The sequence below is a fragment of the Rhea pennata genome, chromosome 12, assembly GCF_028389875.1.
Source record: "Rhea pennata isolate bPtePen1 chromosome 12, bPtePen1.pri, whole genome shotgun sequence".
In the NCBI taxonomy this organism is placed as follows: domain Eukaryota; kingdom Metazoa; phylum Chordata; class Aves; order Rheiformes; family Rheidae; genus Rhea; species Rhea pennata.
In genome coordinates, this window is record NC_084674.1 from 16,832,923 (window position 1) to 16,895,634 (window position 62,712).

A 62,712-nucleotide genomic window follows, 5' to 3' on the forward strand; every position below is an offset into this window, starting at 1 on the left:
AAGCATCAGACAAATTAAAAAGAAAAAAAGCCTGAGCTGACAGTGAGAAGTATAATAGCTGGAATTAAAAAGTGCGAAGCTTTGTTTTGTGTTATTTTTCTAAGATAGTTTTCTATATATACCATGAGTAATGAAACACTAATTTGGAATACAATTTAGTTTGGATGTATTTTCAGTGGAATAGAATAAATGAATACTCTCTTTTTATAAGCAGAGCTTGGGCTCAGTTCGTAGTTTAGGCTCACCGATTTTATAAAGCTTTTGCATTTGCACAAAGAACATGCTAATCCTTTCCATAGTAAGTTGAATTTTGCACCCAGTATCTGTTCAGACTTCTCTTTGTGCTTCAGGGTTGTTAGGGTGAGTTTTTCAGTTTAGGCGGGTTGCTTTGCAGCTACAGTAAAATTAGAATAAGAGCTATAAAACTCTGTTTTAGTTGCGAAAAATATGTATTCTTCCTGAAGATGCTGCAGGCAATATGTTTAATAATGTTTTTAATAGACCCAGTTGCCTGTTATTAAGAAACACATCAGTATGATGCTACTTTTGATTAATCTAGAATGTGATGGATTGTACAGGCCAAACTGCAAGAGAGAACAGTCATGCTGAATCCCATGGTTCAGATTAAAATAAAGGGTTTGTTTTTTGAAGACTTCTGTTCTCACAGTTTGAAACTGTATCTTGGTCACACAGAAATACAGTGGTAAAATCACTCTTGACCTCTCTTCAGACCTGTTTTTCCTTTGTCAAATATAAAGTTTTCTCCCTGCAATTTGATTGCAATTTGATCTTTTGCACATAATTCGTTGCACCTTTTAAATTCCTCAACGCAACAAAGTCTGTGTTTAACTATAAGGAAAAGTATTCCTACTCGACTGAATTCTTAACCTGCCTAGGGTTAAACACACGCTTAAGAGCTGAGCATCCCTGGAGCAGGGTGAGTGCTTGTGTTTTCTAAGACCAAACCTTGAGAGCCACCCAAACCTCTGGCTGCCCTTCCCCGTCCCTGAAGCAACGCGGGACCGAACTGCAGGTGTCCGTGTTCGCTTTGCGCCCGCCGAGCCGAGCCGTGCCGGCCGAGCCGAGCCGTGCCGTGCCGGCCGGCGCTGCCGGGGGCGCGGTGAGCCAGGCGGCCGCGGGAGGTGTGCTTTCCCCAACAGGGAAACTCCAGACAGCTCTCCTCCTCCTTCACCTGGCATTGAGCGTGCTGGACAAAACCTTCTGCTTTTAAAGCAAAGAAAAACCTCACTCTCCTCACTGGCAACACTGAGGGGGGAAAAAAGGCGTAACGTGAAAGGCAGTGGGTGTTTTCCCGGTCATTCTTCAGTTGTTTGGAGCCTGCAGACGAGTATAGCGCCAACCATATACGCCGCGGGGTGCCTGCGGTTCTGGAAAATTCACAGTTGCAATAAGAACAGTCCAAATAATTCTACAGGTTCTGTACGCGCCTGTGATAACCCGGGAGATGTGTGGGTTCAGTCCAAGGCTGTGTCTGAGCTCCGCGGACAGTTTGTCTTTCACGTTTCTTTCGCGTGGAAGCGAGCCGAACTCCCGCCCTGGTCTGAGTGTTGTGCGTCGTACAGATTTGTGCTGCTCTTAGGGACTGCGTTTATTCCCAGTGAAAAAAACAAACAAAAAGCATCAGGTAAGGTGTCCGTAGTGGCTTGTCTGCAGCGCTCCGAGAGAAGCCCCGCTGCCCCCCGTCTCCCCGGAGGGAGGGCTCACAGGGTGCGTTTGCACAGGCGGGGCGGTCGCGGTTGCCGGCTCCGAGGGCCCCGGAGCAGGACCTGAGGGCGTAAAGCAAGGACAGGCACAGCCTCGTGACCTCGTCTTGTACAGCCCTGGGCCACGTGACTTGGTTTCGGTTATCGTCAGCCGTTCTTACTCTGCGGCCTGCCAGGTGTGCTTTTTGGTTGCTCAGCCGGGAAGAGAGTCCTGCTTTCCTTCCTTGGGGAATGCCAATGTGAACAAGCACAACGGGGAGCATATAATCAAAAGGGGAAAGTTTGCTGACGGATAAATGCATACTATGCTCCATTATTTTATAATGGGCAAACTTGGACTTAAAACCCTGTAAAATGACTGGAAAGAACTCATCTATAGTGTCTTTCCATAAATGTGTGTTTCTATGGATTTCTGGTTTTATTTCTAATTCTTGGCAACACTAAAATGGATATTCAGTCCCCTTCTTGTATGCAGTGAGATTAGACATTTGCTTTCCAGGTTTGTTTGAACAATGATGCCAGTTCTTTCAGAAATAAAAGTAGGTCAGCCAGATCTAGAAAAACACAGGGAAATAAATCTAGTCAAATTCCTACCTTTCAGTGTCGTATGTGAAAGCCTTGTGTCAGCAATCCTTAGGTTTCCTGGTTGTACTGCATTATCCCACTGTGCCAGTGAAGAAACCCCCACTGTAAGTGAATATTTTGTCTGCAGACGCTGTTTGAAATATGAGAAAATGGATCATGTTTCAAGCTTACTCCAACACCTTTGCAAGCGTGCGAGGACTAAGACCATATTGCTGCCAAAGCGCGAGTGTTAGATATTGGTGGCTTCTAAGCAATAGCCAGGTACCTCTCTGCTGGCTCAGTCCAGGCCCCTTAAGCAAAACCCTGCAGAGATGCTGCACTCTCTTGTAACAGCGCCTGTGCATTAACCTGATTGTAATCAGGAGTTGGAGTGCATTTTCTATCTGTCCTCTACCAGCACCACTGCTGGCTCTGGGAAACATTTAAGTACAGTGAATTCCCATCTGAGGTTGCCCTTGGTGCATATGCGGCTTCCACGCTTTGAATCTTATTCTTCAAGTGCCTCTGAAATGTTTGGTGCTTGATTCTTGGGGCTCTGATAACAGATTGCAGATCACTACACCGGGATCTTTTCTGGAATTACCCCTAGCTCTGTTCCCTGTAAAACCAAGCAATAGTAATGATATTCCCTGCTCCTGCAAATGGTACAACGTGAACTTGATGAACCAGTTGGGTAACTCATCTCCCATCTGAGACTTTCAGCAGCTGAGCAGATACTGTAGTGGACACAGGTAAGAGAGCACTAAAAAAAAGTCTGGTGTTTTTTTCTGTCATTTTGCCTTCCTTGACAGTGTTGCTGTGCTCTGAAAAATGATCTTGGAAAAAAATTGCACCTTCTTTTTCAATAGGTGAGCTCGCTGTGGGTATTGAGAACCAAACATCATGGCTTTAGCATTAAAACAAGATTTTACTGCATTTACTCCTCACTCTGTGTCCTCATGGAGGGTTCCACCAGTGCAGACCCTTTGGAGCCAATGTCCCTGTACCCTTATCATGAGGAGGCACTTTTCAGATAAGGAGTGAGAGGACGTGGGGCTTAGTTTGGCTGGCAGCAGTGGTGATGACTAGTCACTGGACCTGGTGGAGAAAGCAGGCCGGGGAGCTGCCTCGTGCCCAGAGCAGGCTGGCGGGCTGAGCAGCAGCTTCCCACTGGACCCTGAGCACCTCTTGGCTGGAGAGCAGTGAGGAGAGGACAAATCCTGGGACCAGGCAGTGCTATCTCTGTTAGGAGCAGAATTGCACTTAAAGGTAACACTGTCTTTAATTTAATTTTGTTGCAACACCACTGTAGAATATGATCTTTGTGTCCTCTAATCAAGCAAAAACCAGTCCTTCCAAACAGCATCTGTTATGTTTACAGGTGTAGGAAAATCTCTTTTTATGTACAGTTTGCACTGTGTGCCAGGGGAAGGCTATGAAGGGATTACACAGGACAAATACGATAAGACCATTGCTGCTGATGCTTTTTTCACTTAGGCACAAGTTCTAGACTGCAACGCTGTCTTGCACATGATCTTTTTCTTTTAATTACTGTTTTCTTTTTATAGATGACTCTAAGAGGATATTACACTTCAAATCACAGGATTGAAGGAATTCTTTTCTTTAGGGTAAACCTGAGCCAAATTGATGCATTTGTATTTAAAATAAATACAAAATATTGAGAGCCTTATTGCAAACTGTTACACAAGAGATTTGGTTTCCCCTTTGTTATCATCATCACTGCTCTTAATAATGCCTTTTCTTATCTGTTCCCAAAGTCACAGTATTGGAATTGAACTATGTCTCCAAATATATCTTATGTCAGCATGAGTCAAGCTAGGAAGCACAGATGGTAAATCTTTTCATTAAGATTTCCTATAACCTAGTACATTGTCAAGTCTTGCACTACAGAAAGCAGATGAGTTGCATCAGTTTTCACAGGAGTGGACTGAGATAGAACATACCTTTGTGCTGCTTTGCTGATGTAGAAAACTCATACATTTTATAATTACAGGCTCTACATATCAAAAAGCTTTTTCTTAGACTGGATGTGTAAATTATTTTTGGTTATTCCAACTGTTTAAAGTGTTTTGGAGTAAGGAGTGTTTGATTATGAGTTAACCTTGGAGCTGATTTTACATTTTTAATTCTTTTTACGCAATTCCCCCCAAAAAACAGAGAAATTACTCTAGTGATAGCACAAAGACTTCAAAGTAGTAAGCAAGTCTTGCTAGGCAGGAAAGGTAGCATGGTGCAATGGGTTAGGTTGGAGAATAAGGCCAGTGTGAGAGCTGATTTCTGTACATGTTTCCAGGTTGCTTGGTGGCTTCAGACAGCTCCTCTCATCTTTACTCACCCTTCTTCCCCATGTCTGTTCAGTCTTGGTCCCTGTCTGTCTCTGGGTTGTCTGTTCCTAGGTGCCTCCACAGCACCAAGCATAAATGAGCTAGTTGGTTGGAGCCTTTTGGCGCTATTGTGAAGAAGTTCAAATCAAGCCGCTAATCCAAGACGGGTCATTAGTGCAGTAGAAGTGTGATATGCTTAATTTCCTAGCAGAGAGTTCTGCCTGCCTCGTTGAAGGTGGGAAAGGAGTTTTACTCTGTTTGTAGGATGCAAAAGAGACTGAGAATTTTCTGCTTATCGTACAGAAGAACTGCAAACCAAGTCAATTCAGTCTGAAAATACCCATGTGAAAAACCCTACTTTACAAAACCCTTTCATGCTTTGTTTGTTTGTTTTTGTTTTAATCTTACGGTAAACTGCTGCCGTTGCTTGCCAGTAGGCAAAGCCTGTTTCCTCTCTACAATGATTCTGCGCTTAGTGTTGCTCTTCTTGGAAACAAAGAAATGCAGCAGGAGACCTGGATCTCATTTACTGTGACTTCATTAATATAAATCCTTCAGGGATGTGCACACTGAACAAATCGAGAAATATACTTAGTGAAAATGAATACACTAACAAGGCGGTATGCGATGATACAATAGCAAAGCGCTCTCGGAGAAGGGTGCATGTCAAAACACTTCTGAAGGAGAGTCTGCACCAGTTTCCTGTACTGAAGAAACCAGCATGATGGCCTGGGACACTGGCACCGGCTTCCTCTGAGAACATCAGTGAAGTTCTCTGGAGGGTTGAAATAACCTACGGGAGCACCTAGTTTTGTTCAGATAAAAACTGTGGGGTCGGGACCTTAGTTTCTTTCTCTCTTTGTGTGTCTCTGTCACTTGCAAGGAAGAGCTTTCAAGGCTGAAGAAACAGGAGTCATGGAGGAACTTGTCAAAAAAGCTGTAAGCTTAAGACTCTCCTTTGTCCTAAAATCTCTTCTGAGTACAGCTTGCTTCTGTGCAGAAGGCTAGCACGGGGATTAAGCACCACATAAATCCTACTTATGCCTTCATTTTAGTGCATAAATAAGATTTAAGCTGCTGAGTTCTTTTCTGGCCTCTGCATAGAGAAAAGGTAGTGGTGGCAGCAGCAGCCAAGTTTAAACAGGGGACTGAATTTAAACAAAGTTGGGCTTAAAACTGTAATAGCCATAGTGTGAGATCTTCTGATGTCAAACACTTCCGAAATTATGTCTAAAACAGGCAGTGAGACAAGTGCTCACACAATGTGAGAAGGACAACCTCCGCTGATCCTCTTCACCCCCAGCCAAGGGTCATGCTCAACCCTTTCGCAGTAGTTAAAATCTATAGCTAATTGGGAATTTTCCCCTGGAACAGGTTTTCTTCTAAAACTGAAACCCGGACAGCATGGTGTTTCTGTTACACGGCTCGTGCTGCAGCTCGCTGGAAGCTTGCCGAATGGGCTGCAGGAGCTGCGCCCGCCGGGGTCCGGGCCGGCAGAGTCTCAGCCCCACGTAGCGATGACGATATCGTCGTTGCTTTTCCTGAGGAGCTGACAGCATTTCGAGGATCGGTCTCACGTACCGGTAGTGCTTGGAGGGGCAGGAGGGAACAGGGCAATTTAGGTAAGTTCAGCGCGCGTGTCGTTCGCTATCAATAAGCCGCGGCTGCACGTCGGCCCCTTTCTGCCTCTCCACGCCGGAGTTTGCAGTAGCCTTTGGCAGGTGAATCCTAGTGGTCATGGTGGGGGAAGCAGCTCGGTGCCCCAGCGATGCCCGTTCCCAGGGATTGCTCAGGAAGGGCGTGCAGACCCGGGCGGCGGGCCGCGGGCTGCGCTGGGCTCGACGCCAAAGGGCTCCCGGGAGGCTGCAGCGGGGCACAGGCGGGCAGAGAAGGGCCGTAGGCCTCCCTGCTTCAGAGCTGCAAAATAGCCCTTCTGAGAGGGCTTCTTCCAGAGCGCGATCGCACGGTTGTGTTTGGAGGGCTCAGGTGCTAGAGGAGCCCAAAATCCCGCAGCGCCTCGTGGCTCCTGGGTGCGGAGCCTGCAGGAGCGGCAGCAGCTTGCCGGGTTTGCGCGCGGGACAGGCAGGGCTCTGCTGCCAGCGGCCCCCGGCCCGCGGCTGCCGTCGTCCCCACCCTGCGCTTAATCAGGCTGGTGCGTGCCACCTCTTCCTTTCTTTCAAATCGCGAATCGCAGATCAAGGGGTTGGAACAACGACGTTTTCGTTTCCGGCGGCATTCATTAACAAGCCGAGTAGGTGCACTTAATATCACCGGGGCACATTTTCAGCGTGAGTGCTTTTCTATGGTTTTTCTATTTCACAACAATCTAGTGTCACGCTGGCAGAAAGAAGAGTTGGCAAAGGCAAAAACAAAAACACAGGAGCTGCCAAGCATAAGAGGCAAGGAAGTGACACCGCACGCAGACATGGCGAGTTTTCAATTATTTATTTTCTTCCCTGGAAATGTGAGGGAATTTGACAGGTGCCTTATTACAGAGCTAATTGGAAGCACAGTGGTGAAGGTGAAAAATAACATACAGCAGTGGCGTGGAAAGCCAAAGCATCCAGCAAAGAGCCGATCTCATTTGAATCTCTCCTCTGCACTTGTACATGGGCCTCTAGTGCTTTGCAAAGGCAATGTGAACGGTAACCAAGCTCTCTGTACCTGCATCAGGATCTTTCCATCAGAAAAACAATTGCTCTCAGCATTTTCCTGCAGAAAATGAAGCCTGTCATTGAAGAGAGCTTTTCTAAATCACTGTCACCTGTTAAAATATGCAGAAGGAGTGAGAAGTGTGCAGGGTAGAAGTTACGTTTTCACTAAATGATGTGTGACCTTATAACCCTTCTGGCCCTGAATTACCGGAGGGCATCCATGTGATCTGATAAATTGTGCGCAGGGTCCAGCAGGGCTTGAGCAGGTACCAGTCCAACTGGAGAAAGCAAAAAAGTGAGATGGATGGCTCGCTTTCGGCTGTACCCCGCGGGTACCATCTTCGCGCGTTGATCTGGCCCAGCTTTTGGTGGCAGCAAATGGGACTCACTCGTTCAGCTGGATTATTTAGTACCTACCTTAATCTTCTGTCAGTTTTGTAGGCTTTGGTGTTCTTGTTTGGTTTATTCATTCTCTAGTCTCCATTTTGCCTACGAGGGAGTACTTCAAGGCTCGCTTGACTTTCTTCCAAGAAGAGGAGGGGCGAATGTGAGGTTTTAGGAAAGGCGGCTGCATCATTTCAGACCGTGGTTGTGGGCAAGCAAAGCCTCCTGCTAAACATGAACAGCATGAGGCCCTGCAAGGTGGGCAGAATCACGTAACTGATAACCCGCGCGGGCAGCGCAGCGACGACAGGCAGCGGGGGGAGAGGGTAGTGTGAGCCACAGATCTTTTTTCCCGTGCTCATTGATTGCCTTATTACTGATGGATGCTTATAGCTGCTCCTGAGAGGAGGACAATAAAGTTCTGAATTTCTTGTTTTATGCTGGAGCTATTTAGAGGAAGAGAAAATGTAGTGGAGCCGTGAAAATGAGGAATACGTGTTCATGTTCATTATAGACACTCTTCCAGATGGAACAAAGTAGCTGCTCTCCTGGAGCACATTGATGATGTGATTAGGGCAGTCCCCCTTCCCTGAAAGTGTTCAGTCCAGGATATTTGTGAGGAAAGCACCAGCACCCAGAAGGCAGCAATTTGCTTGCCCATATTGCTTTTTCTTTTTTTTTTTCCTCAGCATTTATAGGAGATAAAGTTTCAAGTGCTTTCAAGCAGTTAAAAAAAATTAAATTTTGTCTAATAGGCAGCTGGAAGTCCTTCAAACCCAGCAAATGTCTGATCTTTTGTGGACCCTTCTCTAGCCTCTGGGAGTGTATGTAATGCCAGGGGAAGGTGCACCAGCATCCGGGGAGGTGGCACTTCTGCTGGGGTTAGTCCTGCCAGAGGGGCTTTCTGGAAACTGTCCTAAAATGGGTTCTTCTTAAGCAACTACCAAATCCAGCATATTCCAATGGGTCTAATACTCTTCTATCTCTTTTTTGCTTCTTCTCTTCTGGTAGTTGTTGCCTTTCTTCCTTTTATCCAGCGCGACGGCAGAGGAGCCTGTTTTAGATGAAGGCATCTTTATTAAAAAGCCACTGCTCCACCTCCCAGCACCTCCCAGCAGCCTGGCGCTCGGGGACTTCCCAAGCTAGAGAGCTTCTACGTGGCCTTTAATAGCCCCTTATAGAACATCTGTCCAAGAACTTACCTGATTTTTTTTTTCCACTGTATATATTTTCTTTTATATCCACAATATCCTACATCGAACAATCGTACAGCTATGCTCCATGTTATATAGAAAGTAGGTTTTGGTTTTGAATCTGCCGTGCTGGCATCTTCTCTTTGGTCCATCGTGGGCAGCACTGATGCCCATCCCCAGCATCATCTGCAGGCTGCTGGGGAGCTTACGCACCTCTCTCCTGTCTTCCTCCCGGCACCACGTGCCCCTCTCTTGGGCTGAGGAGTCTGGTCTGGCGACTTGTTCCTTTGGTGCCTCTCTTTGAACCATCTTTCTTTGAAGCTGCCCCAGGTCGATAATGTCCTTTTTGGAATTGAAAGGGGACAACTGATGGGACCAGAGCTGCCTTCACGTTTTAGCCTGTAGCTCAGCGATGGTTTATAGCCTGGCGTAACGACAGTTTCTGCTGTGTCCTCTCCTCCTTTCCAAATGACTTACTGTATCCTATTTGTAAGGGTAGCCTTTAAAACATTTTCAGTCCGAACTCAGTTACTCCATTTAAGCAGGCACAGGTTTTTGACAGGGGAAGGGAGGGGAAAATGTTCACGCCTGCATGCAGCCTGCTGGGTGAAATGCTCGCAGCTGCATAAAGGTCTGTTGATAACAGAAAAGGGAGAGAGTAAAAAATACTATTTTCTCCTTTTGCAGCTTATGAAGTGTAGCACGTGCTTTGGGAGTCTTTGGTATTTCCGTGCCAGCTGAGGGCTGTGGTAGCCTGTGTGACTTTCTGTTTTCATCTTTTTGTCCCAAATAGCTTGTGTCTGGGACAACGATTTTCTCCCCTTCTTCATCTTGTGCCATTTTGACCAGTGCTTTACTGGTTGGCGTTATTTTCTTTGTTCGGTCTCTTTAACAAGCTGGAAGAAGAAATATTAACCAATATCAGCTTCAGACATTCTTGAAGTCGATTTTACACTTGTGCTTGTGTATATCCTTCAAGCTCTGCCCTTTGCTAAATGAACAAATTGATGATGTTGCAGAGCGTCTAAGCAATTCTATTTAAATGCAGCACTTGGAAACTGTGACAAATCCATTGCATGAAATGAGAAAGGTAAAAGGTTAAAATAAAAATGGCTTAATAAAAAGATTTATTGTAATAAGCCATTTAAAATTGCACAAGGGCAAATGCAGTACTATACAAAGCAGTGAGCATGAAAAAACTTGATTTGTGCAAATGGACAGTGGGTGGCTCCTCAGCTGATATAAACACATGGATTTAGCTACAACTCCATCTGTTAAATTAGCTGAGGATACGTCCATGGACCTTTGAGCTTGAAGCATGAGATAATTTCTGCCTCCTGTCAAGCCTCAGATAATCGGGGATTTACATCACGGCTTTAGCTGTGCAGGAGGCTTCTGCAGTTACTCAGTTTTGTGATGCTCTTTCCTTCCCACAGCAAAGCTTATGAAGCTTCTCGTTCTCTGGATTTCGGTACATGCTGAAGCAAGGAAAAGCACCAATAACTGAGGGAGAGTGGCAGCTAGAAAACCGGGAATGCCTGACTTTACACTGCGTTTTGGGGCTAGCAGCTGCACGGCCTTGCTCTGTGCTTCGCCGGGGCTCCGGTAGCGTGGAGCGACTGCGGGTTGGCTGTGCTGGTGCCAGGGCGCGCGGGCTGGGGGCTGCGGTACTGCCCCTCGACACGCGGAGGGGAGCGGGTGGGCCGGGTACGCTGGCTGCGCTCATCCCAGAACCTGTCGTGGCCTCCGGTCTTGGAGGAAAAAAAACAAAAAAAAGCACAGCTATTTTGCAGGTATGAACACTGAAGACTTCCAAGCAGGGGCTCAGAAGCACGTCCTCGTTTTTCAGTCCCCGCCACAGCCCTGCAAAATCACAGACGGGAATTTTCAAAAGAATAAGAATCCTTGTAATCCCAGAGAAATTGTTAACTAATGTGATATATAATTTTGCATAGTTTAAGCCATCTGAGCATTAATTTTTCTTTCTCAAGCAACTATCAGTCTGAAAATTACGCTAAGGCAACCAAAGATTGCATTACTTGGTTTGTACAGTGAAATCACGGCTGCTGTTTGCACTTGCTTCCTGTGCCGAGTGTGATGCTCTCTTGCCCTACAGAGCTGAGCCAGGTAGTGCTGTGGATAGAAATTACAGCATCCAGATATGAATAAAAACATATTTTAAAAAATTATCAGTTTATTAAACCCTTCTTCCAAAGGTAAATGAGTGATTTACGGTATCTGTGGCATTCATATCAGAAAGATACAGTTTAAAAAATGATGCATTGGAACCTCATGTTGTCATGCGATTAGATACTTACAAAGGCTTGAGAGTAGCATTGGCCTGTATGTGGATATGAATGTGAATTAGACTATTCACAGTACGTGCAGCCAAGGAAGGTGGCAAAAAATGTTGCTAAGAAAAATGTATTTTAGTTCAAGTCGGCACATGTAACAGGAAAAGATGTTGTTTCTCTTATGGAAATTTGAGGACTCCAGGAACGGGAAACTGAGGCAGCTTCAGGGTCTCACCAGTTTCAGATAAAACCCTGTTAAGGATGAGGTTATCCACAGAGAGCGTAATTTAGCCAACTGGCTGAGACCTTCAGGGTGGAGCTTTGGGGGCCAAACTGAGTTGAAGTCAGGCTGAACTTTGAGGGTGCAGCAGCGTGCTCGTAGGGCTGAGTGACTTTTAGTTACAGCACAAGCCAACCTTGCAATTGAATTGGGCTTCGGCTGACCCTTTAGAAAGAGGGCTTTGGTTTTAAATGGTGAAGAATATTTGGAAATCTGGAGAGCTAACTGCATGCTCGGCAGCCACTGCTGCCCCTTGGGAGCATTGATTCCTGCACCTCCAGGAATTAATTTTGAGAACAGCCGAAAGGAAGGGGGAGAGGTCTTAGAGCTGAGCAGCTACAGACCCTGATGCCAAGCCCTCCTGACCGCATAAAAGCAACACTAATCCAAGGGTGTCTGCAGTTGTGACAAAAACTGAGACTGCTGTCATGTGCCTAACTTCTTTCCTATTTCTATGAATGTTATTAAGTGCCACTGTCATTCTGAAGCATGTGCTGTCTTCCCTGGCAGAGCTGACCAGATCTCATAGCATTTGGATTGTTATTGGATTGCAAATAGCTCTTTAGTTAATTTGTCCAATTTCCATCAACATAGGAACAACCGAGACACTAAATTTTTGTTGCAGCAGCCACTGTTTTTTGCCTGAGAGATCACTTTTGTCTCCTATTTGTTGCACATTAGCACTTCTGTCCTGATTTCCAAGTCAGCACTAGGCTTAGTGCAGTAATGCTTTACTGTAAGTCTGTAATGGAGTAATCACTAGGAAACAGTATAATAATGCTTTACTATATTTCTTAGAGATTACTTTCTGCTGCTGTTTTGAAGGGATAAAACAGATACAATGTGCATCTCATGAAAATTTTAAATCAGACATCTGTATTGCATGAATGTAATCCCGTTCTTCATTACGCAGATCAAAATCCCCAGGAGCTCCTGTGGCCGCGTGGCCTGGCTCTAGGGCTGTGCGTGTGCCTGCTCCGTCACACGGCCGTCGCCGCAGCACCCCTGCCCTGGGACAGAGTCCCCCAGAGGTGGAGCAGGTTTCATTTAGTGAACGGCATTGCCCTGGAATCGGGATGACTTGGTTTAAATTGCAGCAAGTTGTCCATGTGTTATGTACGGTTAACCTCCTATGGTTAGGCAGCCATAAATTTGCTTTTTGTTTTATGGATAATCAATCAAATAATTATCTGTGGAAACTCAGGCTACGTAGAAAAGTTTTAAGTGCATTGATTCAGGAGACTAGATAGCTGATCTATTCTAAAACAAAGGTCCAATATTTCCTGTTAGCCACTGTCCGAGTGGTTTATAAAGTGATGGACCGTTCTGTGACGCAGCATGGTTCTTGGTGTGACAAGATGACAGCTTTCCCATATTTTACCATTACAAAAGCACTCTGTATCTGAATTTCAGTGGAAGAGTGAGATTGCTAGAGGTTTATCTGCATTTGGTTTAGAAATACAGTCTCATTTTAAAGGGTGAAGCGTTAATGTGAAGAACTGCAGTTACAGAGGAGAACAGCGGTATCTTACTGGTGAGGGTTCGTGGTGTCCTCATTTCATATTCAAGGCAACACAAAAAGGTGTTTTCAGTCTGAGTTGCAGAGATGTATGAATTCTTCTGGAGTGGTACTGAAACCCCACCGATACCGGGATCCAGGAGAGCAGACCAGGAGTAACACGGCTTAGCGACAACAGCGGCCTCCTCAGCAGCACTCACGTGTGCTGTGGCATTGTAGGAACATAACGCTGGGGTGTTACAAGTCTCAGGCGAGATATTAGCACCCAACCTCAGGTAGCACCGGGCAGGACCGACGCTCCCAGTAAAACGCTGAGCAGCAGAGAGAAGTGGTTATTTTAGCAGTGAAACTGTAGCACCGTTGGAGTGAGGACCCTGAGGCTCTGTAAGTGCAAGTCTCCAGGTGTCCTAGGCTTAACCTAGCTGCCGAGGGAGAGCTGAGGCTGTGGGACCGAACTCTTTGCAAACACTGAGCGAGTAGAGCTGGCAGCCATGACCCACGTCCCGTGGCCGAGCCGGAGGAGTCCTTCACGCTGTGCATAACAAAGATCATAAGACTTTCCTGTATTAATACCTTTTAGAAGAACATCCACTCTTGATGTAAAAATCACTAGAGGATGCAAATTCACAGCCACGCACCCAGCGTTCAGATGCAGCCGCGCCATCAGCCTCCTGACACCGCTGGCAGACTGTCATTCGTCCAGAGCACGTTAAATAGCGACATACCGAGGCACGGTCTTGCTGGTTTATAAGGCTGGAAGGGACTATTATCACGCTGTGCATAACAAAGATCATAAGACTTTCCTGTATTAATACCTTTTAGAAGAACATCCACTCTTGATGTAAAAATCGCTAGAGGATGCAAATTCACAGCCACGCAGTCATCCCCAGTGGCTGGGAGGGGTGTGTAACTAGTAGCATCAGTCTGCAGCAGCTCAGTTACGCTGTAGACAGATCTAGGAGCCAAGTAACTATTTTGTCCCTGACCTGAGGAATTTATAACTGGTCATGAAGTAATCCCCTTACCCTTCCCTCTGGCAAATCTATTAGATCTTGCTTTTTCTGGTGTTTCTGCTGCACTTCCCTGAGCCCTTTCGAAACTAGTAGTGTCTGCCTCCGACGCTGACATCAGCCCTCGACTCAGTAATGCAGAAGCTGGTGAACATGTGCCAGTTACAAAAGTGATGGGATTTTCCAGCTGTTTCTCGGTATTCCTGTCTCGCCAGCCCCAGCCTATGTTCGTCCCCTCGGCACCGCAGGACACTCGGAGTGCAGGAGCCGGCGTTTTTCTATTACACTCCTCCAGTTGTCTTCAGGCCCTGCTTTCTGAGCTTCCATCCTGCCAGTGTATGTAATCTTTGATTACAGATTTGAGACTTTACATTTTACTGTATTAAAATGCATGTTTTTAGCCTGCATCCAATTTACCAAATGAATTTGATCCCTCTGGGACAGTTCCCCGTCTTCTATCTTCTTACCGTCAGCATACTTAATCCATGATGATTTTGTATTTTATTACAGGTCATCAGTAAAAATATTAAATGGTTCAGGGTCCAGAGCCAGTTCTCATGGGAATGTATTAGGAATACTGACTTGCTGATGATGGTTCCTTGGTTGCAGTTATGTTTTGAAGCCTGTCAGTCTGCCAGTTGTTAATCCATTTTAATCCTTCTGAAAGGAGGATTGAGATTCAGGAATACGACTCGCTCTGAGAGGAGCCTCCTGGGATTGCAGCAGGCTTTAACTATATGCACACTGACTTCATGCCTTTAATTGATTTGTCTTCATTATCTCAATGTCCCTCTACGAGGAGATGCCTTGGTGAAATATCCTACTTGATATTCTTTCTGAGGTTGCTGTGATAGGCAGGATCTAAGAGAAGATAGATGTGTTTGGTAGAATGAATATAGTGCTGAAAGCTGAACAGGAGAGGGGTGTTTGGATAAACTTTTGCTTCCATCTTTGTTCCTGTTTAACCAGTAGAGCACTGAATTAACCCTGAAGGATTAATTTTCTGGTACTGCTGCTGTCTTCCTATCTGAACATGTTCTGAATATCTGGTCTGTATTTTTCCTCACTATTCGTGTATGAAGTAAGGACATACAATTATCCCTGTTTCGTAGCTGTAAAAATGTAAAGCTCAAACATTCAGTCCCAGATTTTTAGATATGTAGCTCCTTTTATACTGTTATAAGAATTAGGTGATTAAAAAGGAGTAAGGCTTCCAAATATAACTTTGTATAGCGAAGCCAAAATTCTTGCCCTTGACTACAGAGGAAAAGCTTTAGGAAAAACAAAAACTGTTCTCCTATCCCAAGCTATTATCCCAGTCATTTTATCTATGTTATGTACCTCAAGAGTCAGGCTATTACAGGTATGAGAAAGTGACTTACAGTAAGAGCTCAAGAGGTTAAAACTGAGAAAAAGAAAAACTATTTTCAATAAATTCTTCCGTTTGTTTAAAAGTTAATGTTGAAACTGCATCCAGTAACAAATTAGAGAAGAGCAAGGAATGGATAACTAATTTCTGGTCACTTAATGTTTTTTTTTGTATAATACCAAGTTACAGAAAGCGTCATGTGTTGGTATTGGCTTCAGGGGAATTTAGAAGCTACTCTGTTCTCAGTCCTGGGGTGCAGACGATACCGTGCAGCACGTGTTCAATTTCTGACTTCTTCAGCTGATCTGAAATCTAGCTTTCATTTGAGGTTAAACATAAAACTTTAATATTTAGACCATATACCAACTCTTGAGTGATTCTGTGGGACTTAGCAGAGGCATTTCAAAAGTTAACCTGAAAGACCTCTGGCTTAGTGGAATATTTGGTATGTGGTACTGATGCCCATTGCGCCCATTTGCCCATATTAGTTCAAATAACTGTGCCAAAAGCATTTCCTTCTCACAGGGGAAAGAAAGGTGTGTATATATGGAGACAGAGGCAACACACTGCAGTGGTTTTGAAAGAGCAGCAAGCTCCTGAGCATGATGTGCTAGTGCCCAATAAACTCAGTCCCATGCTGAGGTGATGCAGCATCTGGAGCGGGAAGGGAGTTATGATGTTCAGCTCCTGTTGGGAATTAAGGGGGCCTGGGAGGTTCTGGTCTTGTCTGAATTAACTCCCCTACACTCTCCAAGTACAAGGAAGGTGGGGATTTGTGAAATGAAAGATGTTTTTAAAGCACATTTACAAGGTGGTTCTGCTCTTTACATGGGCTATTTTTTCTGAATTCTCATGTTAAAAACACAAACACAAAAGTCTGCACCCCCCAAGATAACATATGCTGTATAATACAACTATATTAGGAAAATACATATAGGCATGAACTGGGATTAGGACCCCGTCGTATTATGCACCGTGTGGGAACAGAGGCCTGTCCTGCAAGGGCTTATGTTCTGCATAGACAAGATAGCGAGTGAGAAGGAAGTGGGGGCAAAAGGAGTCATGTTAGTCTTTGTTTCTGCCATTTGCCTGATATTATCATGTTATCTAAGGAGTAGAAGCTTGAGAAGTAACTGGACAGTTTCTAGTTACATTTGACTCATCTTTTACCAACTGATCCTGCTCTTTGTAGCTCTGAATATAACTCCACTTCTACAGGTTAGACAGCAGCTTCTGGCTGAGTCAGAGATGTTTCAAGAAGAGCACTTCTATAAAAATATAGAGTTTGGAGCATATGAAAATGTAAGTCATTCTAGTGAATTCATACACACCGTGGCTATTTAAAAAAAAGAAAAAGCCCTCCGAATGAAGCTCACTTGAGATGCATGCTGGCTGGTGCTCAGCTGAATGCTCTTTCTTTCCGTCATCTCCTTATCATTTGCGTTTGGCACAGATCGCACTCTTCAAAGCAGCGACTATCTGCTTCCACATATCTGAAAGCACTGCGCATTATGAGCTCTACACAAAGGGTAAGATAAGCCTCACCTTAGTCCTTCCTCCCTAATATTCAATATATTGATGCGAGAGTGGACTTCATGCTGCCTGCTGTTAAAAGTCAAGCCACTTGCTGAAGCCCATCGTGGCCTGCAGAGGTGCCCAGTTTCCAAGTGTCTATCACAAGGGCCTGAGGCATTTCTGGCCGAGGACGGTGATACGGAGGAGCACCTATTGCCCTAGCATCACCTGTTTCAGGCCTCTCTGTGCCCCATATGGGCCCCCCCTGGCTCCTCTCCTAACCTTGCACAGGGAGTGAGGGAATGCTGGAGCCAGCCCTAAGGAGAACAGAGTGGGTGGATCAGAAAAGATGATGACAGGACAATTTTATTTATAGTTTGACTAGACTGGCGAGAAGGAGCTGTTTGGTTTGTGGACGGGGAGTGAAATCACACTCCTCTTTTTCAGTCCCTTTGTGCAGAGCATTTATAACTCGCATTTGCTCTGCGGAGGTCACCTGCCTCCTGACCCCATTTCCTTAGGACACAGACACCTAAACTACTTCTGAGAAGGGCGTGCAGCCCAGCCTTGCACCTTGCTTGAAAATGCAGTTTGATATCTCAGCCTACTGCGTGTACGATATTTTAATTCTTGCTTTCATCCTGACTGCCGATTGTGCTTTATTGCAGTGATCTGGAAATGGGCTCCTTAATCTTTCCTGTCGTTAAGAGAAGTTAACTTCACTTCCTACTTCATAGAGAGCAAGAGAAAAATTATTACTGTGCTGTAATGTGATACTTGCTAAGCAGGGACCAGATCAAACTCCTGTCAGCTAGAATTTCTTGTCTTGAACTGAGTTAGGGTTGGGAGACTGAGGTATTCTTAGCTGTTTTGTGACTTTCTGATAGGATTACTAATGTCTAAAACTAGCACTGGCAAAATACTTAAGAGTAAAATCCATAGGCTGTGGTTGCTAATCGTAAGGTGGCCCAATACCGAGAACAAGCAAAGCTGAACCAGTGGTGCACTAGACATGAAGAGAAGCTGCATCTGCTGGTGGGTTATGCAGGGCTCTGAAAGAAAGTGTTGTGAAGTTTAAATAATTGGATCCACTGCAATACAGATCCATCAGTTAGTGGGCTGATGACACGCACAGGTGTAAGCAAAGGTAATGATTTTGTAAGCTACAAGCAAACGTCCTCATTTACTTACCCCCTCCACCTCCAATCTACTGCCAGTTGAAATTCCTGATGTAGAACTATAGATCAGTCTCTAGATGACTACCAAAGTGATACTAGGGAAACAGAGATGAATCCTAAGGAACTAGTAAGAGCAGAGAAAACGTCTAGGAAGAAACTTTGTCATTAGTGTCTCCATCCCATGGAAGTGGCTGAGAACATCTTGATGCTTTGGGGCATATTATTCTCCTGGGGAGGCAGCCAAATGCTTGCCTTCACCTTCAGTGATTTTTTTTTTTTTTTTATTTTCTCGTGTATATACTGAAGCACGTAAGCACTTCCCTTGCCTCTTTTCAGATTTGTTAACGGGATTAAAACCAGGCTGCCTTGTAAGGCAGAGATGAGATGCATGAATGTGTATGAGTGCATGAATGAGTAAGACCATTTATGCCAGTTGTTAGCACTCCAGGTAAGAGATATATTGGTTAAGTGATACCAATTTTTAGCAGCTCTGCGTGCAGTGTCTCACGCCATCCGTATCTGTGCTGAATGCAGCACTTGGTGGTACTGCCCCAAGTGAATTCTCTGCAAAAAGTAAGCTAAAGCAGTATCACATGGAGTCTCCTTTAAATCCCATTTTTTTAATTTTTCAGGTAAATACAGTAAACAAGAACAGCAGAGCTGCATTAGTGTACAGAGCGCCTGCAGCCCTCTTTCCTCTGGTGAGCAAGAAAAATTATTCCAAATATTCTGTTTTGTTTGTGGCTGTTCCAGATGTGCTTTCCTGCCGTACCTGGGGCTCCCGAGAAACTGCACCAAATAGAAAAAGCTCCCTCAGACCTTGCTTTAATGTATTTCTCCTTTGTCTGTTTTACTGTAAGGAATTAGTTAAAACCTAGAGAACTCTTCTGGGGAAAATATTCATTTTGTATTCTCTTTGTTTTTTTAACAAAAAGTGAAATTATCTCTTAGTTCTCTCCAGCTTATTGTTTATTATGGGTCTGGAACAGCACCTTGGAGCACATTCATGTCAGAGTGAGGGACAATTTGCTTTTACACTGTTAAAAACCTTTCAAGCACAAACTACCACCATATTTCTGAACTTAATCTAGATGCAAGGTTTGTACGTGATAACGATAGATGAAGATGTGTTTGTGTGCAAATGTGTTTATCTATCTCTATATAAAATTAATTTTTCTCCATTTCTAATTTCAGTATTTCAAGCGTATAGGAGTAAATATTTACGTTACTGATATAAATGCTAAAATTACAAAAAGAAATCATATCTGCTTAGGTTGTGGATATAAATTAAACCTCCTGGTCTAGATAGGACTCTGATTTTGCTGTTATAGAAGAGGTTTGATTTCTAGCCCGGGTTTACAGTCTAGTGTAGTGAGCGAAGCCTCTGTTCCCTTTCCGACCCTCAGGAGAACCAAAGGGTTTGTAATTTGGCTATTTCTGCTGCACTGAATTTTGTTGCAAATATTGAATGGAGAGCTTAAAACTACTGCAGAAACGTCTGCTGCCGGCGTTCCTGCCAGGTGCAAGGCGGCAGGGAGGCCGCGGGCTGCTACGCTTGAACCGTCCACCTTTCCGCCTGTGGGCAGCCCGACTGTACCTACACCTCTACGAAGTGGATTTCCTGCTTGCGCTCGGTACCCGAGCGTTCGGGTAACAGCGGGAAGCTCTGTTATCTTGAAGGGAAAACGCTGCCACAGCGAGTAAAACATCCTCATTCCTGGAGCGCGACTGCACCCGCGGGTGGTTCGTATAACCCCTCCGGACGGCACGACCCTTGGGCGACAGCAGCAGGCGATAAACACGCCGGTACAGCGTACGAGAACTGAGATACGCTTGTGTTTTCTTGGCCATGCTGCCAGTCCCTTCTATATGTCATTTTAGCTATAATTAGCTACAGGGGAGACCTCTCTGACTTCTGACTTAGAGTGGACAGCTGGAGATGTTCCTCAGCTGTCGGCGTTTGCAGCGTACCGGGGACTGAGAGCTTCACTGGCTCTGCACAAAACACAGCTGTTGTGGGTTGAGCAAATGGAGGTGCCTGAAGTTTACTTATGTTACAGCTGGAAGAGCCCCTGGGAGGGTAGGGGGTTTAGTGTGTGTGTTTTGGGAGCTTTTTAAAGTAAGAAACAAAAGAAGAAACGTTTGCCTAAGAGATAAACGAATAGAGGTTTCTTCAATCACTCCTACCACACAAGGAGGAGAGATGCACCGGAACTCTTCTGTGGACTTTCTCGTTCGGTGAAATGTTCCCTTCCCTTATTTTTTCATTTGGTCAAATGTACTCTTCTATTTTTAGGTTGTGTTTTGCTTTCATTACTCTGCAGATTCCTAGCTTTTCTTTTTCCTAAATTGGAAAGCTAATTTAAAAAAATGAAGCATCATTGAACTCCTTTGGGTCTAGAATTCTGGTCAAGTAATCTTAGATATGCAACTAATTACTTCTTCAGCTTTAACTTGCTAACTTCAATGGCAGCAACAAGTCTGATAAGCAACTTCTGACAGTTCTTTTCAGATCATGCTTATTCACTTTATGCAGTTATTTTAAATATAAACTAGTTTAGGAGATAGCGATCTCTGTCTGTGGTCATAATTCATCCTCAGGTGAAGCCACTGTGCCAGTCAGCAGTTCTTTTCCTGCCTATTTATTATGGGCCAATAACACCTGAGGAGATGACATATGATAGCATTAGGTACCATATAGTTTGCTGGCTAAAGAATACCCTGGGATTTTGTCTATGTCCAGCAGCCAGAATAAAAATTGCTTGCCATCCACCCTGATTATATGACAGCACAATATGGTCCTTGTGGTGGTGGTGGTGTGGTGGGACATTATGGTGAACCAACTAGTATACCCTGCAGTGTGCACAGGGGAAATATTTAGAAGAACATAACCCACAGTAGAAAGTGACTTAATAAATAGATGTTGAAATGGGAAGATAAGCTTAGGATTCCTGGAGTTTTGTGATCTTGGCATCATTTAATTTTTAGACTCTATCTTTTGGATTTGAGTTCTCATTCTCTGTTAATTTGGAGTGTTTTGGTTTTGATTTGGCAAGCTTGATTATTTATAAACGTGTCCAGCTTATTGCTTGAGAACACGTTAGTCTGGTGCTAGATTCCTGGTTTATGAGAGCAAGCACCTGTGTGGACCTAGATGGTTAATTTGTAAGAAAGAGCAAACACACATGGTGTTTCTGCATGCTCCACGGATGTAATGGCCCAGACTATAGACAACAAGCGCTCAGTGACCCGAAATGCTGGCAACTGCAGGACTGTACCATTGCCTTTAGTGAGTCCAGGATTTCAGTACATAAACCTTCAGCTTTGTCATTCTTGTGTCTGCAGAAAGAAAGAAAGATGAACATAGTACTTCAACTGTATATAGTTTTTAAATGGAAAGTTTGTCATTTTGCGGGAATAGTCTGGAACGTGTCCGATTTGTGATACTTTTAGGACATACTCACTCAACTGTGAACACAGTCTCCAAAGATGTGACACGGTTGTATTGCTTTTTCATTTAATACTGGATATTAAAGACTAAAACAAAACAGACAACCAAAAAATTGTGTGTTCCACACAGCTGACTTGACTCTGGTTAGAAAGCTTTTTTGCAATTGCTCTATATCATAGAGTAAAGCCTATCTGTAATCTAATTAACACTGGTATCAATCATTTTCATTATAGACCACAAATTGCACCTGGGAGTGTTTCTCTCTCTCTGTTTTTTCATGTTTTTCTCCCGCATTTCAGAAGTTAATACAACTGGTCAGACTATCAGATGCCAGTAAGTTTGGGGATTTTCTTTTGTCAGTTAAGCAGTCATGACCATTAAAAAACAGTGAATGGCATATTCTGGATTACAATTTTTACAAGAAAAGCTTCTGTGCGACTTCAAGAACATTGCAGATATTTACATATATGTTCGTCAAGCGCTACGGTCTGTAGAAATCCTCATAAGCAGGAATGGTAGCGTTCCACAGGTCACAGCTAACTGAACTCGGTGCTTTTAAAGTTCAACAAAATGTTTTTATATTTGCCTGTGTGCTTTGCTATGAAGTCAGCTCCAGCTGGCATTGACCACTAGAGCAGAGTGTGGTTGGCCTGAGCCCTAGCGTAGGTAATGAAATGGCAAACCATGCCCAGTTTCATGTAGCTATTCCTCCTTTTCTCTGTCTTTGTGGCCAAGCGACTGGGTTCCTCTAGTCTGTGGCCTGGTGCAGTTTTCCACATCTGTGTACTTGATAGCTGTGTCATCTGCTGTTCTCGCTTACTGTATAACACTCTGTTGAGTAACTTGTGTGTTGGCACTGGTTTTCTTCATTCCTAGTGTTGTCTGAAATTTATCTTCTTCTTTCTGCCCAGTTCTGGCCTTTGCACAACAGCAGCATTTTTCTTAACCACTTCAGAGTCTTGAGAAACGCCCAGCATGAGTTAGACGTTCCTGCTAGCTAACCTGTTAACAAGATGCCCTGTGTTTAGGGGGGGAAACCTCAGCAGACAAGTTTTAATTTTATTATTTGGTTTTATTAACTTGCTCTTTTGTATTATCTCATTATGTTCACTACTTCCTCTCTCATGTGCTGCCATCCTCTCAATTTTTCAGTTTGGAAATTACCTGAAGTCCTGTGGGTCTCTGATGTGGTTGCAGTCCGGAAGACTAAACTGGAAAAAGGTGGGTCTTCTAATACTATTTTTTTTAAAAAACTCAAGAACATCCTCCTGGAGGCTACATTCAACTATTTCTGAAGACCACTTTTGCCTTCTTTGGGTTTTAACACGTTCTTCATGACAGGGTGTTTTGTATTGCTCTGGCGTAGCAGGTTCCCATTTGACTGTTAGGGTAGCAGACATCAGTTTAGCCAGCTGTGATCAGAGGGCAAAAGAAACTTGCTAATCATGCAAATGGGGTCTTGTTGTGCTGCTAATGAACAAATAATTTGAATTGTCTCCTGACAAGCAGGTTGCATCTCCTGGATATATGTCCCGGACTCTAGCTGAGATCAAGGAACCAGGCGTTCCTTGGGGTTAGTGACTGGAAAGAGCCTGTTGTTTCTTTAGTCCAACGTGGGAGTTTGCAAGGACTGATGTGTGCTGGTGTGCCCGAAGTGCTCTAGACAGAGCTCTGTGTTTCATGCAGAGTCAAGGGGCTGTGGGATGCCTGGCAGGGTGGTTTGGTACGGCTGAAATGGGGTGCTTGATTTATTTATGCCCAGGGAACAGTTCCTAACTTCTGTTTCTGTGTCTGCCTATTTATGTGAGAATGGAGCCATTGGTGGCCCACAGCCGAAGTGCAGCAATTCTCAGTAAGCTAAAGTATGCTATTATGGTGATAGGACTTAGAGAATGAAATATTTTGTGTAAACTGCACAGCTGGCAGAAAGATTGTTGGTCTTGTGTGTGTTTTCCTTTTCTTTTTATTTTATTAGAGGTACAATATTTCTTTGTTAAACCAGACTCGAGACTATCTCAGTTAATAGCCCTTGTTAATGTAGTTTAATACATGAGTAACTCTAACAACAGTGCACATCAGTAATAGAGCAAGTTTTTGCTTCATGCCAAATATTTAAGCTATAGTTTTTCTGTTCACACTATTATATGATAAATTCTAACAGATAGTTATTACAGGAAACTATCTACATAGAATTGCTTGTATAAAGTGTAACCATATTTTATACACAGCAATAAACAGAGAGAAAGTAGATCCACTTGACTTATTCTAGCCACCAGCAAATGTATAGCTTGCACTTTCAGAAGTTGCTGATGTATCTCTTCACAACTTGTGTCAGGAATATATTTGCTTCATTGCTGTACTCATTAAAAATAAGCACCTGAGGTTTCACAGAGAATCACTGCACAAAGACTGAGTGGATACAAAGAAATAAAAGGTACTAATTATGGGAGGTAAGTCAGCAGGGTTTGGAGGGCTGCCAGATCACACAATGTGTTTTGGATGACTGTAACTCCAGGGGCTAGTTTGTGGTGGGAAAATAAAATTAGCATAAGTATCCTAATAATTACTTTCCTTGTCTGTGAAATCGGATTGACAAGTCCTGTGGGGAGAAATAACTCCTTTGCAAAGGTGATGACTGCTGCACTTGTTCTTGCTGATACAAATCTGAACTTTCAGGACTACATTGTTGTCAGTTTTGGCTACTTTTTTGTTGTCAAGAGAAGAAAACAGGACATAAAATGTGCATTAATTTTTGGTTTAGCAAAATAGGCTCATTCAGGAATATATTTAATACCTTTGCTTTGAATCTCTCTTAGTGAAAAATGTCCTGCATGGTTAAGATGTGTAGAGTCAAACGACTGGAAGCTGAAGCCAAGCTCTTGTTGACTACAATATTTTTTCAGTAGTATGTAATAGGGGTGAACTTTGTCCTTCTTCTTGGGGATAATTTAAAAATTATCACTTGAACCTTCCGTTTATTTGTGTACGTGTCGGCAGTGTGTACACGTGGCAAAACCCATCCATCTCGCTGCTGCTGAAACCATTACGAACTATACAAATACTCGCTCTGGTGTAGGACTCAATATCCTGTTGCATTAATGTATTATGTCCCATAACTTTCGTATCTTAAACTCTCGACATCTGCTCACGGTATCTTAGTCTCGAGGCTGGAGAGGCAGCGCTGAGGAACAAGCACCATGGTGATGTGAGTTTTGAAATGCAGAAACCCAGCTCAGTCCTGAGGGTTATTAAGAGCTGAGCAAGGTCACTCCGATTTCTTCTATTTCTGATAGCCCATGAGGCGGGAAGGGGTCCTGCTCCCCGAGGAACAGACCCCCTTCCCCTCTGGCACATGAAGTTTGCTACTGGCTGAAAATGCCACACACCGAGACACGTGTTTCGGCACAAAGGTGCCGGTGTTTCAAAGCAGCAGCTCTCCAATTTTCACAGCAGATCTACTTTCAGGTCTTAAGCGGAGAGGAAAATCCCACTGCTTACTTCCATTTTTGTTCTTCCATAAAATCGCTCTGCTTTATGTCTTTCACCTCACAGCATCTTTTCTTTAAAAGTGGGTCTTGATTTTGGGGACCGTTGGCTGTAAGAAAAAAAAAAATTTGTTATAGCAAGTCTCTCTGTCTCTCTTTCTCTCTGTCTCTCTCCCAGTGTGAATATCAGATATCCCAGATTTTGGGGATGTTCATATTAAGGGCCCCTGACCTGAATTCAGCTTTGAATTTAGCTCTGCTTCAAGTCCTGTGGGACTGCATATAGGTTTTGTTTGTTTGTTTGTTTTTGTTTACTTCAAAGTTTTCATCTTCCAAGGGGATGAGAGTGGGAGAACCTGAAATTTGGACATTTCTGCTTCAGGCTTGCTCTGCTGACTCTCCCAGGCCTTGTTTTCCATCGAAGCCCTTGTATCTGTTTTCTGGGTACTACACTTCTCAGTTCTGCGGTTTAGCTCTTCATCAGATAATTGCCATCAGCTCCCAACAGATATAACCACTTGTTGCAAGCCTTTATTGCTTTTCCTTGTCATCTCACTCCCTGCAGCCTGCTGGCAGATGCTTTTTCTTGGATTATTCCAACTTCTTCATCCTGCTGGAAGCCTCAAAATCCGATACCTCCCCCCCTTTTTTTTTAAATGATCCACTTGCTTTCTGTCCCTTCTTTCCCAGTCCCTCTTATTATTCCTTATTACTTTCCTTTCCTCTCCCTATGCACATGCATTCCCATCCTATGCCTCTTAAAATAATCCCCACCAGTTCCTCCTCGTGCCCGTTTCATAGAAATTGCTGCCTTGTGCCAGACACAGGTCGGTGAACAGCAGCGGCCGAGGCTGCGGGTTCACGGGCCCCAAACTGGCGCAGTGGCTGACTCCCGACGGCGGAGCGAGTCCCTTGCCGAAATCCAGGAGGAGAAGGCACGGTCTGGCTTCGGGCTGCAAAGAGGACACGCGGGGAGGCTGTGGGAAGGCCATCTAACCCCGACGGCAGGTGAGGGCGGTGGAAGTGTTAAGTCAATAGCAGAAGAGGTGCTAGGACTATGTGGCAAAGCAAAGAAACAGGAGAGGACAGCTGAGCTTTGATGGGGAACGCAAGGAGAGGCAAAGCTAGGAGAAAGGGAGGCTGGTTTCCAGCATACTGTTGCGGATTTGTAGCAGTGCCCAGGGCTGTCAGACCTGGTGGTGCTGTGCAGCATGCATGTTTGTAATGTCAGGATTTGCATGTTTTTACCATTTATTTTGTTTTCTCATTCTTAGAAGCAGCAAAACCAATTTAAATGGAGAAATAGAATGATTATTATTTACTTTCTATTATAATTTTAAGAAATTAAGATGGGAAGGAAAGTGTGACATACGCCAGATTACCAGAGGCACCACGTCCCAAACCAAACATGAATTTGTAAGGCCATGTCTGCTTAACTGCAGCTGCGCTGATTAGGTCGAACAATGCTCGCGGAGATAGCTTGCGTGCGAGTGTGCACAGCAACGTTTTATCTTGCATTGAAGACATAAATGGTTGTTCTCAGAATGTTTGTTTTTCCAGGCTACTGGCAAAACTGCATGTATATTGGTGCCACTTGGCCTGCCTGACTGTATTTATTGTTCATTTCCCTTTTCAAAGGGAACAAAAATGTTTCCTCTTTTTATTAGCTTCATATTTTCAGATTCTGTTCTGATGGGATGTACCTGGTTGCATATTGCCATGTTTTTTCCTGCGCTGTATCACTGCGTATATATTTAACAGTAGTACAAGAAAGTAGTTACTGAACTATGGCCACATCTTGAATCCAAAACCTCTCTAATGTCTGGCTCTATCCTTTGGGAGAAAGCGTGGGGTTACCAGATAGAAGGGAGAAAGAGCATTGCTTTACAAGACGTGAGTTTCTGCTGTGACCCCGCAGCGAGCACTAAGCTGGTACCTTGCAGGACTCCGAGGATAATCCAGGATCTAGTTCCTGAGCAGTACCTCAGCCTGCTATTTTAATAACCCGTTATTTTTGTGTGGTTGTTTGTGTTTTTGCCTGTTCTCCAGTAACCTACACTGAATTTCGTCTGCCACTTTAATACACATCAGTGAGATTCAGAAGGTCCTTTTGCATTTCTTCCAGGTGCCTTTACTAGCCTGAACAGCCGGAATCTTCCCATACGGCTTATCACTTCGCATCCCCTTTTCCAGATGGTTTGTAAGTACACCGAACAACCTGGGGCCCCAGCACCCTGAGGCGTTCCCTGATCGCTCCTCTCCACTGTGAAAAACAGCCCTTTATTTCCTATCTTCTAATTGCTTCTTTATTTGGGCAAGGTCCCTTCCTGTTACACCATAGCTGCTTTGGTTCCTTTGGGGAAGAGATTTTGCTGAAAGCCCTTTGAAAATCCAGATAGCTAGTATCAGCTGGGTTTTCCTTATCTTCTTGTCTGTTGAGTCCTTTCAACATCTCCAGGGGATCTGTGAGATGTATCTTTCTTCTGGTCATAAAAGTCATGTTGACTCTTTCCCCATATATTAAACTCATTAATGTATTCACTGGTTTTATTGGCTAATGAATGTTCTACTGTTGTGGCTGGTACACATCACGCTTACTGACCGACAGTTCCCAAGGTGTCATCTGAAAGAAATCCTTTTAAATAACTGGTGTTGCATTTTCTATATTTTCGGCTTTGGGTAATCAGGAAGATTTTAAGTGAATGTTTATGCACGAGGGTTAAAAATTAATTTGGTTATTCTGTCTTGAATTTCTTTTGAACTCTTGCTGAATATCACCTGGTCTCAGCAACTTGTTACTGTCCCTTGCCTATATGTTCCATAATATCATCTACCAACACTTGGATTAGGGACAGATGAATCCCCTCAAAGAGGGATTCTGGCTTTCCTCCCTATTTTCCTCTAGGGTAAGCAAAGAATTAATTTAGTCTTTCTGTGATGACCTTACCACCTCTGAGTGCTTCTTTCAGATCCTGATCGATGACCCCTCTGGTTCTCTGACAGACTGCCTGCTGGTGGGGTGTCTGCAGAAGAATTTAGTATTCATTTTGATGCTTTTTACAAATTGTTCTTCCACTCTTTGGCCTGCTTCTTTTGCCTTTTACATTTAATCTGCCAGATTTTCTACTTTCCTCATTTGGACACAATCTCAGACTTTCAAAGGATATTTAGTTGTTTCTGATAACTTTCTCCCCTGCTGTTCAGTCATGCCAGCTTCCTTTTGACTTTTCTCAAGTCCTTGTTGATGAGCAGGTTTGTTCTGTGCCTCCAGGGCGGTGCCCACAAGCAGTCTCTATACTGCCTGCAAGGATTTAACTCCCTTGGCTCTTCCTCAAAGGTTTGTTTTTAACAGGTCTTTTGTTTGGTTCCTCTTTTCGAGCTGAATACAACAGCAGTGAACAGTCTGGCTTCTGCAGCACTTACAACGATGTTGGGTCTCGAGTCTGCTGTGGTCTATAACAGGGGCTCAGGGGTAATACTTGAGCTAGGTTTGTGCCCTTGGTTGCTTCTCCTCTTGTAGGCTCCTTAAACAGCTGCTGCATGAAGCAGTTCTTCACTACATCCAAAAAAGTAGTCTCTTGGTCCCTGCCTGATGGGAGCCACGTAGGGGTTGCTGAAGTCGGCAGTAGTCACTGTAGTGGAAAGAAGGACAAACTAGCTGGCTGTGATGTTTGGCAGGCCAGAGAACAAGCCAGTTCAACACACTCAGGTGGCAAAAAAGCAGAGGTTTCTGCACATCCCGTTGGCACACCTTTCTGTCAGCCAGCACGTGGGCAAGGGTGCAACGCGGTGGTGGGAGGCAGAGCCAAACTAGCTCCACTGGGCAGTGGCGAGCCATCGGTTCACAAGTAACTTGGGGCCAGTAAGAGTCCTTACAGCCTAAACATTGTTTTATTGCCATTCCAAAGTTTTTCTTCCAGGAATCTAATTGCTGAATCTGAGAAAGACTTTTAGCAATACCACATGTGGATGCGTTAGTTAAAACAGAGACCTATGGCTGATAGCTTCTATCCTCCTCCTAAAGAGCTGTTGAATAAGCAGCACCGCCAGCTCAAGGCTTCTGAGCAATTTAGGCAAAGCCAAGTTTAAGAAAACTCAGCCTCAGGAGTGAGGAGCTGGGGCTTGGCCAGAACCAGGCAGCCACCTGGCCACCAGAGAGGAGCAGGAGGAGGACTAAGGCAGAGGTGGGACCGGGGCCGGCAGCCGGGAGGGAAGGACCCAGGGCCCAGGCTGCTGTGGCTGGAGGGCTGGGAAGCGGCGTCCGCTGCTGGGCGGCAGCTCCTTCCTCCGCAACCAGACGGCTTCTGCAGCCTTCGGCTAAGTCGGCAGCGAGGCCGTGGATAATGTCGCTTCAGCAGTCCTGTGCCCTTGGCATGCCTGGAGCCACCCTAATAGCAGGGCTTAGCCAGAGCCGGGGCCTTAGCAGAGCTTAGGGAAATCCCGCAGTTCAGCACGTCCCGCACAAGGACGGCGAGTGTCCGCTGGCGTTGCACAGCGGCTGCGGATGCTGAAGGCCAAGCAAGGGAGCCGGTAGGGAGAATCTGGGCGTCAGTATGGAAGGCTTCATAATTTTTAGGATGTACTCTCTATTCTCTGCCTCCTTTTTTTTTTTTTTTTTTTTTTTTTTGTTGTTTTTTTTTACTTGTTCCCGCTATACTGACGGGATTTATCACTAAGTCCAGAGTATGCCTGCAGGGAGAAGGGGACTTCTTTGTTCGGAGGCACAAAACTGCACCTTCTCCAGGGAAAGTTCCCTTTCAATACAGCTAGATTTTAAAGAAAGGATTGTAGAAGTTGCCTCAAAGGAATTGATGGATTATGGCAAGGTTCTGCATTCCATGAGAAAGAAAAATTACATGTTGACAAGAAATGAGCAGAAAGAAATGCCTAATAGTTGTAATAACAATGGCATAAGGAAAAAAACACTTGGGCGCTTATCCACGTTCAGTGTCTGTGTCCAGTTTCACAGACGCCTACTCCTAATGCTGGACTTCAGCTCCCCCAGTCAAATCCTTGTAATTCCTGTTGACTTCGGTTAGATTTGTGAGTATATTTGGCATTACTGGAAACCAGGGCCTAATTCATAAGCTGCAGTATTTTCAAAGATGCTGTTCTTTTATATAAATGTTGTCAAGTATTACTTTTAAAATGTGTTCTAGTTGTAGGGACAGAAATAGCAGTCCTTTAAATCCACACTTTTTCTGTGGCTCCCTGGCAAATGTGCAAGCTCACGGTCACGAGTGGGACGCCCAGCAGCATGTTATAGCTGTGGCGCTACCATTTTATGCTGCCAGAAGAGCTTCAGAAGATTTTTTTTTTTCTCCCAGTCTCCCTGGGGTTTGGTGCATCTTGCAAGTTGACTTCTCCAATCTGCTGCTACATTTTTTTTTTACAAGGAATAAAAAAAAAATAAGTACCGTAAGGGGAGTGCATGGTAGTAGCCGCAGTGCTCAGCGTGGGCCGCGGGCCCCGCAGTACCGCGCGCAGCTCCCTCGGAGCGGCTCTGCCCCCCGCCTTCCGCGGGTGCGCACCGCCGAAGGCGTCCGCGTGTGCCGCCCGGGCCGCTCTCGGCGCGCCCCGGCGCGCTGGGGTCGCGCTGGCGGGAGGAGCCGCCCGCAGCACGCGGCTGCCCGCGCGGCCCTGCGCACCCGCGCGGCGCGGCGAGCCCGGGCGGCGGCGGCGGCGGCCCCGCGCGCGGGAGCAGCCTGCAGCGCCGCCCCCCGCTCCGCGCCGCTCCGCGGGGGCGGGCGCGCAGCCCGGGGCTCGGGGCGGCCCCGGCGGAGGGCGGGCTGCACCTGCCGGCGGCGGCCGGGCCGGGCCGGGCCGGGCCGAGGGGCCATGCCGGCAGCCACGGCGCCGGGGCTGGGGGCGCCGCGCCCCGCCGCGCCCGGCCGCGCCGGCCCCCGCCGATACGCAGGTAGGAGCGTGGGGCAGCGCCGGGCAGGGCTGGCGGGGTCCCGGTGCCTCTGAAGCGTGCTGGGAGCTGGCGGGGCAGAGCGGGGCGCGGGCGGGGAAGGGCTGCGGGGGCGCCCGGCGGGACCCGGCGCGGCCCGGCTCGCCGGCAGGGCCGGGGGTCCCGGCGGAGGGCGCCCGCGGAGGGGGCAGCTCCCGCCGGCGGCGCTCGTTGTCCAGCGTGAGGCGTCGGGGGGAGTTCGCGGGAGCCGGAGCTGGGAGCTGGTTTAGCGCCCCGGACGCGGGGTGCGGCGGTGTCGGGCGACTCGCGGCCGTGCGCCTCGGGCGGGTGTGGGAGCCCGGGGTCGTTTTGAAGAGGGAAGGACTGTGGCACGTACCTTCGTGCGGGGAGTTGGAAGCGCCTGGTCCTCGCAGAGAAATAATCTCGTGACAAATACAAATTGACCGAGCAGAAAATGAAGATATCAGTGTTTTAATGGAATAGAGCAGTACGCTGGGGAGTGGGGAAAAAATGAATCAAAGCTCTTTTGCTTCCTCTTCTCCCTCTCCCCCCTCCGTTTTGGTACTCGATTTGATCATGCGAATCCTAACGTCCTTTCAAAATCTATTTGACTTTAATGGGACCCGTTAACGCGGCGCTAACGGGACCGGAGAGCAGGTCTGGCCTGGTCGTGGTGGGATGCAGTCCCTGGGCACGGCAGAGACGCGGAGACGCTGTCACCTGCGCTCGGGCGGCAGGAGCTGTCGGGTGGCAGCAGCACTGGCGGTGAGAGATTAGGGGCAAGGTGAAACCACGGGAGCCCTGCGTGGCCGTGGCCGGCTGCTCAGCGCAGCAGCGTGCGCTCGGGTTTCTGCTGGCCCTGCTGCAGTTCGTGGTGTAGACAGCGTTTCACATGGGCTTCGGTGCTGAGCACTCCTGAAAGTCGTGGACCTCCTCTTCCCCATGGGTTTAATTTGCTGGTGTGGGTCTAACAGACTATCCTGAGGATCTGATTTTATTATGCTGATAGAAATGAGCAAACATGTTTAGGCTAACCGTATTGTAATGCTTTAAATTGTGTCTGCTTAATATGTTTAACTGTGCATTTAGTTCGGATTTAATAGAGCAGTTCATTTTAAAAATATGAAACAAGTTCTAGGTGATACACTTTGAGAGTTAACAGCTCAAATATAAACATAGATCCTGTTGCTCCAGTTTGGTGCTGATGTTATTTATTATTGACTTTTTTCTTTTGTAAAACTGCATAGATTTGTTTCCTTTTATTCACTGTGTCAGATTGCTTTCCCAGGGTAGCTTGTGCCCACACTTAGACAGGGTTTATAAGTGGCATGTCCTGCTGTTACCCTCAGCCTTGCTCGTTCTGCATAGGACGATCCTGCCCGGTGGATCTACGTAAAGCAAAAACTCCCAGAAACATGGGACCCACCAAGAAATCCCCTGGCATGCGAACCAGAAATCCACTCTCAGTTAATTGCTCAGATGTCTGCAAACCTGACTTCTGGGTCAAGCCAGGTCATTTTATTCCACTGCTAGAAGACAGAAGCATTTTGCGCTATGTATTTTTTAAGTCAAAATGAGAAAATACAGTACTTTCTGTGTTATGGTAGCCCCAAGGAGACATTTCTTCTGTTGCTGAAGAACCTGCTTGTTAAAGCTCTGTGACAGTTCTCTGCAGAGAGGCTGAAATGGGGAAACATGTCTTTGTGGCCAAGGTTAACCTAGGAGTGATCGTGCAGTCCTCTCTCAGCTGCACCAAAAATTAGTAAGGTGCTAAACTGAGGGAAAAAGTGACTACACAAGATCGGGGCGTGGATATTCATCTGTGGTTCTTCCTCCGGTTCGTTCCTGGTATGTTTTCCTGTGTTGGGTCTATGCTAGGACGAGCAGAGGTTTGTCAGACCCTGGGTGAGGTGTCCTCCTCCCGGCAAGCTCCCTCTCCTTGTCCTGTTACATTGTGGAGATTTGTCTTGGCTTTTGCTGTTGGCACAGACTTCACCTTTGCTGAATATCAATTTGTTACAGCAAAAATATTGACTTGGGTGAACACATTACTGTTAAATCTGAGTAGTTTAGATACTCAGCTAAAATTATGGGTACTTCTATGATTTTAAATTGAACTGTTGTTCAGGGTGCTTAATTTAAAATGCGACCATGTTATTTATGCAGCAGCATTTGCAGGAGAAGTGACCTCTACAGAGAGCTGATGGCAACTGTAACACAGTATCTTTCATTGTATCGTGTTTTTACTGGTAATCATTTTTCATGCTCCCTTGATTGAATGTCCCCTTTGTAAAATTTGAGGCCATGAGCGATAAGGTGGTAAGAATGATTTACATAGACAAATTCTCTCATGCATTCCTTCTGAAGAAAAGGGAAAAATGTTGCAAAATTTCCATTTGAATTAATATGTGAAAGAGAGGGAAGTTGAAAGAAGTTTACTGGCACAGCCTAACATTTTTAAATCTTAAAGGGACTCACAGCTTCATGAATTGCAGCTGTGAAGTTCAAACGTGCTCTACTTTTTCTGATTCTGCCTACCTTTGGAGGACTGTTTTCTTGCTCCGAAAATCTCACCCTGACCAAAAGCAGGGAGATGCTTTTCCCTGCATTTGAAAAAGTTCAGCAGTGCATCTCCAACATGAGTTGTGTAAGTGAGCCTGAATTATGCCTTTTGGGCATAGAAATGGATACCTGCATTGCAAGTGGTAGGCACGGCTGGAGGTATGCGCTGGGAAGGTCAGCGCATCGCTGATGTGTCCTGCGTGTCGGCAGGGCGGACACGTGGGGAGCGAGTGTGGGCAGGCAAAAGTGCGGCAAATTGCCCCAGTATCTCTTGAAACTGAGAAGAAGCCTCCTTCAGCTCAGTTTTAAATCCTATGAATGCTTTGGTATTTCCCGTATCGCGCTGTGGTTGCTTTGCTGTCACAGCAGCATTGCAGGGTTACTGCCTTTCCACGGTCATCTCTGTGGACAGGCTGGCAGTGTTTCCTTAGCCATCTCTTGTCCGCTTCACTGTATTAGCTGAAAAGCCTCTCAGGCTCTGAAGTGCTCATGTAACCGGTGGCCTGGGTGGCTGCCTGCTCTCTGGGTCTTCTCTCAAATCAGAGCGTGGGGGAAGCAAGTGCCAGGGCAGCATCAGGCTGCGCTGCCTCCAAAACTGCTCCAAGTAGCCCGGCATCTCATCAGGTGAGGTAGGAAAGAGAGGAAGGAGCAAGAAAGGGGTAAAATTACTTTTAGTCTCCGTGTCGCTGTGGCCGGGGCTGTGGGGCCCTGGTTTTCCGGGGCGGCCCGTTGGGTTTTGATGTGATTCATCCTGTGTTCCCACAACCGATGCGTAGCTGCACGAAGGGGGTCGTGCTGCTGTCTGCCCGGGCACCAGGAGCTGGGGCAGCCCTCGCTTCAGCACGAGACTCTGTCCGTGTCTCTGTGCGTTTACAGCAGATTTCATTGGCTGTTACCACTCAGGAGTTAAATCTCAGCTTATAATACCTAGTTCTATGAACACATTGCATGGAAACGGGAACACAGCGAAGGAAAAAACGTGACAGGAACAGTCATTGCCAGGGTATCAATTGGTACAGGCTTCTTGCCACCTTCCAAAACCAAGGAAGAAGGGAGAGCACTCGAGGACTGTGAACCTTGCCACAGGACATTGTGAAGGCTACGTCCAGCTCGATTCATGGAAGAAATGATCTAGCAAGCACCATTAAGTACAAAGACACCATCTCTGGCTTAGGACAGACATAGGCTCCATTTTGATGAAGAAAGTAATTTTCTGGGAAAGTATCACAGAGTATTTGCTCAGTTTTACTCTTCTGTGAGTGTCTGTTCTGGTCACCGAGGGATACTGGATGGCAGGCTACATACATCTTCATTCTGACCCAAGGTGTTTGCTCTTCCATAATGAGCAACTTTCTTCAGAAGTGAGTTTGTATCCTTGCCAGTATAGAAACTATGAAAAAACATGTCACTAAGAACTTGTAGTTGCTCTTCCAGGAAAGCAAAAGCAAAAGCGTTCATCAAAGCCAAGAATACTGCTGCTCTGCAGAAAGGCTGCAAAGAAATTCTTAGCTAATTTCCTGTGATCCCAAGATGCGGCTCTGCTTTTAGGCAGGGGAAGAAAATATTCATTGTGAATTTCTATTTCCACAGGGTAAAATGTGAGATAACTTAGAATACGTGGGTTTGTAATTTCTTCAGGGTTATTTCTCCTTCCCTTTTTTCCCTTGAGATCAAAGTGAAACCTTTTATTAAATAAGATAAAAAATAAGCAATAGGTGCAGAATGTCAGCTAATTGGTTTTATCTCCTGTACTGCAAGATGATGATTTTAGTAGTTATGCATGTGTACCAGGTATTGTTATTGCTTTGAGGGAATGATTTTTGTACTTGTCATAAAAACTCTAGAAGAGTACAAAATAGAGAAGGAAAAGAGTTATTAGGTCTTCTAGCATAGTCCTCCACAGTGCAAGATTGCTCCCTATGGTATTCTCCAATACTTTTCCAAGATACTCTTAAATTACTTACATTATAGAGATGAATTATGTCTAGACATCTGAATTTCGGCTAGGGAAAGAAATGAGCTGAATGTTTTGGAACCAAAACGTTAGTATTTTTAAAATGGGAAGTGAACTTCAAAATATAAAAGCACCCAAACAAAAACAGCAAATCCCACCCTTTGTGGTTTTGCTGTGACTGGAGAGTTAGAGCACCAAGATGCTGCTGGTTTGGCTGTTGCCCTGCAGCAGAGCCGGGGTCCTGGGACTCCCGCGAGAAAGCCAGGCCTCCCCGTGTGCGCTGGAAAGCTCTACAACAAAAAGACTTCAACTGGGCAAAAGTCAGCATTAGATACTTAGCTTATTTGGTCAAGGTTAGCACTGATTTTTTTATGTGCCTAGCACTACAGAATTTTGCCTTCAATAATTTGACAGATGAGCTAACGTGCGGAACGGTTGCTAGCCTTCACGTGAAGGCTTAGGCATTTTATTGACGCGCTGTCTTTCAAGTGCAGTCGCAGATAAGCAACGGCGCTGTTCTGTGGAGCTGTTTTGACTAGCTCAGTGGATGCGGAGATTGATGGAGAGATGATTTTGCATTCTTTGTGAAACTGCCGTTCTTGCATTTCATTTAGTTTGGTGGTGACAGTGTGAGATGGAGAAGTTGCAGAATGAGCAACCAGTCACCAAAATAAATCAACTCCTGGATCTGTTGAGGGTCTCACAGGCTGGGCTGAGCTAGTGCTGGGTTTAGCCACAAGGTTTTGCTGGCGTAGCAGGACCCCTGAAGCAGTGCTGGCAGAGCACCCTTCATGCTGCTTGAGGTGGCAGCATGGCCGTGGCAGCATAAACGGTAATGCAAGTGGCTCTGCTGCTGTGAGAAAACTCGTACGCGAAAAAGATGGGTTGGCTGCTTGCTTTTCCTTTGAGGCAGTTGTAGAAGGTTATGAAGTTACAGTTTCTGGGGTAAAATAAAGCTGAAGGCAGAGCTACGCAGTTATGCGTGGCTTTTAAGGCGAGGGTCTCTGGTTAGGAATCATTTTGAGGAGGAGTGAAAATAAGGAGAAGAGCCAGCTTGGGCAAAGGAAAGAGGCGGCGTACAAAAATTTCTGAACAAACATGTGGCCCTAGAAACTGTTCCGAAAGGTCATTGGGGCTGGGATGATGGGAAGAGGTATCGTCAGCAAGGACGTTTAGTTCGGTTGTTTGATTCCTCGTGGTCAGGAGAGCAGAAATTTGTGCCTGTATGTAGAAGGGCAGAATTACAATCACACCCACTAGAGTTTCTTCTCTGAACTACAGCGATCTGCAAGACTTGGAGCTTTGCCAGTTGGTCAAAAAGGGCACCCAGGCTGGGTACACGTTTTCTCTGAGAATTGCCCCATGAAGCCAGTGGCAGTTCTGCATAGGCAAGAGAGACCTGCAGTATTTGTTCTCTAATGGTTAATACGGATTGGAACTAAGTTTTTCATTCAGTTTAGATGTGAACGATAGACTCCGCCTGCCTGGTAGTCTATGTAAATGCAGAGACCTTCCCAAAGCTGCCGAAGATGGAAGTGAGTTATAAAGGTGGATCTGACGCAGACCTGAGTTTCTGAGACGTGCGCTGTACAATTTGGCGAAGGGCACGGAGCTGGCGTCCTTTGCGCTCCTGGCTTAAGACGTGTCATTCAGTTTATAACTCACCTGCAATCGCTTACTTATTTTGATGGGAAAAATAAGCACAGTGTCCTCATATTCACACCCCCCTCAGTCTTCCTGTCTTCTTTCACGAATTCCTGCGGACCGGGAGGCCAAAAGCAGGTGTTTATTGACTCGAACCGTTAATGATTCGTAGTTCTCAGGTGACTTCTGCCGGGAGGCTGCGTGACTGCCACGCGCGTCAGGGCCGCGGGTTGCTTCTGCGCCCTTTCTCGGCAGCGGCCGCGGTCCTGGCGGCGTGTCCCCGCGCTGCGGCGGGGAAAGCCTGGAGACGTGAACGCTGAGCCTGGCAGCAGGAAAAGGAGAGCACAGGGGAAAAAGCGACAAGACTGCGGAGAAGGTTGTTAAATCTGACGGTTCAGTTAGTTCCTCGGTCCGTGAGTGATTTCTATCACCATAATAAACTGTGTGCTATTGCTAACTCTTTCAGACTGCTGTCTGGAAAAATCAATTATTCACAGAAATTCTCACTGACAGTTGTGAGTGCCGGGTCACAGTTCTGTGGTGTGCATTTAGCAGCTTAAAACAGCAAACCAAGGAAGGAATAGGTTTGGCTTCCTGTATTGGACAAGAAAAGGGACCCACAGAAGCCAAAACAAGCCAGCAAGGAGGAACGAATGCAGGCAAGACCTCTAGCACTCATGCTGGCTTCGCTTACCAGGGTGGCTGGAAATCCCCTTAACTTTGGAGGCACTTTGTGATTAAGAGGTCTGCTGAGTTTGTTGCTTCCCTGTTGCAACTGTGCTAGGAAACACTTCATGTTAGTAATCATCAGAGCCAGTTAATGAGGGTGACGCTCGTCCCCTGTCAGCTGTTGCTGAGTCAGAATTAAGGGAATTAAGGAGTTAAAGCACATGCCCTGAGAGTGAGGCAAATAATGCCAAAATTTAGCATTAAAAGTTAGGTGGGAAAAAGGAGAAAACGGTTCTTTGCAGGTGACCTGCGTTGCTCATTGCCTGGAGTGTTCAGCTTTCTAGGAAAAACCCAGCAAACCTGTGTTAAATGTCTATTTTAAAACATGATAGTAGAAAAGGAAAAAGGTTGAAGAGTTCCTCTATTCTTTTTTAAATACATGTTTTGAGCAAACACGATCCCTATGTTTTGGGGCGTTTTTTGGCCCAAACTGAACACTCAAGTAGTAAGTACTTTTGGTGTACCTAAAATTCGCTGTTGGGGCTGAATTTTCTAATTACTGCAGCAGCGTTGGTCAGCTGCCGACCCTTCCTGCTGGTCCCCGCTGCGGACCTGGCAGCGGAGGTTGTGGTCAGCGCCTCTCCTTGTCGTCCCCTCTCTGCGCGGAGGTCGTGAAGAGCCCAGCAGAAGCGACGCACGCGGTGTTTTAAGGGCCGCTGGGGCTTGGGGCGGCCGGCGGCTGCCAGCTCGGTTCCAATCCACAGAAAAAGCAGGAGCCTTGGTGGTGCCAAGGGCGTTGTATGCATACTCGTTCTTATGCCATATATACTGATATTAACATTTTCTGTTCTTTACCCTTTGCATACGTTAAATCCTAACGCTCTGAGCTTGGTTAGTGCCTGGCTGCCCGACTTCTTCTGTACAGCCCCCGGGAGCCTCAGTGATTTCTGTACAAAGTCTGTAGGTTCAGACTGTAAGGGACAACGTTGCTGATGGTTTGTCTCTATTTTACTTTTTTCATGTGCAAGAAACAGAAAAATATGAATCTTGCTCAGTTTATCAAAGATCTATTGAAATATTTAATTATTGCAAGATAGCTTTTATAATTATTAACTTGTGCAATTATATCTTTGTAATCATTAAAGGAACCCAGAAAATGTTGGATTTGCGACCAGGTTGTTTTCAGCTTAAATATAAAATCGATCCATTTAGGCGGTAAAAACAAAAAAATCAAAACAACAACAAAAACCGTGCTCTGAAGAGAAAGGTCAGTATGTGCTGCTAGATTCCTTAAAATGCTAAAACACCTCTAAGCGTGCAGCCACAGAGCTGGCTCTGGAGCGTTTTCTGCCCTCGGTGAGCCCTCGGCTTGGGTCTTTCGGTCGGACTGGCGCTGGTAAGGTGTTTCTGTTAGGACTGCCTGCTCAACGTGGTTTTGACGCTTTTTCCTATGTTTTAGAGGAAACAAAACCAAGGGAGGGAGTTTCATCAAAACGCTTGCTTTCGGGCAAAAGGGGCAGGTTTTCCCATTCAGGTTGCTCCAAGCAAGAGCCTGCAGCCTCCTCCGGATGCCCTAGACGCCCCTCAGCAACACCGTCAAAATCGGTCTGCAACCCGAGAAGAGGCTGCGCTTCGGCGTTGCCGCGCCGTCGGTCTTTGGTTGTAAATCGTCCGGTGGGAAAGGCTGCGAGCGGTCCCGGCTGCTGGCAGCCAGCGTGGCGCCTGCCTCCCCGGGAAGCACGGAGAAGGACTCATCAAAGACACGCTGCTGCCGAAAGCTGCCCGTTGATCTGCCTTTGCAGGATGCTAAATACTAATCTGGATGCTGAAATGTGAATTTCCAGAAATAACAGGTCTGTTCTAGCACAGTAGTTCGTTTTTATTTAGTTTGTGGTGATTGTTTTCTTGCAGTTACTGTGACAACAAAAACCATTTTGAGCAGTAGTCCAAGGTAACCTATTATCCCTACCACAGAGAAGGAAAAATCCTCACGTTTCCGGTCAACCTGATTTCCATTAGAAAATACAGCGTCTGGTTAATGGAGCCCACGTATCGCTTCCACCATCGGCAGAAGCGTTACGGCTGGCTGCCCAGCTTTAACGAACGAGGGGTTATTCATGAGCACGGGGGAAAAATAACGATGAAAGCTGAAAATATAAAACTGCAGACTTCCCTGGCCTGACGCCAGCCATCGCCCCTTGCGCTTGTTCTCCTTCTCATCAGCGCTGTAAGTGCCGGTGCTCGTGGTGCAGCGCGGCGAGGGCTGCAGCCAGCAGCCGTTTAGCCGCCTCAGGGCGCAAACGGTGCACTCAGCAAATACGTAATTTATTTACCATCTTATCCCCTCCAGAATGAGGAAAAGGGGAGGCCGTGGCTGACCCTACAGCAGTGTTAGATCCGTTCAGATCCATTGGAATCACATTAGATCCATTCACTAAATCAGTCACAGAAACAACTTTTGGCATCACTTCGAAGGGTGAATTTTTATTTGGGAGCAGTTTGCCTTAAGGCATAATTCTGGTATATATCGTAGTTGATTTTCTTTTAAATATGGAAGCAATAAGGAAGAGAGAAATAGGTGAATACTTCTAAGTTGCTTTAGTTTTAATGGATCTTTCTGTTCTTGCAAGTGATACTAACTTTTCAGAAGTGTCATAACATACTTTTTAAATTCTGTTGGTAAACAGACTAATAAAGTGCAGAATAACCATCTGTTTTTGCTTTACTTGAGACTTCATCAAATACCTCATTTTTCATTTTGTTCTTATTTTTCAATTAATTGTTACCATAAGGAGAAAAATATTCAGTATTGCCCTTGTCACTAGATTCAAGAGTAAAATCTATGGATGAGAATAACCTGACTTTGATGTAAATTGCCAGAAAAATCCATCATGGAGATGGCTGTACAGTGACTGGAACAAATCCTCTCTTAAAAGAGTAACATAAAATTCGTGAATAAGAATCATTTTACACCAATCCTACACATTATTTGTGCTTGAAATAGGAGGGCATTGCAAATGCTGCCAGCCAAAACTTAATCTAGCATTTTAGTGATATGTAGCTTGGATTTTGCATGGATTAAAGTTGCTCTCAGCCCTTGCAGAGAGGGAGTATTTCAGAGTGCTGTTGAGAAGCGTTTCCTGCTGACTCCTAAATCTTATTACAATGCGTACACTACATTGAACAACTCAAAATCCTGATGAAAAATGCTGGGAGAGAGAAAAGAAAAAGGCTCAGTATTGTAAGTAGAGATGAACCGAGTTTGTCCAGCGCAGGTTGGGTCTGCCCTCTCCGGGGTCAGGAGCAGGCGTGCGTGGGGTTTGGCGGCGGCGCGTGCGAGGGTTGGGTGCGGAGGTGGACGCCGAGCGTTGCCGGCTGATGGCGTTTGCTACCTTGGCAGGCGGTCGGCGCGTTCCCGGGGCTGGCGGCTCCGCGGGAGCAGTGGCCGACAGCCCTGCGCGGGGGCCGGGGCCTGCTCGGCTCGCCCTCGGGCACCTCGCGCGGCGCTCTGCCTCTCCGGGTTCCTCGGTCCCGGCCGACGGCAGCGGCTGCCCAAACTCTGCCGTGCCCAGATTCAGCGTCCGTGCTGAATTTAAATGCGAGAAAGGCACTGGGCGGAAAGCAGCTGTGCCGAGGTGAAGGTGCAGGGCTGCCTCCGCCCGAGCCCCTTCCCGGAGCCCCCTCCCGCGCACCGGCTGCTTTGCTGCCTCTGCTCCGCTTTGCCTGCTTGCTTGTTGGCTTCTTTCTGGCACTGCAGGCTCCTGGGAGAGCTCTGCCGGGAGGTCGCTGCAGCGTTCGAGGCTCTGCCTCTGGCTGCGGGGACGCTAATTTGTAAGGCGTGCTTTGGGGAGAAAATAGGCGTGTGGAAGCGAAGTCCTCAGCGTGGTTATTTTCTTTGGGGTTTGTGGAACCTAATGTTCTGTCCCTTTCTGGCATCTGGTTATTACGGGCTGCTTAGCTGCGTTAAAAGTCAACAATAAGCCGTGCAGACACTGGGGTTACGTGTGCCTGGGGATAACGAGGCTGCTTCTAGTTCTGAGCAAGCAGCAAGGGGCAGCCTCGGTAAGAGGCAACGGCTACTGTGTTTTAGATCGCTCTGGTATATACCTTTGCAGTGTGTTAGATGTTTGCTTTCTGTCTTCCTGCGTGGGGAGGGAGAAGGAGCACGGGAGATTTTTCAATAGACGAAAGCGTTCTTAGATGGCTTTTTTGTTTCTACTTTCTTATCCGCAAAACATAAATCCACAAGTTGCTGACAGTGAAACCATATGGTAACTCTTTCAACCAACCGATTTTGCAATATGGGTAATCCTGTCTGTGCATGAGAAGAGATATTTTGGACTATTTTTTTTTTTTTTTTTTTTAGTTCTTACATTGCTCTTTGTTTTCGGTGCCTGGGATTACGTATTTGGCTATTTTGGACCCAGTGGATTTTGTGGCCTCTTCAGCGGCCTTGGCTGGGGGCAGTTACTCGTCGTGCGGGGTGGCTTGTGTCTTTGCCGTGGACAGAGCCCTTCTGTGTCGCCAGGCGGTAGCATCAGATCCGAATACTTTCTGAACACTGGATATCCTCCTAGTGTGCACCCAAACTAAGAAATGAGTTTGTATAAATCAGCTCTTGCTTTGTAAGAAGCCGAGGAAAAACGCGTGCGAAGAGCTGCAGCGCTCCGTTCCCGGTGTCCTGGCCCCAACTGGCCGATCCCTTCGGGTCGCCCAGAGCCGAAGGCGCGCGCCGGCCCGGTGCGCGCGCGGGGGCACAGTCCGTTCGTCCTTTTCAGGATGAGCAGAGGTCCTCACAACTTCCGGCAGAATTTAAAATTGAAAAGTGATTTCCAGGCTTCGCTTCCCGAGGGGTGCGTCAGCGGGTGAGTGTCTCCCCGAACGGAGCCGCTGTAGGCCGGCACCTGGAAGCGCGAGCGGCGCGTGAGCCTGGCACGTGCAAGAAGGGCCGCGAGCGACGCGGCTCAGCTCTGAGTGATGCCACAGAAACAGTCAAAGCTAAACAGCCCGTCGTGGATTTCGGTGCTTACAACAGACTACACGGGCCGCTAGCTGCTTGCCCCTTGCTGCCAGCCCGGCGTGCCGCTGCCACGCGTGACGTGGGGCGCGCAGCGCCGCTCTGAGAAGGCTGCGTCGGCCGTGCCGAGAGGGGCGTACTGAAAACTGCTTTTTGGGGTGCTAATACATCCTGCAGCCCAAGGCCTGAACACGTCTAGGTATTTAGAAAATAAATATAGCTCAAGATGTAAATCTGGCCAGCACAAACGCTGGTGCGCTATTTACGGTTTACTTCAGGAGACAGTGCGTCCCTGAAAAGAAAAACTTCAGCATCCCCTGAAAACAGAAATCCCTGACTGCAGTAAATCTGGGCAAGTAAACATGCCCAGAGAGTATTCAAAGGGTAAATTTACAGAAAACTGCTTATATGAATGCAAGGATGGGAACGTACCTGAACAATCCTTTTCTGGAGATGGAAGCGTAAAATTAACATAGTAGGAAAGTCAATGCAACGAATAATTGCAAAAAGGTTACAGATTGTTAACAACACTGGCTGCTAGAGCTTCACAGGAGAGATTTATAAATGAATTATTAGAAGACCATTGCTGATGAAAATCAGGGCAAATCAGATCCAGAAATTTTAAATCTGAACCTGGATAAAATTCACAAACTCATACTGGCATAAATCCATTTATGCATTTCAATAAAAGCTCCTAAAAAAGGAAAAAATAGTGAGACATTGTTTTTTTGACGTTGGCAAGAGGGCATTGCGTTGAAAAGCTCTACGAAGAGGAAGAAAGGCTATTTCTATTCTGGCTAAATGCAGATACATGAAATGCAGTCGATGAATTTTCAGCTGAGCATCTGAGTGGTGCCAGGTGGAGAAGCTTTTGAAAGTTGGAGTTCCTGCCCCAATTCCCTTCAGCGTGGGAAGGCTCCACATAGAGACAACGTAACGCTATTACCAGTCAAGAAAATATCCGAAGCTTAATGAGATACTGGCTAAAGAGAAACTATTAGAAATCTTTGTAAATGCTCAAGTAATGAAAACATTTAAAAATCCATGCCCGAGGAGGAATGCTGACAAGGTCACTGACATTCACGTGTTTTAATTAGTCTACATATATCATTATGGGCAAGGATGATGCAGGAAAGGGCAAAGAGTGTCTGAACCAGCCACAGCTGCATATATTACTCAGAAAAGGTCAACACTGGATTAAACAGAGTACATCTGGAAAGAAAGAATCCGGTGCCAAATTATCTGCTCTTTGGAGAGCCGAGGTCGAGTAAAGGTTGCAGGTCAAGTGGCAAGTCTACTGCAGGAGTCCAGCGAGGGCTGCGCACCCAGCTGAGCCAGTGCACTTTGCATCGTGTTTTGCTCTGAACTGCTTCTTGCATCTCGCACAGCCAGAAGTGTTACTGATATGAACTCTTAAGTATGTGATCTGGTATCTAAAAATACCTTTGCAAGTGTAAAATGCAGAAAGATAGATATTTTGAAGCTTATGAAAATGGCTTTTCACAAAAAGTATCTGAATGAACAAACAAGGTAAAAAGAAAAGGTCGAACTCATAGTATTCATCTGAAGTGGGGAGGAAGGTTGTCCAGCTCATGGATACACTGTGTTCCACTTGTCAGATACTGGAGAAAAGGACGGGGGATCAAGGGAAACGACCTTCTGGGAAATATTTGCTCTCATTGAGGCAAATTACTGCCGTGGTATGAGGCTGAAAGAGGTAGCAGAACAAACAGAAATAATGGGCGTGGAATTAAAAAAGGCATGTATTTTTTAAAGCTAGTTATCAGTACATATTTGCATAGAAGATTGCACCAGTAATTGTCACTGTGGCTTTTGTTTGGTCTTTTACTGGGATTTCTTTGTGTTGTTTGCTAGCGGATTGTTTTTTTAAGAGCGTAAATTGCAGATAGGTAGTAAGCCTGTCTTCTGTTGTCTAATCTCAAAAGCTTAATATTAATTAACCACAGGAGAGTTTTTTGCTCATAAAAATAAAATAGTTTGGATGTCAACATGTACTTCTGTCCAAATGTTCTTGAGGAGGCTGTTAAAGCTGTGAATTTCATTTTGCTGGTATCTGCGTGCGTGAAGCCTAACCTCCTTCCTTCATTTTTTTTTTGGTGTTTTATTGTGGTGCTTCCAACCCCAGTCTTGCAGCTGCAGTCCATTTGCTTCTAAGGTGGCCTTGCAGCCCTACTGAAGCCATGTGGAAGTCAGCTGAAAGGGAGGGAGATTGGCTTCTAAGGCAGGAGAAGTGCTGATATTTAGTAAATATTAAATATATATATATATGTAAACAGTTCCCAGATTCCATCAGTGCCTGTGTACAGGAACAGAAAATGCACTTTTTTTTTTTGTCCATGAAGTACATCAGAATACCATATGTTATCCTAATGACCAATCATTGAAATTTATGTTAAAAATGAACATGAGACAAAAGATGTGGTGGCAATAAGACCCAATATATAGAGTTAGTGGCTGATGGTAGGTTCCCAAGAGAAGCTAGAACTCCATGGCTCAAAGAACAACCATAGCAAATAGAAAACACTCAATATAAAGAGAAAAGCTAAATGAACAAATGTATTACAAATGAATAATATACAGTAAAGCAGAGTTTGTAACTTGAAAACAGAAATGAGTTGAATGTGACTGTGCTGTATGAGTTTCTTTCTTCCTCTCTGTCCCATTTTCTCTTTGTCCCCTCTCTTTACAATGGCTTTTGAACCCAAGATTCACCCAAGATTAATAGCTATGTAGTACTCTTGGGAGATATGAAGTTTCTGCAGGGTTATGGAAATACACTGCCAAGAAGACTGAAATGCTGCAGTGTGAGATCAGTCCATTAGATCATGGAGAGTTTTCATGGGAGAAGACGTGTTACGAATACTCCCGGCATGTAAAAACTCCAGTTTGAGCACTTAATTAAACACAGAGTCCAACAAGAGGGGAAGCCGTAGGAGACCAAACCACTCATAGAATGATTTTTTTTTTTTTACTTTTAATATCTAAGAGTTTAAGGAGATAATGTCAGATGAGGGATGATGAAATCCCCCTTTGCGCTGTGGATCAGAGCACTGGAGCTGTCGAGTGGTGCTGGAGGGGGTTTGGCCCACAACTGGTGCTTGGCAGAGAAGTCAGCATGGCCCACGCAGAGGCCTGTTACTTGTTTTGATCGTTAATTTGGACTGATTTAAAATATGCTCACAATAAAATGACTTAAGTGGACCTTCAGTTTTGGCTCTAACGTTGCATTGTCCTGTTTTGTTTTTGTTCTGCAGGGCAGTGCAGCCGCGTATTTCCTCCCCAGCTTGGCTCACTGGAGATAATTCATGGCAACGGCACCGCTGTTGGGACGGTGATAATGTTCCAGTGCTCTGCCGAGCACCAGCTGGAGGGGCAGGGTGTCATCACCTGCATTTGGAAAGGAAACACTACCCAGTGGACAGCAGGAGTGCCCTCATGCAAGCGTAAGGTCCTTCTATAACCATTTCCATTCCTTTTGGGCTGTATTGTATTCTTTGTGCCCCGGGCATCTCCTACAACATGAAGGTTAATTCTAAACATCTGTTCTAGGAACAAGACAAATTCAATTTCCTTCAGAGTTGCCCCCACTGACTGTAATTGCACTCCATATGTGTTCTGACACCATTAATTATCATGACACAGAAAAGACTCTGCCAGATTTATGCCTGATCTCACATCACTGACTCCAGTAGTGTTGCACCCAGAATATATGTGGCTCTCCACCTACGAGATGTACTGTTCTTTAGAAAATATATAGATGCAAGCAACTGATTTGTAAATATATTTGCAAGCTCTCTGATCTACTGCCATTCTTTTCAGAAGATATTTTGCTATAAAAAAGCACAGAGGTATTTAAGAAGTGCTAGTAGATTGTTGCCTGTGGGCAGCTGAATGGAAAAGTTATCACGCTGACAAATAGCATTTGAATGGCAACAGCATTAACTACCTTTCATGCTGTTCCTCCTTATTTATTACAAGATTGTTAGTAATTTGACAAGGAGTGGTTCCAAGCAAAATTCTGGTGCATGGTACCTCTGAGTTGTCATGTTCAAAACTGAGGAACTTGGTCTGGATCTCAGACCCGGTATAATTTGAAATTATTTGCTAGATGGATAGCTGTTTTAGACACTTACCATTCCTTCTCAAACTTAGCTATACTTATCTCTGATTTAAGAGATTTTATTAAAGAAAAGGAATGAGAGAAATCCTCCCTTTGAGAGGTTGTAGAAATGTTTAGCTTTCTTTGGAGCTCAGCTGAACTGTTTCTGATGCTGGTGTTCGTGTGGTTGGAAAAAGCTGATGAGTTTTTGAAGCAAGTTGTGTGTAGTGTTGAAAATTAATTGACAAAGATCTGTGCTACTTGGCCACACCATGTTCTCATGCTTCCTTCTGTCTGGATAATTTATTTCCAACCTCAGATCACTGTGAACACTCAGTCCTGCAGATACTGTCCCTTCCCTTCCTTCTCCCAAAAAAGAGAAAGGCTTGTTGTTCGCTACCAACCAAATAGAATGTAATTATATAGAAGAGTCCGTGCCATGAAGGGCTTCTTTAAACCCCTTTACCCCTTTCAGAATTTGTTTTTGCAGCTCCCATCCTTGTTAACTGAGTTAAGAGAGTCTGGTAGCTCACTTGCATTCGATGTACTGACAAAGTTGTGCTTTTTAGCCAGTGCAGTGTTACTGGCATTGTGTTTAATTAATTGCAGTGGTAGAATACTTGTGAACAATTCATTAGTAACTTGTAAACAGGTAATTTTTAAATAGCACAATTCGAGGCTACATAGCTTTCTGTTGAAACCAAGACACTCCGGTATGAACACATGCTAACAAGTCTTCATAGAGTTGTTATTAGAGAAGTGTGAAGTGGGTAAGTTTCAGCATTATTTGATGGAAATGTGGAAGGTACGTTCATGACTTCACCTTAGAAATCTGCTTGTGTTTGCTTTGCTGCAGCCGTATCAAAATATGAGACGTTTGGGTTTAAGGTAGCAGTGATTGCTTCCATTGTGAGCTGTGCCATCATTCTGCTGATGTCTATGGCTTTTTTAACTTGTTGTCTCATCAAGTGTGTGAAGAAAAGTGAAAGAAGGAGAACTGAAAGGTATGTCAAGAAAAGATTTTTTTTAATGGCAAAGTTATACACATCATATGGACCCTACAGCTGCCAGAGCAGAGAGCTTCCAAGTTCCTTTCCAGGAACTGATGCTTACAACGCCACAGTTGGTACACACACACGTCCTTAGTTTGTCCGTTAGGCTTTGGGTATGAAAAGACTTGGAATTAAAGAGTATTTGGGCACCTAATTTCTTTTAATATCAGATGACCTAGGCAGATCTGGGCTTACCCAGGGTTACACAGGAACTGAGTACGCGCATCCCAGGTCATAGCTGTTGGCCCTGTCCTTTTCTCTTTGCAATTTTTAGCATTGGCTATATTCCCTCCCCTCCCTCCCCTCCCTCCCTCTCCTCCCTGCTTTTTTGCTTTCTTTCTGTCATCAAACTCTGCTGGGAAAATTAGTCTACTCATGTCAAAACCATCAAAGCCCTCACTATCTGCAAAGTCAACGTAAAGCTGTCACAAGGAGGTGATGAACAAGGATGGTGGAAAGAAGCAGGATTTTGTCTGCTGGCTTGAAGCACAGGACCCTGGGCAGAATTACAAACAGGCCTGCGAAGAATTAATTCTACCAGCCCAGGCTGTTATAGAAACTCAGTGCGAGACGTGACTAAGTGACCAAATCCGGCTGTGTGCTACAGCTGGTGAGCTGTTGTTCTTGAGAGCCTCTGGTCCAACTCACCTGCTGCAGAAGGTTTCTGCGGGCACTTTCTCTTCATTTCCCTCTCATTTTTCCTGCTTATTCTTGCTAAACTACGTGTAACGTCAGTGGTGTGTCTGCACCTCGTCCCTGCGGTGTCTGCTGTGAAGGCAGCTCGCTGCACTTGTTGTTTTCTAACCTCTTCTTGCTTTCGAGAAGTGTTTGAAATCAGGTGAGGCAGTGGCAGAGGAGAGGGAGGCTGCTGGGGCTACGATAAAGGTCTCGCTGCTCCTTGCTCTGTTTTACCTATGGCTCTGTGGGAACCGGAGTTCCTCTTTGGGGGGCTCTTCTGTAATTTCAGAGTCTGATTGGAATAAGAAGATAAATTTTCTGTTTCCCTTGAAAAGATTCTGCAAGGTAAAAAGTCTTTGGTGTCTTTCATAATATCAAGTTTTCGCTGCTAGCCTCAAATAATATTTGAAATGAAAGGGCTGATTGGCATTTTTAAAAAATGATGCTTTTCTTTTTGAGAAGACTATTCATATCAAAGACCTTGTTTTTCATTTATTTTAAAAGAAATTTTGTCAGCATTAGCACTTTACATGCACAGGCGCTGGGGTCTCGCCTCCCCAGCGCTGGGGTCTCGCCTCCCCGCTGCGGGCACCAGCCCTGGGGTCTCGCCTCCCCAGCACTGGGGTCTCGCCTCCCCGCCGCTGGCACCGGCGCTGGGGTCTCACCTCCCCAGCGCTGGGGTCTCGCCTCCCCACCACGGGCACTGGCACTGGGATGGGGCCGCGGTGGGAGCGCCGCCGGCTCTGGGCTCTGCCGTGCTCCCGCAAGCAGCCTCCTGGCTTGGAAACGAGCTGCGCCCCGAAAACCCCACGAATAATGATCCAGAAACCTTCCCCGTTGCGGGGAGAGCGTGGCGCAGCCCTGCGTGAGGCTCGCCGGACCGGCAGCCCGTGCTCGAAAGCGCCCGGCGCTGGGCGCAGGGGGGCCCCTTCCTGCGGCCGGTCAGCACGGGTGGGAAATGTGGACCGCCTTGGGTGCACCAAGCATTTTTTTTAATCTGAAAAGAAGCCACGGGTTTGATAGTTTAATGCAAACGGAGAATGATTTAGCTAAGTAAGCGTCTGTTGGACCGTTTCTGAGAGAAACCTCGCAGAGCGCGTCCCGCCGAGCCGCCCGCCCTGCCGCTCTCCTCCCCGGGTGCAGGGCTGCGCCCCGGGAGCAGAGGCGGCGGCGGCTCTCGACGCTCGGCAGCCTCGTCCCGGCAGCTAGCGCGAGTGCCTGTGGCTTTGCAAATCCTAGGCTGCTTTAAAAACAAGAAAAGCAATTTTTTTTGTTGTTGTCCCTCAAAGTTGTAGAGAACTGTGAAAAGTGCCTTGACTGTTTCCTAAAGCAAGTGCTGAAGGCAACCAAACAAGCCTGGCTTTTAAAAAAGGCAATGTAATAGCTGCCGCCTCCATTTTTAAGTCAATTTGTCTTTTAAACCTGCGTGGTGATTTTGGAACTCTCAAGAATGGCGGTACTGCCGAAATTCACAGAAATCACATTTTTCTGAAGTAATTTATCCCATAAAGTGGCAATGCTCTGTAGTCTCTGCACATACGACAGGGTCTGGCCTGACCTGGTGTCACTGATGAAGGTCCGTGAGAAAAAGGAGCCAAAGTCATGCTGTAAATACCTTTCCGTGTTAACTCTGGGCAGATGTTCGGAGGACGGGGGAATGACAGCACGCAGCACCGTGTCGCCCTGGCTGCGCGGGGCTGGGGATCAGTACATTCCTCACGTGCGGGATTTAATGGGCATTAATAGGGTGCTCTAGAACAATCTTTAAATCCATCAAATTAAAGTAAAATAATTACTGTTCTTTTTGGTGCTTTGAACTATCTGCAGGTGCTCATAAGAAAATTGCTCAGGTTGCTTTTTGCAGAATGCCCGGTGATACTTAGGATAAAAACTATTCTGCAAAATAGTGCTCCTTTAAGTATCATCCGGTATTCTGGAAAAAGTCTCTTATTTAAGAAAGCATCTGTCTTAAGGGCAGCACATATTTAAGTCTTTGGAAATTTGACTTACCCTTGAAATTCAGCATGTATTTAGATGCTGTCCTCAGTAGAGCTAGATTTACATTTAAACTCAAACTTAAGTGAATCAGGGCCACGGTCAGATAAAAGCTCAGATATACAAGTGTTTATCATAGTAATGTGTTTTACCCTTTGCTTTATTCTCAGAGATATGCAGCTCTGGTACCAGCTCAGAAGTGAAGAATTAGAGAACATGCAAGCTGCTTACTTTGGTTATAAGGGAAGAAATAACAACAACAACAATAAAAAGCTCAGGAGAAAGTCACTACCTGATGATGCGGCTAACATGGCCTATGATAACCAAGGTTTCTTCAGGTAAAGTTACTAACATACGGCGGGTTCGGATGGGTTTGTTGAGCAGATTTTGGAAGGCGGACCAGGGAAAAGCGGGTGCTAAAGGAGAGCCCCAGGGGAGCAGCTGCTGTCGGCGCGCTGCAGCCGGGCGGGAGGCAGCAGGATGCGGCGGCGGCGGGCGCGGGTGGTTTCGGTCACCCGTGGCCCGTGAAGCTTGTCTGAGGCTGGTCTGTGTTGGAGGTGGCACCAGACGAACTGCAGAGAGGTTCTTAGGTGGATCAAACCTTCAGAGCGGGGCCGGCCGGGTGCCGCGGGCCGCGGTACCGCTGGCGGTGGGCACCAGGTATCGCTGCCGTCCCTCAGGGCGGGGGAAGCTCTTGAGAAATGCGGTTTCCCTGCGCGTGCCCGGTGCAAACACGGCGGCGGCGGCGGCGCCCGCGAGGTGCTGCCGCAGCAGAATCGCCCGCAAGCGGGGCGTCCCGGCCCTGCCGCCGGCGCTCGCGCTGCAGCCCGAGCGCCCGGGTGGGAACGAGGCGCGCGTGCGGTGCGGTGCGGTGCGGGCGCCGTGGGCCTAGGGATTTTCTGTACCGGTTCAAAATAACCTCCGCTGTGGCCAGATGTGCTACGCTGACTGCTGTTGTCGAAAAAAAGAAACAGAAAACTGAACGCGCAACGTGTCGCACTGATAGCGTTGCTGCTGCTGTCCGTATAATTACGTGTCGTCTCGTCTTTGCCGTCGTTTGGGTACTGCTCACTCGTCAGGTACGATAACAGATGGCACCATCCTTGTTTACTTTTAATTCACTGCTCCCATGTACAGCTTTTGTGCACAGCACATCTTGATTTGTAGTGGTTACCTGCAGAAAACAATTCTATGCAGGTTATAAACCTACTTCAGTGTCACAGCACAGCTGGAAATGGTGTTCAAACGGAGCGCTTACACAGAAGTCTGATGGCTGCTTAATCAGCTCAGCTTTGGGTGATTTCAGAAAGATGTATAAAGCTAATTAAATGATGATTGTATCCTAAAAAAGTTTCTGGAAGGCTCAGGATCTAGTTTTTAATTTTGAGCAACTGCAATCTGCTAGAGCATTGATGTTTGGCAAAAGTGTTGTTTGCTTTTAAAATAACGTGGATAAACGCACAAGGGCTCTGCTGGAGCTTGAGGCGCGGTTCTTATCTGCACCGCTCCACCGAGCAGGAGCTGCTGCCTTGTGTTTACCAAATTCTTCACATCTTTTCTTAACTGGAAGTAGCAGGGAATATACAATTCATCTGGATAAGCAGCTTCGCTGGGGCCAGAAGTCAACAAATTCATTATTTCTCTAGAATGGTAGAGAGTGGGTAAAGTTCAGTGGGGAACCAAGAGAGCAAGAGCAGTGAAGCCAGTGAGCTCTTTTTCTACATGGCACAACTTGCATGTAGCATCAAATCTCTGTGGGCAGACCCACCTTGGGTGCCTGAGCAATGCTGCTGATTAAGGTCCACTGAATTTCCATGATGCAGAGGTCATATTATCCCAACTGATTTCTAGTTAGAGCAAAAATTAGCTAGAAGAGCAAGTGTATTAATATGCCCATGCCAGAGCCAGAAGTGTAGCCATTCCTCATGTACAGAATGGCTGCTCCCAAGCCCGGATGGGAATTGAAGCAGTTACGAGATTAAACTCTGCCTTGGGATTGCTCTAGGAAAGCCTTGACCCTTTGTAGGTTTGTACCACGTTATCTTTCCTCACTGAAATAAGATCAGTTTAATCAGGGTTGGTAAATACTACTCATTTCTGCTGTTCATTCTGTTAAATGGATAGATGAATTGGATGAGAGGTGGAAATTACGCTAACATAATTCATGCCAAGTCTTGAAGACAGTACGTGGTATGTCAGCTTTATGTTTCACTTGCAAAGTTTATTTTTTCTGTAATGCATTGAACTAGCTCCCGCCATCCTGTGCACATAGTTCACTGGTACCAGCAGGGCTGTGCAGAGCCTGGGGCTGGCCGGTGCTGCGGGGTGGCTGACACACGGGGTGTGACTGCTACCTGCGTTGCTTGGTGGTTCCTTTCTCCATTTAACCTGAAGCGAGCATTCTGGCAGCCTTTGCTTGGAGGAATTTCCTACGTGCATTGCTGTAGCAGTAGAGCTGTTACAGCTCTGATGGTCTACAGAAATAAACGGGGAAATTTGGTATGATTGGAAAAAGCAGCAAAACTGAGGGCAAACAAGCTGAAAAGAAGGCTTCTTTATGTTGCTGTGGGCATTTGAATAAAAGTGTACGTGTGTGATCATGAAGAAACAGAAAGATAATTTAACCACTGTTTATTAATGTTTTGGACATTTGGAGGAATTTGTGAATGTATTACTAGACCACTTAGCAAATCAAAAATCTGATTTTATTATTTTAATAAGGAATTGTACTAAGAAACCTGGAAGTCTGATTATTTTCTCCCTGCCCTTTTCACGAGAAAAATCAGCAAACTTCTTGGACCCACAGTCGGAGACCTAAAGCCGCATGGACGCTTTTCCCTCCAGAGCAGAGGTGCAGTAGGTGTTGTTCTGTGTTTTATAACTATGAGCACTGGCTCCTTAACCCCTTGAAAAAGGAAACCTGATAGATGAGCTGTGCCCTTATCTGAGGAGGAGAGAGGGGTTTTATGATAGCATTTCCTTTCCTCAAAGAAAACAGTTCTGCTGGTTCCTCATGGAGCATGTGAAGGGTCTGGGAAAGTGAGGATCCCTCTACCTTTAGGAGGACCCTCCTGAGTGTGTCTTAGCCTATTTTTGACCAGAAAAAGGATGTAGGTATTGCTGCTTTTCAGACTAATTAAAATTGGTTTAGAGGTTAACTATGCTATGTTTTGATTTGCCCACTTTAAGAATCAAAAATACTTTAAGAACAAATAAGATAAAAGGTCAGTTCTTTCAGGAAGGTTTGTTATGGTTTATGGAGTAGCTTATGGAGGATTAAAAAGCTATTATCTGTTGAAGTGATGCCTTCGTTTGCTGATAAGGTAATTTTGGATGTAATGGGAGACCAGTATATGGATCCAGAGTCTTAATGGATGTAAGTTATCACTAATGTTGGGCAATAGAGGCTCTGCTGTTGTTCTATACCTGTCTGCCGTAAAATGATGTCTTTTCCCCTGGTGTTTTAAACATGGAGCAAATATTTTAAGTACATAGTTTTGCTAGCAAATGCTGAATTTTAATGACAACCACTGTGCTAGTAGTGAGCCCCATTCTGGCATCTTGTGTGCATGAACAAATTCCTTTAAAAGGATGACAAGCATATCCACAAATATGTGGGCTCGTTAGCTACGTTGTGTGGCCATTGTTGATGCCACATCTTCCTTTTTGGAAACGCAGAACTGTACAGAGGTTATACTACTGAAATACCCATTTTTAGCCTCTTATGTGCAGCAGCTGCAAAGATTTAAAGCACACTTGATCTTGTATGATACTGCAGTAGCAGACTAATGTCTGAGAAGCATGTGGCAAGGCCTGAGGCCACGGGGAGGGACCTATTTTTTCCAGCGCCATTTCTCAGAAGTTTAGCGCGTGGAGCAGAGCGGAGATAGCAGGCGGCCGGGAGATGCAGGGGTTTGGGGCAGATTAGCTGCAGAAAGGGTCTGTCGCCTCTGCAAGGGAGATTAGCGGCGGCTCGGCGTCACGTAGGTGGGCGAGCGGGGCAGCCAGAGAGCAGCTCACGGAAAACGGCCGCCGGCTGCTGCTGGTAGTTGAGAGGCCCCGGCGACCGCCGGCGAGGGCCGGCACGAGGGGTCCGGTTCGCGACGGAGAGCGGAGCCGAGCCGCTGCGGCGTGCAGGGGCAGCGAGCGTGCCTGGCCCCTGCTGCCCCGGGCTGCCCCCCAGTACGGCAGCTGGAAAGAAACTCGCCCAGCTCAAAAATGCATCTGAAGAGTGGCAGAGAAACCTGGCGAATCCTTCCGCGGGCGTGCAGCCGCCTCGGGGAAGGAGTGCGTTCCGGGTTTGGAACGCCTTGGAGTGAATTATTTTACACAGCTCTGGGCCAAGCTATAAAACATTCTCTATGAAGCAGCTGATCTGACTGCAGGAGTGAGTCAAATGGAAAAGCCCATATCTCAGTAGCTTTAAAGCCCTCCTTTAAGATGTCCACTACAGCTGGAGCAAATTATCGAGAGAAGAAACCTCTTCTGCAGAGAAGCAGGCTGGCGTGTTCCCATAGAAAATATTTTTAGTGCCTGAAATTTTTGTGCTGGAGCCCTTTCTGACTACAGGATGCATTACCAGTGTACCTGGCAAAGACTGTACAAGGAAAATCCAACAACAAACATGTCCAAGTAAAAAGATTTTGTTAAAAAGCCAAGATGCTCTTAGGAGAGGCAGCTTGGCATTTTGAGGCAGTCCAAGAAGCCTTAAGTAAAGTTGCACAAATTAGCTCATGACTTTGGCCTACACAGTAAAACCAAATGTATTCTCTCTTTTTCTTCTATTTATTGGCTATAGTGGTTGATGGTTTCTACTACCTTGTATGAGGGGGCTGCAGGGCAGTCCAAATCAGAAACTCATGTTGCTCTAAGCAATGTTCATGTCTGTTCAAGCTTGCTGAGGAGCATGGCTGTAGGCCAGCTGGCCATCCAGAAGTATGGGCAACAGAGGAGATGACACTTGGCTACATTCCCGTGCACCCCGCGGGCACTTTCCCAACTGCTATTGCCCTAATAAGTAGGAGCGATTAAACAGCTGAAGGATCTGAGCTCCTTCTGCTGGAGGACAGTGTGGTGCAGAGTTACCGCAGGACAGGGGAACACACTTGAAATGCCTGTATTGAGAGGCATGCTGCTGCAAAGCTTGATGGTAGGAAAAACAAGGAGAACAAAAAATCCCCAATAGAATACCCAGAACAACTGTAAAAACTCAACAGCGGGAGGCTGCAGAGCCAGAGGAGGCATCAGTAGAAGAATGACAGGGGCAAATGTGTCCTACAATAGTGACTTACCACAAGACTGTTAGAGGTCCCCAAAGGCTGATCTGCATCTAGTAATGCCAGGAAATGCTTCTGGAGCCCAGTCTGGGTCTGTACGTTCATTAGATCCATTTCCAGGGTGTAAGTCCGAATGCCACAAGCCTGGCTGAAGATGCCTTTGTGTTGGGAGGGGGCATCACACCTTTCCTGTATACCCAGAACTGACCCCCTTGTTCTGCTAACAGGACAGCTGGGACTTCAGCTGAGAACTACACAGGCTCTGCAACGCCACTGTCCCCCCTACAACGTAATCGGTTGTACGGAGGGACAGGTTTTTGCTCGTTCTGTCCCTCTAACCGCAGCAGCAGGAGCCGTGCTCCCAGCTGAACCCATGCTGGAAGGTAGGGGGTAACTTACCAGCCGTGCTCTCTTTTTGTAGCATACCTGCAGTTCGGAGGGATGTCGTGCCTGCTCCTGTTCCCAGGCTCTTCTAGCTGCTGTAAAGAAAATACTGTTTTGGCCTGGCATGTTTCATGATGCTGAGTTTCTGCATAGTTTGTTTTTCAAAGTCATCCTGACTATTGGAGAGCGAAACCTCTTGTTTGTTTTCATGGGTAAACTGGTTTATCTGGGTGCGTTTGGAGGCCAGTTGTCTTGCCACAGAGCTGGGCACTTCACTCCCTCTAAAAGATCAGGGCATTTTGTTTTACAATCATCAGCCTTGCTGTCAGAAATTACTTTTGTCTGTCCGAAAGCTCAGTCCTGCAAGGCTCAGCCCTGCTGGCTTCTGATGCCTGGGGACGCGGCTGAGAGGCCAGATCGTTTGGGCAGGGCTCTTGAGTCACCGCACTGACGTGAGCATGGACCTCTCAGCTGCAGGACTTAAATCGCAGAGAGCCACCGGTGGACTCCTTCCAGTGCTGTAGGAGGAGATGTAGCACCATAGTGTTTAATATTTCTTTACACAAAGCACCCAGTGAAATGGCTGCAAATAGCAAATGACTGGTTTGATATAATTGTACCCAGTTAATACAGTTCCTTGCGTGGAGGGGAGGAGACGCAGCCTGCGAGGGCTGGATTTCCCTTTCAAGCCTCTCCCGTGGATGGACCCACCCTGCAGGTCTGAGCTTCTCTACTGGCAGAGTTATTTTCCTCTAGTTTGTTATTACTCTGTTCTGCCCTCCCCACCGCCGCCTCTCAGAGACTGAGATCTTCCAGCATGCTTTGATAGGCGTGTTTCAAAGAAAGATCCAGGAGGGGAAGTGAGCTGTGGTTTCGTCTCGGGGCCCTGATACGAAGTGCAGAGGAGCTGGCTGCTAAATCATGCCCGTGTCCGTCCTCAGCGTAGCGTTACGGCAGCGAGTGCGGAGGGTGTGCGCGCACCAACACGTGCTTTCGATGGAGCTGCTATTACCATTTTCACAATGGTTCGTTATTACCCCGCAGCCTTGTACAAGTCACCAGACATAAAGCAACAAAAAAACCCCTCGCATCCTTCAACATAAGAATGATTTTTCAAAGCCAGTGCCGGCGTCGAGCAACACTGCGACGGCCCCCCGGTCCGTGCTTTCGCACTGCTCGCGTGTCCCGCAGATAGCGTTTCCCCTCCAGCGAGGGACGAACGGCTCTCGGCTTGCACGAAGCAAAATTCTTGTGAAGCTCCTGAAACCTGTTGACACCTTCTGGTGGCTGCTCTTCCCCCAGATGGGAGCCGTGTCTTTGCTTCTGCTCCCAGTTCGGCAGCCTCGCGCCTGGCATCACGCTGTCCCCGAGGGGCTGTTGCATTCTATTTGCTGAGGTTGTCGAGGAGTTACCGGGCAGATTTCCTGTTTGCTTGTGTGATAGAAACTGAAATACAGTGGAGGCGGAAAGCAGAACCAACCAAACCAAAAAAGCCTATCTCCAGTATGTAAACCATTTGCATCTGCCTTCATCAAATGTAGTCTCATGTATCTTGATAAGATACTCAGCATCTAGCATGTCATGGATGGTCCTGCAGTTCCAAGTGTGAGTACAGGGAGGTTTTCTGATCTTCTCATTATGGTGATTTGAAATAGTCTAGCTGGAAATTGCAGTGAAGGGAAGTTAAAACACTTGAAAGAGGTCACACTTGTTCTGCACTTGTATGAAGTGGAGAGTGCTCCTGAGGCTGAAAGTGCAAACTGAAGCCCATGTCTGGCTGACAGCGATGCATTCAGAGAGAGCCCGCTGCACGCACAATCACCCCCTGTCAATTCTACAGCCCTCTTGTTAGCACTTTTCAGCTGTTGCTTGGGTAGAGTGCTGTGGAATTCACTGTGCCTTTGATGTTCAGAGTTTCATGCATGAAGACATCTTCTCCCTTGGTGATCTTGAAGTTAAAAGCGAAGGAAGAAGATCTCCTCCTAGAAGAAGCAGTTAAATCCCATGCGTCTCTGTGCTGCATCTGAAAGCAGCAATTAGCAGAGAGTGACTGTTATCACCTCATCCTGGACTTATTTAAGCTTGGAAGCTTGATGGAAGCTTGACAGCTAATCAGAGGAGGAGGTTGCTTTGCCAGGAGTGTGGTTGTCCTCTAGCTGCAGTTTCAGCCAGTTTAGGTTCCTGATGTGGTGGTGAGCGGTGGGTAATTGGGAGCCTGGTGGTGCAGAGCTTTTAGGAGAGAACATTAGACTGGGATCAGTTACACGAGCTGCAGAAGTAAACTGTATTTATTGCACAATAACCAAAGTTCCTAGATTTGAAATACAACTGTGGCAGGGCTATTTGCAAGGACTGTGGCTATCCTGTGCAAAAACGGGCGTATTTTACAGAGGTTTTGCCTTGCCTTTCTCCTGATTCGACTCCCTGTGCATGCACTTTTGAACTGTTTTTCAGTACGCAACTATTGTCTGTCTCTTCAAGAACAGTGACTTGCGTTACTGCTGCTAAGAAAACATATGCACAGCAGCAGCTATGTCGGAAGGTTTTCTTTCGGGTCCTAAGACTGGCAGCATTAATGCATGTAGCTTCTGTCCTCTGATGGTAGAGGAACAGCCACAGGGGTACTGAGATCGGTGTCCGGATGTCAGACACAGAGCTGCCTGAGGCCTTGCTGACACATGAAGGTTACAAGCCATGTGGGTTTTTCAGCATGAAGTGGATAAAGTTACCAGGCTGTTGCACAGGAGAAATGGATGGGTATTGTGTTGTCCAAATTAAAGTGGGTAACTCTTGCTCATCCGAGTACAGCTGTGATGAGTGTATCTCTGACTCCAGCCATAGCAGTACATTCTCACGTGAAAAGTAGTGGTGGTTTAAGATGCCTTTACACTATCTGACTGCAGCTTGTGCCCAAAATAGTTTTGTAATACAGCCTTCCAGTGAAGAGCAAGATTTATTCTCCTTTCCAGGAAGGATGTTTCTGCGGTGTATCTACTGTGTACCGGAATGGCAAGACCTCAGTTATTTAGTAGCTACACTTTTATTTTCTGTTTTTCCCCTGTGGGTTTCTGCGTGTGTGCATGTTCGTGTAAAAGCCCTTTCTGTGATTGTTTCTGCCGTCTGTCCGTCACTGATGGTTGCAGCATACAGGCTCCGTGGCCTGGCCAGCTTCTCCTGTGCGTGGGAAGACAGCTGCGGTGTGCCAGCGGGGGCTCCAGATGCTGCCCGTGCTGCAGGGACGGGGTGAACCACCCCAGCACCCCCGCGACGTGCCAGCAGCTGCTGTGCAATAGTGCTGGTTTGCAAGAGCTCACCTCTGCCCCGAGGCCACGGTGGGAAGGAGGGCCGTGGGGACGGGCGCCGCGAATGAACGCAGGCGAATGAACGCAGCGACCAGCAACGCCTGCCCCAACCCCGGATAAAGCAACCTCCCAAGTCTTCTTGAGGTCTGCCTCCGCACTTACAGAGACATAATTATTTGCCCCATTGCTGCCAACTGTTTTCAGGGCTAGAAGAAGCGAGTCCATATGTTGCAGCACAAGTTTGCTAAATGCCTCATGTGCAATTAAAATGGAAGGGGAGGTTGTGTGTCCTCGGCAGAGCAGATGAAAGTCAAGTAACTTTTACCTTCACGCTTACAGGTTCCAGGAGGAGTGGACGCGGGACGTGGCAGCTCCTGGGCGTTGCAAGGACACTGACCATCCGCCCAGGTTGTACAAAAGCAGTGGTGCACCTGTGAAACAAGCTGTGCCAGGACACAGTGCTGCAACACGTACAGTGAATTCAATACATGTTGTTGAAGTCTATGGACATGAGGATAGTTACAACAAACCTACGTCTCAGATACCTGGGTAGCTGGGGTCTGAAATACAATAGCTCCTCTGGACCAAAATAAAATCTGGATAGAAATATGTGCCTTAAAGACAACATAGAAAGTTAACTGTTCATATGATTTTGAAATTTTATATATTCTAAGATAGTTATTTAAAACAAACGCTTCAAGATCTGATCTAAATAAAATAACGAAAGTTGGCAGCGGCAGTCGATGGCCATTCTCTACAATGTGCTATATGTTGTGACCGTGTCAAAAGTGTAATATTCTTCTGTGCATATAGAGAGAAATGGTAACAAGTTTGTATAATTGCCTCATACAAAGTCACTGATGATAATTACCCATTCATAACCTTTCTTTTGACCTATGTTTTTTGTAAACATTTCAGAAAGAAAAATCCCCCATATTTTTGCACACTAGTATGATAGAGTTAAAATAAAGTTTCGTTTTTAATTAAAGGACCCTGTTGTTTGTATAAGGAAGATTATTTTTTTTTTGATTCATCTGCTCTGTATGTAGAGACCAGTCTGTTTGTTAAAATGAACCGTGTGAGACTGGGTGCAGGAGAGGCTCATCCCCAGGTGCTCCGGGCGGTCCAAAAGGAGCGTGCTGCCTGCAGGGCTCCTTTGCCACGGTGGACAGCGTCGCCACGGGCCGGCTCTCGCTTGCGCGCTTGCCGCAGGGTGAGAGCAGCTGCCGCACGGGCTTGCCCGCGGGGAAGGTGCGGCACGTCTGCTGTTCCTTATGTAGGACTATCACGTAGCAGCCTTCAGGCGGCACGATGAGGGACGAGCCCCCTGCCCCAAGGACGAGCTCCGGGGCGGTCCTGGGAAGCCCATCGGCACGCGTGTGGCTCAAATGATCGTTGCGGCATCTCTGTGAGTAGCTCTTTAAATAAAGAGGTGCTGTAGTTTTTGGAACTATGCCTTCTTTTCCTATTACTAATCTGTTCACTGTGTGAGGAAATGCATTTTTTCTTACTTTTTCCATTTTGAATAGTTAAGTAACCGATAAGGCTCTTATTCCGTTGCTTACGCACACACAGAGACATGTCTACCCTGCAGTGAGAGTATAAGTGCTTTTCTTCGAGTTCTTACCCTCCTATCATCAGCTACAGAATGGGTATTGTCACATTCCTGTCCTGATGGAAATAAGATCCCATGGCAAGCCCCAACAATTGTTTTATTGTATATTCTGCTTATTATGAATCATGTATGCTCTTAAGACCTTCAGCTTTGAAATTCAAATCACTGTGGCTTGCTGACAGCCTGGAAATGCCCTAGTCTATGCTGGCCACATTCAGCAGAGGTTGTAAATATGTGCTTGATGTTTGGCTACATGGTTGTCTCAGTGAACAGTTTTGTTTACAGTAAGCTCAGTTCTGTATGCTACAGTAATATGCACACATCCAATGTGTACTGAAAAAAGGATACTGGATGCATTTCTGCACACTTGTTCCAAGTTCTCAATTCATTAAATTAGTATTAACTAACGTTTATCAGGACAGATCTGGGCTGCGAACCATTTTGACAATTGTCTGCAATTCCTCTGCATCCTGCTGGAGCCAGCTCGCCGCTGTGCCGTGCACTCCCCTGAGCCCCGCTGATGAGATTGGCTTCCTGTCGGCATGCTGGTTTGGGCATGCCGCCGCTCCATGTCCTCTCACGCAGGCTGCAGACCCTGGCAGCTCATCTACAGCAGCCCTGGGCAGCTCACAAGGTCCCTGGTGCTGTTTGGGAGGAAGCGAAGGGACCAGGAAGTTTTTGAGCTGCGTTGTAGAACGGCTAGGCGCGAGGCAGTCAGCAGCGGCGGGCCAGCTGCAGACCCTACCCATTGCCCTCAGGGGGAAAATCAGATGCAAGGATATGAACCCGATGCACAAGTCTATGTGCTCCAGCTGTCACAGCAGCAAATCTTCGTCTCTCCTGGCACGGTGCTTTCCAGGAGGACAGCTGGAGATGGCCAGGCTCCATCTGCAGGGGGAAGGCCTCCTTGGATCCCGACCGAGAACGAAGGCTTGGCTAGGATCAGTGCTCTAAGTCCACAGGTGAACGAAAATAAAAACAAAAGGAAGGGAGAGCAATGAAGTCTGGAAAAAATAGCCAAATAGATGCTTCCATGCAAGTGGCAGGTACCTGAGAATTACCTGTAAAGATGTCAGTGTTTCTGCATAATTAAAACTTCAACTTAAAAAGAATTAAGTTGTGCTTGTTAGACCAATGATAAAAGGACATAAAGGACTACAGTCTTGTTCCAGTAGATGATAGCTTGTTCCAGGTAGGCCATGTGGAAAAAGGACTTCACTTCCTGTGAAGATCAGGTTGAGGTGAAAGGGTCGTCGGTTTGTGTCTTTGGCTGAAGAGCGAGGGCCGACGGAGGAGAGGGCACGGGCTGCTAGGAATTCAGTGCTGACTGTGCGTGAGGAGGAGGAACCAGTGGACACTTGCTTGGAGAAATGACAGAACTGTTATCTTTAATAATGTCCGACTTTATTTGTCTAGTCTCTGCTGGAGAAGTGTACAAGACTGTCAGGCTTTGGAACATGTGTTGGTGACTGCTTTATTCCCAAAGGTGTAGGGTGTCAGATACTTCTGAGTCTAATGGGGGAAAAAATCATTAAAAATCAAAAGTGAGATTTGAGTTGGATGAA

General features: G+C 46.2%; 1 protein-coding gene across 1 annotated transcript; it reads left to right on the forward strand.

Moving 5' to 3' along the window:
- The first annotated feature begins 16,584 nt into the window (after positions 1-16,584).
- Positions 16,585-60,484, forward strand: SUSD3 (sushi domain containing 3). Its single transcript, XM_062585914.1, has 6 exons — positions 16,585-16,638; positions 16,790-16,865; positions 46,001-46,189; positions 47,702-47,849; positions 50,741-50,908; positions 59,872-60,484. The coding sequence occupies exons 1-6, from the start codon at positions 16,585-16,587 to the stop codon at positions 60,083-60,085; spliced, it is 849 nt and encodes a 282-aa protein (XP_062441898.1). The 3' UTR covers positions 60,086-60,484.
- Positions 60,485-62,712: the final 2,228 nt, after the last annotated feature.

Bases quoted from the DNA above. Each gene is read 5' to 3' on its own strand.
- SUSD3 (XM_062585914.1), top strand. From the start codon at position 16,585: ATGTTTCAAGAAGAGCACTTCTATAAAAATATAGAGTTTGGAGCATAT. The intron at 16,866-46,000 runs GTAAGATAAGCC...TTTGTTCTGCAG, and splicing joins TTATGAGCTCTACACAAAGG to GGCAGTGCAGCCGCGTATTT. The intron at 50,909-59,871 runs GTAAAGTTACTA...TCACGCTTACAG, and splicing joins GATAACCAAGGTTTCTTCAG to GTTCCAGGAGGAGTGGACGC.